Consider the following 70,617-nt stretch of genomic DNA (forward strand, 5'->3'; position numbering starts at 1 on the left):
GTCGTCGCCTAGGGCTGTACAAGGAGAGAGGTGGGCCGAATGAACAAGGGGTTTGGAATTGTCAAGTAATCAAATATTTTAGAGCCCATGATTCATATACAACTAGCCATGTAATCATAAAAAATGATTTAACGATTTTGATTAACTCATTATTTGCATTCACATATGAACCGTAATGTCAATAAATCGATATTACAAAATACTATAGTTTAAGTTGATTTTATTTAGATTCAAAACAAATTAACATCTACTCATCAATAATCAATAACTATATACTAAAAGACCCTGTCCAAAAAAAAAAAAAAAATCTCTATATACTAAAAGACACACCAGCCATGACACGTGTCATCTCCTGGTGTGTCTTTAGTATATTTTTGTTTTTTTTTTTTTAAAATATAAAAATTATTAAGGAAACAAATATTTTGCATATATATAAATAAATATTTCCTCAAAAAAAAAAATATAGATCTTATGGTATATTGAGAAATTATATCACAAAGATATGAATAAATATTCCCACAATCAATTATTCTATTAAGGAAACAATAATAATACCAAATAAAACATCTACTAAATAAACCATGATTATGGTAATATATAAGTATGCAATCTTCCGTAAAAAATAAATAAATAAATAAATAAACATTCTTTGACTTAACAAAAATAAGGAAAATTCAGTTTAAAGTTTGTCATCTTTTTTAACGAGAGTAACAATACAAGCAAATATTTGCACTATTAAACTTAACAAAGATACCCTTCAAAATTTTTTAAGATACTCTTCAAAAAAGACTTAACAAAGATTAAAAAAAAAAAAGGTCCATTATTATAAATTTTAATTATGCAATATCATACTTGACTTTTACTTTCGGTAATTAACAAACAATTAGTAGTTCATTTATATAATATATTATATCTGTATTTTATTTTAAAATACTCTCTGTGTCCCATAATATAGTTCATGTTTGTGTTTTTTTCATGGTTTAAGAAATAAGAATAAAGTACATTAATAAAAGTGAAAGTATGTACAATCATAGACAAAAGTTAAAAAGAGAGAGTGAAAAAAAGTATAAGGCATGTGCAAAATTCAAGAGTAAATGAGAAAGTACAATGAATAAAGATTAAAAGTGAGGGTTAAATGGTCTTTACATACAATCTAAAAATAGAAACAGAAATACATTTTGGTTCCCCAAAATAGGAAAACAGAAAACAGAAAACAGAGGGAATCATAAATGAAAGTTAGAGAGAGAAAATGCAAAAAAGTATAAAGCATGTGCAAAATTTAAGGGTAAATAAGGATGTACAATGAATAAAGCTAAAAAAGTGAGGGTAAAATGATCTTTACAAACTATCCAAAAATAAAAACATGAATAACGTTTTATTTCTCCAAAATAGGAAAAAAGGAAATGGAGGGAGTAGATGATGACCATATGATTGCCTTAGAGAAAGTGAAGTACTATTATAATATTACTACGTATATTGTTATTGATTGAATTGAAACATATAACATAATTCCCAAATCTTATTATACAATTTAATTACTTAATATAAAAAAGATTTGACTTATTTATAACATAAATGTTGTTATATATCTTTAAAAAAAAGCATTTTTAACATAATTTTGATAATTTTCTACATCATTTTATATCTAACATATACTAAATATATCTTTTGTAATCTTTTATTTTGATCAATATTACAACTACATTTTTAGAATTTTATTTATTTGAAAAAAAACTGATTATAATGGTAGTTTAATACTACTTAGCTCCATTTCATATTATTTGCGACGATTTGACATAAAATAGAGAGGAAAAATGTCTAATTATTGCAAATAATATGAAATAGAGGTAGTAGTGATTATTAAAAATTACCGTGCATGGCACGGGAGCTAACCTAGTAAGTATATTAAAACCCTCCCCCTAAAAGCCCCATGGCACATCCTTATTCACTCTTCCCACCTCAATACACCTCAACATCCTCCTCCAATTAATTTGCTCCTAATTTCCACAAAATCATTTGCATTATTTATTAAAACTTATATTTTACCATTCATCTTCTTCGTCATTTCACTACTCTTCATTATTGATTTTCTATCATCTTCCTTTAACCAATTGACTATTAATATCGACGACAACAACAATTATATCCCAAATTATGCAACACCATCAAATTCAACTCCCGAGCATCACCGGGTCAAAGGTATATCTGTCGTGTATGGAAATGAACCTATGTTATGTGACCTAAGAAAATGGTTTAACATGTCCTCTGTAATACCCCGTATTTTCATACGTATTTTCCTAATTAATTAATTAGGAATTATTTTCTAAAAAGGGTATTTTAGTAATCTATATTACTATTTGAAATATGGAGCCAAAATAATATTTGAATTTTGGCGCTAAAAGTATTTTGAAATCTAATTATTATTTTGGATAAAATTTATTATCCATTTATTTTATTTTAAAACCGAATTATTTATATATTTCGGATATTTTGATTAAAGCAAAAATTATATTTTATTAATTAATTATGATGGCCGAAAATTCCCATTAATTAGCTAGGAATTTTGGATTTTCTATGTATAGAAAATCTGATTTTCTTTATTATTTTATTGGTGAATAATTGGTATATAATTAATTAATTATTTAATTAATTATTGTTTATTATTTATACTATTATTTTAATTCCTTAAAATCTAGCAAAAATCTTCCTTAATTTCACTAATGAGGTCCGAAAATTTGAGCTATGGTAAGCTCAAGATTTTCGGCCTTCATGGTTAATTTTGGGGGAATTTATTTTGGTAAATTGTATTTTTATTTATCTCCCGAAAAAATATTTCACGAAAAATTGTTTTGCTATTTCCCAAAAAAAAAAAAAAAAAAAAAAAGAGTTCATTTTAAATAAATTAATAAAATGCCGAATTGACTGTGCACCGTCTTCTCATTAATGGCGAATTCTGATATCTTGGGCAATATAATTTCAGATGAATTTTCCATAAATGCAGTTTTAAGATTGTAGAGTTCATTTTTGAAAAGAAGAAGATGGATTGATATTTGATGAAGATAGATTGATAGCTTGCGTTATAAGGAGAACATATATACAAATTTGATATCTTCATATTTTTGTAACAGAATTCCCATATTAAGAATTGTGTTACTCAACAAAGTTTTTTTTTTTTTTTTAAAAAAAAAATAATAAATAAAATTTGGATGATTTTACAAAAATACTTCCCCTCAAAAATATGAAACTTTTTTTTTTGAAATACTTGGCACTAAACCAATGTGTGTCATCTCTATTATTTAAGCCAAAATGACTACAGGAGTGACAATATCATTTTTTGTTGGGGTGGGGGGTTATTAGTTAAATGTTGGGATATTCCCAACGGTAACCTCCAATTTATGCTACGCACCAATGGTGACCCCATTTTTTTTGGATTATACAAAATGACACTAATAATCTATTCTCTCCTAATCATGACATTAATGATGGTTTTTTAACAAAATTATTAACCATGGTTAAGGAAAATAAGGAAATGACATAATTGCCCCCTTTTTATTTCACCCAACCACCCGTTTTTAATTCCCTCCATTTATCTCTCTCTCCTGCATTCTCCCTCTTCATTACTCATCATCTTCCATCTTCGCATAGCAATCCCATCAAACTGTTCATCGAGACGCAAACCCAGGAGTGCATTCAATTCGACCCCATTAATTCCAAAAAATAGAGCGGTGATCGTCATTTTTCTTCTGGGTTGTAGTGAGGGGCGATTGAAAGCTTTGAAGTTCAAAACTTGCGATTAGGGTATTTACGTGCGGGGGTCAAAAATTGGGGGAAATTGGTGAAAGATCGAATCTTTGTGCTTCATCTTGATAAAAAGAAGTTCAGGTATGCACCAAACCCTACATTTTATCAAAATTTTAGATTTTGCATGTTATGCACTCTGTTTTCCATGTTCGTGTTTGTGGTTGTTTTTGGGTTGTTTCGTTGCTGTGATTATTGATTATGTGTTATGAACTTGTTGACTGTGTTTGTGCTTGGAATATGTTATGGTGGTAGAATGAGTGTTGCGTTGGTGTTGAAGTTTCAGTATAAGGGTGTAGATGTTGATGTTGTAGTTGATGATACTGACAAAGTCAATCTAGTTGACCTAGTGATAGAGTATTTGGATAAGGCTGTTGAGAGTAAGAAACCCATGCCAAAACATGCTAGTTTTTCTTATATTCACAAAATGAAACATGTGTACTTGAATAATGATAAAGACTTAATGCAAATGTTAACTAATTTAAGTGGAAAAGACCTTATATATATATGGGTGGGTGAGGCTAATTCACCTAGTGAACTACTGAAGGCTGCTAGGACTTTGAGGGCCAGTAGGGTAGCTGCTGAGTTGAAGAGTACTGTGGGGCAATTGGGTCAGACAGAGATATGGAGTTCAGATGGCTGCAAGTTCACTATACAGAATGAGGTCAAAGGCATTAAGGGAGATAAATGGGGGTCATGACATATCATATGCCCAACTACCTGATTATTGTGAAATGATCAGGTTTACTAACCCAGGTTCATCTGCCTTTTGTGCATGGACACCTCAAGACCACATTGATAGGCCTCTCCAGTTCCTTAATATATTCATATCATTCAAGGGCTGTGTTGATGGATTGTTAGGAGGATGTAGAAGCTTCATAGGGGTAGATGGGGCTCACTTAAAGGGGAATTATGGTGGGGTGTTGTTGTCTGCAGTTGCATTGGATGCAAACAATGAGCTATTTCCATTTGCTTGGGCAATAGTATCAGCTGAGGACACAGAAAATTGGAAGTTCTTTGTATGGCATTTGAAGAATTTGCTCAATGAGAGTGGGAGGGGAGATGAGTGGTGCATTATCTCTGACAGACAGAAGGTATGAATATATGCATTACATTTGTCTTTCTACATTTCACTGAGTTTTGAAATTTTTCTAACTACCACAAGGTAAATTTTGTATAGGGGATTGAAGCTGCATTGACTGAGTTGTGGCCAAAGGCTGGGAGAAGATATTGCTGTAAGCACCTTGTAAAGAATTGGAAGAAGCCATTCCCAGGTCCTTTGATGTTTAGTCTGTTCTGGTTGGCTGCTGGTGCATACTCTCCTTTCACTTTCAAGAAGGCCATGGACCAACTGCAAAAGGTGAATCCAGCAGCCCTAATATGGCTGTCTAAAATTGGAGACCAGTCAACATGGACCATTCACAAGTTCAATGAGGCTATCAAAATTGTATGACATTTTGTGTTAATCATCATAAATTACTCGTGTTAATCATCAATTACACTTGTTTTATGTATACATTGTGTCCTGCCATAACACATCACAGCTCAATGATAAAGTACAATAACATAGCAAAAACAGAGCACATTTTAGTAGTACAAAAGTTCTAATTTTTATTAAATAAGGATGATTAGTACATCATTTAACTACCTAGATTGTTCAGAAATAACTACAACCATATCAATTTCCTTAAACAAAAACCTAATTTCGACTAATTTCCCCCAAATAAACAATCTAGGGTTTACATTTTCAATCACTTAATTAAAGTACAGAAAACCCAAATTAAGATCATCCCAATTGCAATCTTCATCATCTTCTTGCCAAAGCCTTCACAGCGACCTTCATTACTGACCCCATCAACGACCCTCACAATATTTTCTCCAGGAACCCACGCAAAAAAATGACAACTGCTGCATTTGTAGTACGGCCTGTCAGGATTGGAGCGAGTGTCAGAAAAACGCACATCCAAATACCGCTTACGTGAACAGTCGCAATGGCGAAGTTTGATTGCTCGAGCTCTTCCCATGGTGGGTGCGTAAAATGAAGGAGGAAGAAGACGAGAATGGAGGAGATTGGTGAAATTAAGGAGGAGAGGATTTTTAAATCCTGTATTCTGACTTTTGGGGTGAAAACGTTAACCATGGTTAACTTAAATAATAAAATTTTTGTTAAAAAACCATCATTAATGTCATGATTAGGAGAGAATAGATTATTAGTGTCATTTTGTATAATCCAAAAAAAATGGGGTCACCATTGGTGCGTAGCATAAATTGGAGGTTACCGTTGGGAATATCCCTTAAATGTTTATTATTCTTTTTATTTTTAGTTATATCCTTCCTTTCCTCCAAGTCTACACGCACTGGCTGATAAGAGTAACAAGGTACCACAATATTTAGAAACATCAATTAGCAATGGTTATATAAGTATGTTGGAACTTGGAAGGCACCACTGATGAAGTTAGGGTTTGTTCTTTTTTTTTTCCCCTGAAATCGAACTTATTAGAATACAATACATCCAAGCACAAAATCTACTTGTATCATTGGCCAGGTTATCATATGAACTTATCTCTAAGTTTTCTTATTTTAGGGACAAATTGAATAAAGTCTAGAATCTAGATCACAAGTGTAATTAGACAAATTGCACCACTGTATAATACATTTGTGCCCTCAAGATCAAATCTTTGCCCTTTGTGTCTGTTTAAATGCAGTTAGCATTTACTCACATGTACTACTACTACAAAGAGTTGAAAACTAATAATGATACTATATGGACGGACTAGATTGGACTTTTGCACAACACTACCACAATGTGGCCAACTTTTCAAGCTAAAATAGTACGTTCTCATCACAGGTTTGAGCCTTGGCCTAAAATGCAATTTTAATTGCAGACTTGAACCTTTTCAATGCATTAGATCGGTTAGCAGGCAAAGTGAGTGATGATTACGTCGCTAATTCCCTAATACAAGCATTAATGGTTTAATTAACATATTAGCTACTTCATTTGTTTGTGCTCCATTGCTCAAGTGTCTAGGTTTTTTAAATGGAACTAGGAGACAATCTTCTTTACACTGTACAAAAAGATCTGCATTGACCCAAGAAGACTCACTGTCTTAAATGTTCATAATTCCGTACAATAATACTTTGGCAGACATTTCTAGCATCTCATTGACAACATGTGTTCAAACATGATGCTAAAATTATTGCTAAGACTAATTGTTGCGCAATTTGTATGAGAAACATTAGAATTACTTGCAGAATAATTGAGTTCCCAGACAACGACTCGAGACATTATTGAGTATACACCAACATCGGCTATCTGAAATTCCGTAAGATATGCTTATCAGAATTGAACAACATTGTCAAAATATTCTAATCACGGAACTCATCCATGAACTTCTTATGGAATGTTGTTAGACGGTCGACAATGGCCGGTATCTTATCCTCCTGAGGCAGAATTGTACACCTGATGTGCCAAGTGCCCGGAACCTTCAAAACGAAAACAATACAGTGTCAGCCATAAAAAAAAAAAAAAAAAAAAAAAAAAAAAAAAAAAAAACAAGAGAGGGGAGGGGGGTGGGGGGCGTGGTTGTAGGAACACATTTAGGGATGCTCAGATATGCATAGGCTAATGAAGTCATATACGACATAAATTAACCTGTTGAAAACCGGATCCTGGGACAACAACAATTCCAGTCTCCTCGAGCAGGCGGCAGGCATAAAAAGCATCAGCTTCAATGTACTCTGTTTCAGCTGCTGCTTTTATTGCCTTCTGGGGAAAATCAAGGCGGGGGAATAGGTACATGGCTCCTGTTGGTAAAATACCTGTTGATTCCAATGACAGAATAGAGAAGATGGAAGGGAAAAATACTTGATCGAAGATCTCAAACTCACAGTTGCGCCGTGGAACAAAATCCACTGCCTTAGAAGCGAAATACGCCACCACCGGTACAGGTTTCCTGATGACGCACGCCCCCCAAGTTTAACACAACTCTTCTTCATAATTCGTGTACCCGAACCCGAAGCGTGGAATCGCTCAAGAACTGTTCAGATCTCAAAGGGTAGGTTTGTGTTTTAGTGTTTAGGGTATTTCAATAATGAAATTAACGTATATATGAATAAGGAAAAGTAGTAGTAGTATATTTATAAGGTCTTCAAAAGAAACCTAATAAATATAAACTTCCTCTTTGATGCTGCCGTACACGGTCGTGTAGGTGAGGGTACACGACCGTGTGGCAAAATCTTTTCCGCAAAAGTACACGGTCGTGTAGGGAAGAACACACGGCCGTGTAGTTGGGTTTACATGTAAGAGCTATCACACGGTCGTGTAGGACAGAACACACGATCGTGTAGTCAGGTTCATATGCAAGAGCCATCACACGATCGTGTACTATTAGACACACAACCATGTATCAATTGTTGCGAAACGAGTCTACAACCAAATGAGAACAAATATCTCCGGTTGCATTACCAACTCCAACAGCTCCCTCTGCTTTGTTGCATGTCACTCCTTCTAAGCTGTTAAATGCATCTTCTAGCGTCTGTTGACACAAGAAATAATATATCTGTAACATCATCCTTGTTCATCAACTATGTTCTCAGACACATTAAGTGTCTACTCAAATACGAGTATCGTAGTGTTGGATTCGGCCATTTGTAGAAAAAAATAGAGTTTTAGTTAAAAGTACAGTATCCAAGTATCGTATTGTGTTCGCGACACGATATGACACTCGATTTTTGAGGTAGATTAGGATGCCGAAGCAAGCATAGTTCATGAAGCATTCAAGCATCAGATTTACCTTCGCTCGCCTAGCTAAGGATGAGAGAATTCCCTTTTTCTCAGCAGAATACCCTTCATATGATTCATCTCCATCCTAAATCACAAGAGAGCATATATCTTAGTTTTATATAAATTAAGAGTCAATCGACAACCATATACATACTGCTGTGATACGTATCTTCAATGAAGCATGCTTTGCAAGATATTAACTTCAGCACCCAAAAAATTAAAACATTATAAAAGGTCTATTACTATCAACGCAATGCAACTGTAAATAATGCCATGAAAAAAAACCATTTGGAATACCAAACCAAAGAACAATGCCATATATGCAGAAAGGAGAAAATACCTTCGGTGGGCTCATGACAAGGCTGGTGAGTATCTGACCAGTTATATTCGAGCACAGGTTGACGGAAACAACTTTGCAAATTTGTTCCCTTATCTCGGGACTAAAACCAGTAACTTCCATGAAACCTCCTCTTTTCCCACATTCTCCATAATACCCTAGATTCACAATAACAAATTAGAAAAAGAAAAGAATTGTTTGTTTCCAATCAATCAATGAACCTTCGCTTTCTATATTAACAAAACAGAACAGGCACTAGGGAGTATGACACCTTTTGAAACAGATTGATATGAAACCAACGGAATATCCTTCTCCGCATACCCCATTGAGCGTGCAATCTTCTTAAACAATTGAATTTTTTTGTCAGGGGCATAAACATTATCCTGGTAAACCTGTTTTGCACATCATAGCAGAAGCATGATTAGTGATCAAACCATTACGAGGTCCATGAATATCTAGTCTTTACCACAAAACAAAAAAATGTAGAACTTGAAGGCAAAAAAAACAAAAAAAAAAAAAAAGAACATGTTGATCTTCTTTTCATTCCAGATATCTTTTCTGAACCAGTATGAGTTTTTTAATCTACAGCTCTCTTTATATTCACCTCATCAGCGAAAAGCACAAGACCTTCTTTCTTGCAGAACTCAACAATTTGCTTCTGGTTTTCCTCAGCAAGAACCTGAAGGCAATTCCAACCAATATGTCACAGAACGCAAGTAGCTAAGTAGTCCTCCCAAGTCATACCACTCTGGAACGAGAAATGAAAGATATAACCAAATCAACTCACCTGCCCAGTCGGGTTGCCAGGGTTTATCACAACCAAGGCTTTAACGGTTACATCATTAGATCTCGCACTTTCTAACTGGCTCTCAACATTTGAAAGTTCCAAACCCCATCCAGTTGCTTCATCAAGATAGTAAGGAACCTGTTAATGCCATAGAAAACTTCCCTCCATCACAATTTATACATTTGGTGACGTCTTTAAAGTTAGAGATGTACATTACATTGCTTTCAGATTATTATCATATACAGACAAATAAAATGAGCTATTCAATAATGCTAATCCATAAAAATATTTTACTGAATATTTTCCATAAAAGCATACATACCAAAGTTCCACCATGAAGTGCAATTGAAGCAGAATACAAAGGACATTGTGGAATGGGGCAAAGAATTCCGTCTTGCTCTGACCTCAACAGTAATTGCATCATCATATGCACCTATAAGGAAAGGAAAAATTCAAGTCCACCATTCCCAATTGTTATAAAGAAGGTACAGATGTAAGCCTAGTTTATGACATAATATAAACACTTTACCCCAGGACTTGCTCCATCAGTCAAGAATATATCATTTGCATTGGCCGGGAAGCCATCACGTGCTTCAATTCCAGCAGCAATTGTTTCACGCAGTCCCTTAATACCCTATCATATGATCAAGCCAAATAAATTGCATTATGAAATCATACACATAAATAAGTAAATTTATGACATTATGAATCTTCAACTATCCCACATTTTGTTAAAAGACAATTAAGCAAAGGAGAGGCCGATTTAGTTACCCTTGTGACTTGTGAATATTGGATGACTGAAGAGAAAAATAAACTTGTAATTATAAGGGGGGAAGACAAAGGGAGCAAAACTTCCGAAAGAAAGCTAAAATAGAGCCAATAAATCAAACTCAAAACAATTAATACAAGGTAACAATTGCAACAGATGCACATTTCTCTCCATCCATTTATTACATCAAACAATGGAAATGACAACTATTTTTCCCTCTACTTAACGTAACATTTTTTTTTACCCTTTAACCCCAAGCTTCTAAACCAGATAGATTACAGCTCAAAACAGCCGCAGGAAGTACAGCAATAATCACCTGACTGTGACTGTATGCACCAGTTGCTCTTCCTGGTATTTGATCCAGAATCTGCCGAGCTCTCTTTATTGAATCAGCACTGCATTTAGTCAAAGTAACAAAGAAAAGTAGAAGAAATAAATACTAGTCTGTAATTGAATTGAAATACTCTTGTTTGATCATAAAAGTGAACTGATAGATGATTAAAGGAGAGGCATAAAAAGAGCTCCTTGTTTGTTAAAATAAGCAATTCAACATCATATAGTAGCGACATATGCCTAAATATAAACTCATGGACGAATATGAAACAATATGGATTACCATTATACCTATATAGTCCCTGTGTTTCACTTCTATCCAAAATGCTTGGATGATCACATAGATCAAGAACCTGATGCACATTAATTAAAAGAAACATTACATGTGATTTTTAGAGTAACTGCTCACGACACTCAAACACTATGGGCACTAACCTCACGGAAAAATGTGACTGGCTGCTGCGCAAAAGCCTGAGGATTCCCAATATTACAGAAAAGTATCTGCACAAATGACGAGAAGTTTAAGCTGTGAACTTCAAGATAAATGGCATTGCGAGCCTCTAACTGACAGAGGCAATGCACGATTCAAACTTTAAACACATAGCTTATGACTTTATGAGTCAGCGTAAAGACATTATACTTGTTCTTATAATGCACTATATGACCTTTAAAGGCTGACTGAGACCTAGAATGGTAAAACCTGGGTGGCAATGTAGCTATCAGAGATTAACATTGAAATGTCCTAAGCAAAATTAAACAACTTGATACCCCCAATTAAAAACAAAAGTAGGTCAATTGTTCAACGGTAGTAACTTCTGTAAAGTTTTTTCACATCTTCCTTAAGTTTAGCAAAGGAGGAAAGCAGATTAGCAAATAGCAATTATACCTCATCGAAAGGAAAAGAATCAGGCTGTTGACTCAATTGCTCTCTCAACCTCTGCGAGAAGAATATGATAGCACCATTAGATAAGCAATAAATTGCAACGAGCACATCAACCAGAAAAAGCAATACTCTTATTCAAATCGAGTCTTAATCCATTTCAGAATACACGGTGTTTTATGATAGCGAGCACGGAGCCACGGACTAAGGAAGAGAACCAAATTCACTTCCTGTGCTGACATGCTGTCATGTCTTTCAGTTAAATCAGAAGATCATACAGAGTAGTATGAATTAAAGTAATTTTTAACGCAAAGATATCGAAAGAACTTAACGCTTTTCAGATTGAAACCTTTTTCCTTGATATATATTCATTTTACTCCATAGCTTATTGTATAGTAGTAGTTTTGAGATAACCCAATATCAAGTCATTAGAGTAACTAGGTACATAGTAATCAACAAAATTAGCAAATGGCAAGACAAATACAGTAATAATTAATGCATTTCGTGTCATACCTCGGCCTGGGTAACAATCGCTCCACAAACCGCATATTCACATTTCAAGACCTAAGGATTAAAATCATCAATACTAGTTAGAAGCCTATCATTTATACAAGTATAATTTTAAGCTTCAACAAGGGTACAATAGTAGTATAAAACTATAAACTATAGAGCAACAAACTTAAGCAATTAAACAAGGTACTACTGATTGTCCTATTTACTGTACATATTAAGCTTAGTTGTCCTAATCATCCAAACAGAAACAAGGCAAAGCTATTTATAGTAGATTTAGTGGTGTTTTACAAAAGCACAAGCTCTCAACACTTTTTCTCCTTCTTTTCTTTTCGTTTATTCCATGTACTTTATTGTATCAAGTATCAACTTAAATCAGTTCATCTGTTCATATATGACGAATATTTCAACAACAAATGAAGGTACCAACTAGAAAAACTGTGAAAAGGAAAGTAGAAGACATGCATAAACAGAATACCGTAAAAAACAAGAAACAACCATAATTCTGCATCTTATCAACAAAAGACATGCATAACCTTTTGATTGAGAATTTGAAGAGAAAGTTGATGAGATGAATGAGAAGAAAAGTCCAATCTCTGTCTCTTTTTCTGCTGCTGTTGAGCATTACTCTCTGTGAGAGGCTGCATGGTATCTCCAAGAGTAGGATTTACCACATGAACAAAAGAGCTAACAGGAACAGAAGTAGCTGGAACGGAAGAGCTGTCCCGAACGGAAGAGCTGACCCGAACGGTAGAGGTGAATGGAACGGAAAAGGTGACCGGAACGGAAGAGGTGACCGGAATGGGAGAGGTGACCGGAACGAGAGAGGTGACCGGAACAAATAGGCTGTTTGAAACAGAACTGCTGACCGGAACAGAAGTCATAATAGAAGAGCTACAACCGGTGGTCATGAATTCAAAAAACCAGTGTCGTCATTATCCATGAATTCAAACAAATTAGTGTCGTCATTATCATCGTCGCTGTCATCATCATTGTGCTCGTGCCCCTGAGCCCTTGCATCACCATTGTCATCATTGTTAATTGGAGACTAGATTGCCATGCTCGCCAAGGTTTTGAGCTTTATCGTGTACGTAGGATAAAAACTTCCGAATCTGGTGAAGCAAGTGTTCATCAGAGTTCTAGTGAAAGTTCTGCCGATGAAAGGCGAATCATTGACTTTGTTTCCGATGAGAGGATGAGAGCACCGCTTACTCGGGCTCGGGCTCGGGCTCGGGCTCGGGCTCGGGCTCAAAAATACATATATTTTACTTCACTTTTGATTTAACAAAATAGGGTAATATATGTATTTAACAAAATACATATATTTTACTTCACTTTTGATTTAACAAAATAGGGTAATATATGTATTTAACAAAATACATATATTTTACTTCACTTTTGATTTAACAAAATAGGTGAATCATCGTCAATCTTCACTTTTGAAGTAAAATATATGTATTTTTTTTTTAATCATTAAAGCGGTATTATATATATATATATATATATATATATATATATATATATATATATATATATATATATATATATATATATATATATGTCATGAGGCTAGGTGAAAAGCTTTTAAAAAGATAGTGTTGGAGTTTATATGCACTGTAGTGTGCATTTGCAATCTTCAATTTTTGTAAAATTATTACCGGATTACTTAAGCGTGATTAAGTCTCGTAATGACAATATGTAATACCAAACTTAACATTTAATTGAAGTAGAGGGAAGTTATTAGAAAGATTATTTTTTGTTTCAAAAGAAGAATGTGTGATTAATTTTTATTTTAGTAAAAAGGATTGTTCAAAAATTACGTCAATTAATTTGATGTATAAAATGAGCAATCATTGTTCGGTAAAACATGAACTAATGTAAAAGATATTAGGAATAAGGCTAAGTGGCAAATCGAAAAAAATGATTGACGATTTAAAAAAAAAAAAAATCTATCTTGGTTTCTAAAATTAGTAAAATTTATATTAGTAAATGAATGAAAGATGTTGATCAATAGGCCAATTTAAAATTTGAATCATCATGTCGAATTACACAATACATTACATATTACATAATTAGTCGAAGAAATAATGGTTTTTTTTTTATCTTAACATATGTTCATTTAGATCATGAAAGTTGAAGTGGTTAATTAGTAACGAATTGCTTTTAATAAAATTTTGAATTTTTGCTTTAAAAAAATGTGGTCTATGTTTTGTCTATGTCTTGTACAAGGTAATTTGATGTTGATTATGTATGCCTTGTGTTTATTCAATGGTAAGTTTGCTTCAGATTGCTGGTTGAGGCTTATATGTTTTCTATTGTTAAATTAAGATTGCGTCAGATTGTTGTAACAGTAGTAGCAGATTTATTTGTAATCATATCAATCAAAATGCTTAATGCATGGAAGATTGAGTAATTAGAAGGCCATAAACTAATTAAACAAATGTTATTTGCAATGTTATATGTAATGCTAAAATGAATGTATATTCTTTGACTGAATTTACTTGTAATATACTCCGTACGTATCTAATTTAGGGAGTGCTCTTTTTTTTATAACTTGTAGGTGTAGGATATGTAGTTAGTATTACATATCTATGCAAACTGAATTGCTTATATACATTCCTAATAAAGAATGCTAATTACTAAATACGCTAACGAATTCCCCATTTCATTATAGAAGGGAAAAAAGGGAAAAATTTCACATTTGCAATCGAAGGTAATCGCATTATATAATTAGTTTAGTAATAAATTACAAAATTCAACACAAAGCATTAATTATTGTAATATCCCTAATATTTTATTTACTCTAACTATATATTTTATGGAAAATGTTATACATAGCCCTACGGGCTACATATAAGCATTAAATTTACACTTGAAAATCGTAAAAAGTTAAGAAACCGTCAAAATATAAACACTAATAACACTGATTTATGCGTGTTTTTGTCATAAATTCCTAATTTTATACAATTTCCAAGAGTATATTTAATGCTTATATATAGCCCTAAGGGCTACATATAACATTACCCATATTTTATTAAGATTGTTTTGGTTCTTTTAAATCTACAAGTAAGTTATTTATCTACTTATGTTTCGAGGACAAAACTTATTTTAAGGAGGGTAGATTGTAATACCCTAAACTTTTCTGTTTTAAGTTTCGAGAACGAAACTTGTTTTAAGGAGGGTAGATGGTAATACCCGAATATTTTATGATTTTATATATAGTTTATATTTATTTATTAAATAACTTTCCTATTCTCATATTTTTATTTTAGAGTCCGGAAGGTTTTAAAACCCTATTTTAATTTATATAGGATACTATATTTTTAATCGTATATGAACTACTTTTAACCCTATAAATTTTCTTAACCTCAAAAGATATTTTATTTTTTTAATGCATCCAAGGAGTATATACTGCTCGTATTTTCCCTATTCTATATTTCTATGCATGCCGTTGCGATCATTGATGATGATAATGCATTTTCTCCGATTCTTTTATTTGTCCCAAAGTCCAAGGAAGTGAATGCCATTGATTGTTTATATAGTTTGGTACCGTGGTCAATTTTACCTTTAAACTGTGGTCAATGTTTGATTAAAACTAATCAGAGCAATCTTTAAAATTTTCAACATGGGCTACTTTTTTTTAATTTAATAGTGAATTTTGACGTTTTGCATTATTCATAAGTTTGTTATAACAAAAAGTGTTTTTTATTTGCCCAAAGTTGAGTGCATAAGACTCAAGAATATATTCTTTTACCCACAAAATTTAAACGATTGGATAGAATTTTAAAAATTAATTGACGTTTCATAAGCTTAATTATGATTTATATTGAATAATATATAAGTTATTGACTAAAGTTAGGCTCAACTATGATACCCTTATGGGACAAATTGTATTAGAAAGTAGGACTCGAGAGTTTTCCAACGATATATTATAAGCCTAATTCCGGCTTCGCAATCAAAAGTTATGGGTTTCGAAAAACTAGACTTTTTGCGGGAGTAAAATCGTTAGAATCAGCGTAGAAGACCGATTCCACCGATTCTATGAACGATTCTACCGACGATTTAAAATGTTTGGGTGGATTGGGATCGTAGAATCGTACATCGTAAAATCGTACACAATTCTACGATCCGAATCGCGATTTTAATAACATTGTTGTGACCTCAAAGTCACAAGGTGAGTTTCCCACCAACCCCACCAAGCTTTGCTACGTATATGTAAGTAAAATGCAAGCGTACGAATATGATTTTAAGTGTTTGTTTGATTGACATAAAATTTACACCTTTTGCTATTTACTCTGTAGTCCTACTTATAATGGAAGGTGTCTATACTATCCAATTTTCGAAATACATAGCACTTATAATGGAAGGTGTCTATACTATCCAATTTTCGAAAAACATTGTACTTATAATGAAAGGTGTTTTGCGATGGAATATGAGATCATGTGACATTTGAGTGTTTCAAATCATGTTCAATATGGGTCCAAACAATTTAGGTTAGGTTAGGTAAATTAAGTCTTTAAATAATACGAGTACTCTCTAATTTTCAAATTGATTACCAATTACTCATAACTTCTTATTGAAAATTAATACTCCATAAATCTCAACCTTATTTTAACATCTTATGACTCATATCAACATTGCGAAATTCCAGTATGAAAAAACTTGAAGAAATAATGTCTTCGAAGTTCGAGCCAATTAGTTTTACCATGTCTTAGCTACACAAATTATATAAGGTCACTTGTGACAAAATTTAATCTCAAGTACTAAAAAGTCTTCATTAACGGTCAAAAGAATAGACTAATGGACTACTAGTCAATTCTTATCAATATCTTAATTAATTTTTGCATAAAAAACAATTTTGCATTCAACTTCAAATAAGTTCAATTGTTAATCTTATTTATCCTCATTTAACTCAAAAATGAATTATGATAATATCGAATAAGTTTTGGTAATATAAATTCAAGAAAAATAAGTTTTGATAAAAACCGATAATGGTTCATTCAACTCCAAATTACAACTACTAATATATACACAGATAAGATTAATAAATTTCACCAAAAAAAAGATAAGTTTAATAAATTCAGATAAATCATTGAGTATCGTAATTTAGATAAGATAAATAAGTCTTTAAATACTTGGCAGTAAAACAGTAATTCTCTCCAACTCCCCTCTTTCAGTAAAACAGTAATTCTCTCGCCATGAATCACCAACTCCATCTCCTCCTCCTCTTCACCACCGCAACCCTCTTTCTCTCCGCCGCAACAAACTCCGCATACCCTTCTTCATACGGCGAAGAATCATGCGCATTCTCCGGCGCCGCCGTAACCCCGGAAAGAAGGGAAACTTACGGTAACGGCCGAATTATTGACATTACTCACCGTATAAACCCCAATATGCCGGAGTTTGGCTCTTCCGATGGTATTGGTCAGTTCATTTGGCTTGTTAAGAGCATGAAAAATGGTTCCATTGCTAATAATTCCGAGATGAAAATTGCCACTCATACTGGGACCCATGTTGATGCTCCTAGTCATTTCTATGATGATTATCTGGTTGCTGGATTTAATATTGATTCCCTTGATCTTGATGTTCTTAATGGTATAATTTTTAGCTTTTCGGGTTGGATTGTTGGTTTGATTTTTATATTATTATCGTTATGGATGTCGTACGGCTTTTTATTAATCACAAACTTTAAAAAAAATCGGGTGTACAATTATTGTACATCAATTATAAAGATAGGGTAAAGTGATCAAAAGTTACCCCTGAATTGAATAAAAATTACCCCAATAAGCATAATAGTAACTCAATACAAATAAAAATTATACGCTTTATTAGTAAAAATTCACATTTTAAACGACAAAAAATCAATTATTAGTGATTGAATGAAATTAAATTACCATTATAAAACTTTTTTTTGTTGTCATGTACAGTAATTTTATTGTAAATCGTGTGTATACAAAAGTTTTCCTTTATTAATATATTTATTGTGTTTTCCCGAAATATTAGATGTTAGGTTGAAATAAAGTTCATTTTTGGTTGCTTATGATTATCTGCTATTTTGGGTAATTATGATGATTAGTTGTTGATTTACTTATATAGTTATATGTATTGTGGCATGTTGTTGATTACAGGTCCTGCACTATTGGTTGATGTACCAAGAGATAGCAACATAACTGGTAAAAGTTCAACTTCTCTTGTGAAACTGAGGCTAAATATGATTTTTTTTTTTTTAATTTTTTTTTTTTTAGGCTGTAAGCTTGAATTCACTTGGACTAATGATTATTGTAACTTCTGCTTATTAGTCTTTTAAAGAGTCATTTGCTAAATATTGCTCAATTCAATTTCTAGGAAGTAGTGGGTATCTATGTTGTTGAAAGTAAAGTTACATAGCTTTTGATCACTAACAACTACTACATACTCCACATAGTTTTACAGTGTCTAAAAATTGTATCATGTTTGTTTCTTTTGTGAATATTGGTAAGGCAGCAAAAGAATTGTTTTTGGGGAGGCCGGGAGGGGGGGTTGGTATCCATGTATTTCGTCCCTGAAATGGATAATAGACTGATGGCATTGTAAACATTATGCTTTTTACAGCAAGTGTGATGAAATCTCTACACATTCCTAAAGGAGTTCGTCGCGTTCTTTTCAGAACTTTAAACACAGACAGGTAAAATTGATACCTGCTGTTTCTTTCTGCTGGCATATTTGATCATCTATTATTTTTTTTTAACTTATTTGATTATTACTGTACTTATTAGCTATTCCTTTTCATAGCCATTTCCTATAGTAAAAGGAACATGCACACAAGAATGAAATATTGGGTTCCTATTGTCTTGTGGATGTCATTCTAATGGAGATATCAACTTTGGCATCCAACTAACCTCCCAAATCTATCATCAATTTTCATTGCAATCACTTCACACATTATTTCTTCACAATTAATGACCTTTCCCTAAGTAGTTACATCGCGATTACAAGCATCATAACTCGCCTGGCCAGGCTGTTGGCCTGTTGCCTTTTGGCATGTGATGTGGGATCTTAGTTGCTTCTCTGTGTAAGTTTGTTTAGGGCAGTTCATGTAGTAGGCTATTACAGCTGAAATGAGTTGACATATTCATTGCCCTTGGCAAAATACCAATGCCTAGTATGGACTGATCTTGATTTATTGCTTTGTATCAGCCACTTCACGCATCTTATAAGGGGTAATATACTGTATTTTTTCTAACTTAAATTCTATAACTTATGTTGAAGTCATGTCAAAATGGTCCTATTGTGGCGTATCTTCTTGCTTGATGCCACCCAATTGAGATGGGTAAGGGATTTTGGGTTGGTGGTGCTCCAGAGTTTTTATTAGGATTCCGAATAGATGAAAAATATTGTCACCTAATATGCTTAATTGATCGTTAGTCTTGTAGAAATTGTGAATAACAGAATTTAATCTCAGTCAAATGATAGTTCCTGGGTGAAAATTTCTCCTATTTATTCAGTGTTATAAAATGCTTCTATTTTCTCTGTCTCTCTAAAAGTTAAAGCTACTGAAGCTTCTAGTGATGTCCTGGACACTTTCTTCATTTTGTGTCTTCTGCTGATGCTATGTCCCAAGGTTACTATAAATTATACTTCGTAAAATTTATAATTCTTCTCATTCTAGGCGCCTTATGTTTCAAAAAGAGTTTGATTCTAGCTACGTGGGCTTCATGGAGGATGGTGCTCAATGGTTGAAAGATAATACAGACATCAAGCTTGTTGGTCAGTTTTCCTTATACTAATTCCTAATCACTTCATTAGTCAAAGACTCAAAGTATCATCTCTGTTAAAATAACATGTCAAGTCATGGCTTATAATAATTTTTCTGACATAGCTATTTGATTATATAGTTTTGGCAAGCAGAATCAAACATATAAAGCCGAATCATCTAAGTTTGCGATAATTTGTTCTAGTTGGCTAGTTGCTTATAATATTGGCTTTTGAGACCTCAGCAATGGCTGGATATATATTAGATGGTGATAATTGTTGTTTTTTGACCTTTTGAAGTTTGGTGCATTGAAATGCTAATAAAAGAACATTGCTGAAAATCAAATTGTGTAGGAAAGTTGTATTCTCTACTTCAGATGGAACTAATAACAATGCTGACATTGTAGGTATCGACTATCTATCTGCTGCTGCGTTTGATGACTTGGCTCCTTCCCATCTTGTTTTCCTTAAAAGCAGGGTAAAGGCCTACTTCAAATATTCTTAGCTGGTTACACATACTTTAATACTTACATTCATTAGAACTTCTTATTATAACTTTGAGGCTGCAACATTTTAATATTGACTAGGATTTAAGGATGAAAGCAGTGTATGGTGCCTTCACTTCATGCCTTATAAAACATTCGAAAGGAAAGGCAAGATGAGACAATGCCAAAGGAATTTGTTATTTTGGATCAACAAAGGAAGTATGAAGATGTAAATACCCAAAAGCGTTGCCACATTCTCTTCAAAACAACCATTGCCTTACAGATAATTCAACTAAATAATCATCTTCTCAACTGTAGCATTCTATCTACTGCAACATGCCCTTAAGCTCTCATCTATTGATTCCAAACAAAAAATTTGTATTGTTAACGCGTTACTTGTCTCTGTGCTGTTTACTTTTGAGTACACTTGCCTTCTCTTTTCAAGTCAATTGTGAGTAGGAATGACACTGATCATAGTCATCTTGTCATGATGCAGGAAATTATTCTAGTCGAAGCTCTAAAGCTGGACAATGTGCCTGCAGGAATGTATAATGTACATTGCTTGCCTCCACGGCTGTCTGTTGCTGAGGGGGCACCTATAAGATGCATTCTAATCAAGTGATTCTTCCACTGTAAGTGGATTCTACTGCATTGGTTCTGCTAGAGCTCCTACTATTGTTTTACTGCCCCCTTCACCTTGTTTATATGCACATGATTTTGTTCAGGTGAATCTCAAACTTGACAGATTATTTCCAGTGTGTGGAGCTGTGGACTATGGATTAGGGATGGGTTTCTGGAAGTGGAATGTGTGGAGCATTTCCAAGTTGTGCCACGTTACGTTGCAGTAGACTTGCTATGATGAACAGTCAAGATTAGTATTGTTTATACATAAAGCCATATACTGGCTAACTTCATGTGGATGCAGATTGGATTAGATTGATCTAGTTTTTAATAGTGGATGTTTGATTTGAAGTAATAAATAACATTTTAAATTGATCAGAACAGAACAATCTCTAATAGAGATCTGAATTCTACCATTCATTATTCCATTGTATTCTTTTATTTTGCATGTACAGTGATCAGGGTGATGGAGCCTTGAGAATTGGAGCAAAGCGAATGTGAAATTAATAAAATATGATTTATGTTTGGTCCACTAATTGAGAGTAAGGTCATTCATATTACTAGTACTTTTGGGAGTAAAACATTTGCTTAGTTGTGGACTGGCTGCGTAGCAATTCAATTTAAGTGAGACTCAAACTTGTGACTTTGAGATCACAAGATGAGTTTCCCACCAACTCTACCAAGCTTTGCTACTATGTACGAGTAAGTAAAATGGAAGGATATGAATACGATTCTAAGTGTTTGTTTGATTGACATAACGGGAAAAGAAAATTAACATCTTTTTTACATCGTGATTTACTCTATAGTCCATACTATCCAGTTTTTGAAATACATAGTACTTCTAATGGAAGGTGTTTTGCGATAAAGTATGAGATCATGTGACATTTGAGTGTGTCAAATCATGTTCAATATGAGTCCAAACGATTTAGGTTAGGTTAGGTAAATTAATTCTTTAAATAATACTCTATATTTGATTATCAATTAGGCCCTGTTCACTTTAAAAAAAAAATTTCCTGTTCAATCAAACATAATTTTAGTTCAATACGGTAAAAAAAATTTAAGTTCAGCAAAAATAAGGTGAAGTGACTGGGACTTTACTCGTAGCTTCTTATTGAAAATTAATACTCCATAGATCTCAACCTTTTGTTTCCCTTTTTTTTTAAAAAAAAGAAATTACTCATAAGGAGTAAATATTAATAATTCTTATGCCTCAAATCAACATTAGTTTTACTACTCCTACGTCTTAGCCATACAAACTTGTGACAAAATTCAATCTCAAATACTAAGAAGTCTTCATCAACGGTCAAAAGAAAAGACTAATGAACTACTAGTCAATTCTTTTTTACGGATATCTTAATTAATTTTCGCATGAAAAACAATTCTACATTCAACCTGGAATAAGTTCAATTGTTCACCTTATTTTTTTTTTTTTTTTACGGGCATCTTATTTTATCCTCATTTAACTAAAATAATTTTTCTTTTTTTTTTTAACAATAAGGTCAAATAAGTATTGATAAGATCCTTTCAAAAAAAAAAAAAAAAAAGTATTGATAAGATAAATTCAAAAAAAATTTTAAAAAAGAAAAAATTAGTAATTCTCTGATTCTCTCCAACTCCAAACAACTTCAACTCCCCTCTTTCAGTGTTTCCCACCAACTCTCTCGCCATGAATCACCAACTCCATCTCCTGCTCCTCTTCACCACCGCAACCCTCCTTCTCTCCGCCACCATCTCCACCGCAACAACCTCCGCATATCCTTCTTCATACGGCGAAGAATCATGCGGATTCTCCGGCGCCGCCGTAACCCCGGAAAGAAGGGAAACTTACGGTGACGGACGAATCATCGACATCACCCACCTTATTCACCCAGATATGCCGGCCTTTGAATCTTCCGATGGTGTTGGTCAGTTCATTTGGCTTCTTAAGAGTATGAAAAATGGGTCCATTGCTAATAATTCCGAGATGAAAATCGCTTCTCATACTGGGACCCACGTTGATGCTCCTAGTCATTTCTATGATGATTATTTGGATGCTGGGTTTAATATTGATTCCCTTGACCTTGATGTTCTTAATGGTATACTTTTGATTTTTAAATTTCCTTGGTGGGTTTTTTATTTTTATCCAGATGTCGTATGACTATTTATTAATGATGCTTTTTGTAAATTCGATGATGGTTTTGTTTAGTTGATTTTTGGGTAGTGTTTTGGTTATTGATTATGATGGTGATTAATTGGTGGTTGATTTTCGTTTTTGTACTGTGTACTGTGTTTTGTTGTTATTACAGGTCCTGCACTACTGGTTGATGTACCAAGAGATAGCAACATAACTGGTACTTTTCTTAGTTCAGAGTTGTTTTTTGTTTGCTATTTACTTCAGTACTTTTTGGAGTGTTTGTTATCTTCATTTAAAAATGATAAATTTGTTTAAAAGGGTGTTAATTGCTACTTTGTTAGGCTGTAAGTTGCATTTTCTGGGATAATTATTGTTAAAGATCCATTAATTTATAATGGAAAATCGGATTGTCGAAAGTAAAGTCACTAGGATGAGTGTTCCTGCACCCTTGGTTGATTATACCAAGGGTTAGCGATAAGGCATACGCAGGTTTTGAGATTGAACTTTGATGTTAGTTGCTCTTTATACTTGCAACGAAAAAAATCAAAACATTATATCAATTTTTTAAAAGAGAGATTAGCTGATAAAGTTATATCCTAATGGATGTGCGTGCATTATATGCAAGTATTATGAAATAGAGGGGTTAAGTAATGATTCTTGTAAATTCTGTTTGTAAGCTGTTTACTGCAGTACCTGTAGAGATGTCAGTCTTTAAAATCTTAAATCATTTTCTGAAAATAATTTCTGTTATTCTTTTATTCGAAAAATGTGTAATCATAATCTCAGTCTGGGAACTGAAGAGGATGATGTCAAAAATAGTTTAGGCAGGAAATTATTTCATTAGAAGTTGACATGTTACCCTTTGATGTCACATTGCTTAGTCTTACATCGCTTTTGATCAGTGCTTATTGACTAGAACAACTACTACATACTCTGCATATTTTTACAGCGTCCTGTATCATGTATGTTTCCTTTGAGAATTCCTGAATACACGGACTTGCTGTAGCATTTGAAATGATGTATTGCATATTCTATTACTAGGAAGCTAATCAAGCTAGGGCTTCCTTTACAATTGCTGAAATGGATTAATAGACTGATGAGATTGTGAACATTATTTGTTACAGCAAGTGTGATGAAATCTCTACACATCCCTAAAGGAGTACGTCGGGTTCTTTTCAGAACTTTAAACACAGACAGGTAAAGTTGATACCTGCTGCTTCTTTCTGCTGGCATATGTGATCATCTATTAGCCTTTTTCTTTTCTTTTGAACTTATTAAGTTATAAGGCATTCTTTTCATAGCCATTTCTCATAGATATAGGAACATGTACACAAGAATGGAATATTGGGTGTTTATTATAGGGGTAGCTGACTTTTCATTGCCTTTTGGTGTGCGCAATAAAGAATTGCCAGAGATAACTTTATGATCAAATTGCATCCTACATTTTGCTTGTAAACTGTATTGCTGTGGGCTGCATAACTGCGTAGGATTTTCCTGGCATTTTGTCATGTGGAGGTCTTTCTATTGGAGATGTCACTATGGCATCTTAGTATCTAACTAACCTCCCAAATTTTATCAATTTTCATTGCAATCACTTCGCACATTATTTCTTCAGAAGGCCATTTCCTTGAGTAATTATATTGCAATTATGAAGCATCACTTGCCGGGTTGTTTTTTTGGCATGTGATGTGGAGTCTTGGTGCTTCCGTGCATAAGTTTGTTATAAGGACTGTATTATAAGCTATCACAGCTGAAATGGGTTAGTATATTTATTGCCCTTGGTGAAGCCTAAGGACTGATGGAAACCTAGGTGGGAGCCACTTCATTAAGTTTTATGAGCTGGTTATTGGTGCATGTTGTTGCTTTGTATCAGCCAGTTCACACACCTCATAAAGGGTAATATACTGTGTGTTTGCTAACTTTTAGTTCATAAGTTTTGCCAGAGTCATGTCAAAAGCATTGGCTCTATTGTGGCCTATCTTCTTGCTTGATAGGTGAGGGGTTTTGTTTGGTGGTGATCCAGAGATTTTATTAGGATTCTGAGTTGATGAAAAATATTGTCACTTAACTGGTTATGTAATCCACCCTCCCCTCTGCAAAGAAAAAAAAAAATCTTGGGGGAAAGAAGCTCTGAAATCATTGCATGTGTTTGGGTTTGTCTTAGTCAAGCTTGTAGTGCCTGGCTCGAGTGTTATCAGGCTGCTTCATTTCTTTCTGCTTTAAGCATAGTGCGTTAGCAGCTAGACAGGCAAGTAGGTGGGCTAACTGTCCAACTGGGTTTTGGGTTTACACTTTTATTAGTCTAGCAGACTTATAACTTGGTACCTAATAAGCTTCATAGAAAATATGAGTGGTAGCATAGATTATTGTACTCTGAATAAAAAGGAAAGCTATAAAACTTGTTGAAAACTGTTAGTCTTGTTAAATTTAACTGATCGTGAATCCTGTAGAAATTGTGAATCAAAGATTGCATTCCCGGTCAAGTGATAGTTATCTGGGTGAAAATTTCTCATGTATTCACAATGTTATTGAATGCTCTCTCTCTCTCTCTCCAAGTTACTGAAGCTAGGATCTAATGATATCCGTGACAATTTTAGCTGGAAATTTCCTCTTTTTTGTCTTCTGTTGATGCTTTGTCCCAAGGACCCAAGGTTACTTTTTATAATAAAATTTATAATTCTTCTCATTCCAGGCGCCTTATGTTCAAAAAGGAGTTTGATTCTAGCTATGTGGGTTTCATGGAGGATGGTGCTCAATGGTTGAAAGATAATACAGACATCAAACTTGTTGGTAAGTTTTTACTGTATGATTTTACCACCCCTTCAGTCCTTATACTTACTCCTAATCACTTATCAGTCAAAGTATTACCGCTGTTAAAATATTATGTCAAGTCATGTCTTGTTTTCTTTACAAAGCTATTTGATTATGTAGTATTATAGTTTATTGCAATGGACTCAGACCACTACTCAACTAACAACAAGGCAAACAGTAATAAACAGAACAATTGAAGGAGAAAGCTTCAAGCTTGATTATATTTAACAATAGCAGCAACCAAGAAACACAAAACTAGTATGTTTAGCCTACAACTCTCAATCAGTGGGTTTAGCCCACAACACTCAGAGAATACTCTACTACAAACTGCCTGCCCTAAGCTTCCCCCCTTTTTCATTTATATACACAAGTCCCCAAACTGATCTGGTGGCTGGTTTTTTCTTCACTTGCTGCACAGCTCATCAATTGTTGTTGTCCTGTTCTGTACCCCTGACCAGCTGCTGTAGTGGTGCCATGGTGCTACACTTTCTCCTTCTCCTGACATATGTGAGAGTCACATGTTGTTTGGACTGATTAGCTGGGTCCGGATCCATTACATTTATCTTGCGCTTGAGGAAAGCTGAATCAACAAATTAGGCCATATGGCCCATATCATTTAAAATCGTGATAATTAGTTCTAGTTGCATACTCATACTGTATAATTTTGGCTTTTAAGACCTCAGCAATGGCTTGATAGATATTAGGTGGTGATGGTAATTTGAGATGCTTATAAAAGAACATTACTGAAAATTTAACTGTGTAGGAAAGTTAAAATTCTTTTCTTAAGATGGAACTAATAATCCTGTTGGCGTTGTAGGTATTGACTATCTATCTGCTGCTGCGTATGATGACTTGGCTCCTTCTCATCTTGTTTTCCTTGAAAGCAGGGTAAGAGCCTACTTCAAATTTTTTTTTTTTAGTTGGTTACATACTTGCATTAAGTTAAACTTCTTATTATAGCTTTGACGGTGGAACATTGTAATATTTATGATGAGGACTTAAGGAGGAAAACAGTGTATGGGGTCTTCATGTTATTCCTTTTAAGACTCTGGAGAGGAAAGGCAAGATCTAGTGAGGTGTCACACAAGGGAATTGTTATTTTGGATGAACAAAGGAAGTATAAAATTGTAAATTTCCAAGCTCCTCAAAATAATTGCTACTTTATACTGATAATTCAACTAAACTTGTGACTGGATTTAATATAGAAATCAGTCAAGCTGGCATGAACTCGTGTCTAATTGGGAAATAAATTTTCAGCCTATATTTTTATAGAAGGATAAATTCTTGCTACTAATATAGCTTGGTATTAACAGATGTTCAATCATCTTCCCAAATTCCAGCTATAGCATTCTCATATGCTGCAACATGCAATTAAATTCTCTTCTATTGATCCAAAACAAGAAAATTTGTATTGTTTATGAGTTCCTTGTCTCTGGGCTTTTTACCTTTAAGTACATATGCATTCTCTTTTTTAACTCAATAGTTAGTAGGAATAACACTGATCATCTTGTGCTGCAGGAAATTATTCTAGTCGAAGCTCTAAAGCTGGATAATGTCCCTGCAGGAATGTATAATGTGCATTGCTTGCCTCCACGGCTGTCTGTTGCTGAGGGGGCACCTATAAGATGCATTCTAATCAAGTGATGCTTCCACTGTAAGTGGATTCCGGTGCATTGGTTTTGCTGGAGCTCCTATTATTGTTTTTAATGTCCCCTTCACCTTATAACATGCACATGATTTTGTTCAGGTGAATCTCAAAATTGACAGAGCATTTTTAATGTGTGGAGCTGTGCACTATGGCTTTAGGGATGGGTTCCTGGAAGTGGAATGTGGTAAGGCTGGTAACCGATGGTTGTAAGAGATAAAGAGATTATATACGTCGTGCTACGTTACGTTGCAGTAGATATTGTGTCATGACATTTTATTGTAAATTCTTGCTATGATGAACACAGTCAAGCTCTAGTATTATTTCTACATAAAGCCATCTGCTGGCTAACTTTTGTGGATGCAGATTGGATTAAGTGGATCATGTTTTTAATTTATTCCAAAATAGTGGATTTTACATTTGGAGTAATCAATTACATTTTAAATTGATCACTATTAGACACCCTAAATTCTACCATTCTTTTTATTTCATTGTATTCCTATGTTTTGCATGCACAGTAACAAGCCCGCAGCTTTTTGTTTTATTTTTTTATAAAGATGCGGGCCCCACAAAAGGAGTGCTGAAGGTGCTCCCCTTATAAGCCGGCGATGGCAATGTGGAAACTCTGTTTTCTTAGTCCATAACAACCAACTTGGCACTAAAGTAACATACATATGTTTGAATATGGCCATGTTATGAGTATGAAGTCTTTAAATATATTTCTACGTACTTCAATAAACAACTTCAACTTCCTCTCTTTCTGATCCACTTACTCTCTCGCCATGAATCCCCAACTCTATCTCCTCCTCCTCTTCTCTGCCGCAGCAACCTCCGCATATCCCTCCATTTACGGGGAAGAATCATGCGGATTCGCCATAACCCCGGAAAGAAGGGAAACTTATGGTAATGGACGTATCATCGACATTACCCACCGTATACACCCCAATATGCCCACGTTTGGCTCTTCCGATGGTGTTGGTCAGTTCATTTGGCTTCTCATGACCATGAAAAATGGCTCCATTGCTAATAGCTCCCAGTTGAAAATCGCCTCTCATACTGGAACACATGTTGATGCTCCTAGCCACTTTTATGATGATTACTTGGATGCTGGATTTGATATTGATGCTCTTGATCTTGATGTTCTCAATGGTATTGCCTATTTGCTCTATTTTACATTGTAATCGTGGTAGATGTCATATTACTTTTTATAACTGATATATTTGATATGGTGGGGATATTGGATGTTAGGTTGAAACTTGATTTTTAGTTAGTTTTGTTAGTTGCTTTTTTGGGTAATTATGATAATTGGTTGTTGATTTACCTTTATTTATTTATTTATTTATTTTTATACTGTGGTATGTTGTTGATTACAGGACCTGCCCTATTGGTTGATGTACCTAGAGATAGCAACATAACTGGTAAAAGACGTTCTGCTTATCTCTGCCCGCTGTTTACTTTAGTATTTGTATGAGTGTTTGTTAATTGTTTATTACATTTGTTGTGAATTTGAGGTTAAGAAATTGTAGTTTTAAGGGGTTATTAGGCTGTAAGCTTGCTTTCACTTTGACTAATGCTTCTTGTAACTTCTGCTTGTAAGCTGTTTTCTGCAGTACTTGCAGAGATGTCAGTCTTTAGATCATAATCATTTTTCTGAAAATTAAGATTAAGGGATTAGTCTTTCAAATTCATTTGTTGAAATCAGTTGCTATAGAGTAGAGGATATCTCTGTTGTTTAAAGTAAAGTTATAGTATCTTATATCAGTTTTCGTTGCTGAACTGGATTGATGGACTGATAAACATTATACTTTTTACAGCAAGTGTGATGCAATCTCTACACATTCCTAAAGAAGTTCGCCGTGTTCTTTTCAGAACTTTAAATACAGACAGGTAAAATTGATACCTGCTGTCTCTTTCTGCTGGCATATTTGATCATCTATTTGCTAAGTTCCTTTGAAATTAATAGCTTAATTAGGCATTGTTGTAGAAAGTGTGAGTCACAGATTTTATTCTCAGTCAAATGATAGTTTAATTTCTAGGTGAAAATTTCTCCTCATTTATTCACAGTGTTATTGAATGCTTTAGTCGTCTCTCTCTCTCTATAAGTCTAAGCTACTGAAGCTTCTTGTGATGTATTTGACAATATCCTCTTTTTTGTGTCTTCTGCTGATTCTTTGTGCCAAGGTTACTATAAATTATAAAATTTATAATATTATTTCTCATTATAGGCGCCTTATGTTTCAAAAGGAGTTTGATTCTAGCTTTGTCGGCTTCATGGAGGATGGTGCTCAATGGTTGAAAGATAATACAAACATCAAGCTTGTCGGTAAGATTTCCTGATACTAACTCCTAATCACATCATCAGTCCAAGTATCACCTCTGTTAAAATAATATTGTCATGTCACTGCTTATAGTTGGAAAATAATTTTCCTAACATAGTTATTTGATTATATAGATTTGGCAAGCAGAATCTTACATATATAGCCGAATCATCTTTGTGATAATTTGTTCTAGTTGCTTATAATATTGGCTTTTGAGACTTGAGCAATTGCTGGATAGATATTAAGATGGTGATTATTGTTGGGTTTTTTTTTTTTTTTTGAATTTTGGTGTATGGATTGAGATTGTAATAAAAGAACATTGCTGAAAATTAAACTGTGTAGGAAGTTGACTTGTCTACTTCAGATGGAACTAATAACCATGTTGGCATTGTAGGTATCGACTATTTATCTGCTGCTGCATTTGATGACTTGACTCCTGCCCATCTTGTTTTCCTTGAAAGCAGCGTAAGAACTTCAATTATTCTTAGCTGGTTACATACTTACAATCATTAGTACTTCTTATTATAACTTTGAGGCATCAACATGTAATATTATTGACAAGGATTTAAGGAGGAAAAACGTGTATGGCGCCTTCACTTCATGCCTTTTAAAACATTGGAAAGGAAAGGCAAGATGAGACAATATAAAATGTAAATACCCAAGAGCTTTGACATGCTCTTCAAAACAACCATTGCCTTACTGATTTTTATTTTTACGAGTTGCTTGTCCTGTGCTGTTTACTTTTGAGTACACTTGCCTTCTCTTTTTAAGTCAGTAGTCAGTAGGATTAACACTGATAACGATCATCTTGTCATGCTGCAGGAAATAATTTTAGTCGAAGCTCTAAAGCTGGATAATGTCCCTGCAGGAATGTATAATGTGCATTGCTTGCCTCCACGGCTGTCTGTTGCTGAGGGGGCACCTATTAGATGCATTCTAATCAAGTGATGCTACCACTGTAAGTGGATTTCGCTGCATTTTTTTTGCTGGAGCTCATATTATTGTTTTGATGCTCCCTTCACCTTGTTTATATGCACATGATTTTGTTCAGGTGAATCTCAAACTTGACAGAGCATTTCCGATGTGTTGAGTTGTGGACTATGGATTCAGGGATGGGTTTCTGGAAGTGAAATGTGGTAAGGCTGGTAACTGATGGTTGCAAGAGATAGAAGAGATTATATATGTTGTGCGGTTGTGCCACGTTATGTTGCAGTAGATACTGTGTCATAACATATTATTGTAAATTGGTTATGTATTTAGCCAGGTTTTGAACACCACCCAAAATGGCAGACTTGCTGTGATGAACCCAAAACAGGGTCTTGTATTGTTTCTACATAAAGCCAGGTTAAATTGGTTATGTATTTAGCCAGATTATGTATTTTATTGTTCTTTTTATTTTCAGTTTATCCTTGTGGTTTGCATGTACAATAATCAGCAGTGGCGGTTCCAGAAAAAATATTTAACGGGGTCAAAATACATTTGATAAATTTTAATGGGGTCATTTAATGAAAAATACTACCTCCGTTTCTTATTTCTTGCAACAAATGAATATTTTATATCTCACAAATAATACCCCTTTGTTGCAAGAAATAAGAAACGGAGGTAGTATAAGCAATCTTTATAGAAAGAAAAAAATTAATTTGGTAAGAATTTTTTTTTTCAAGTGGGGTCAATGGACCCCACAAAAATCCTTGCATCCACCACTGGTAATCAGGATTGTGAACCTTGTTTCCAACTATACCCTCTCCGTACCTAAATAACCACCTCATTTTACAATTTTACATGTAACTACGGTCAAAGTTTAATTACAACAAATCTGATCAAAATTTGAAAATTCAACATGGCTTACCTTTTTTTTCAAGTGTATATTGAATTTTTGACGTCTTGATCCTTTTAATGCTAATTTTTTACTTTAATGTTAAATTTCCAAACTAAAACAGTACTAAAATGCTAATTTGTTTGGACTTTGGAGTATATTCAGTATAAAACGGAGAAATTATTGTGAATGAGGTAGAAAAAAGAGCGGGACATTTTTATATGAAACAGACAAACAGTGAATTATTAACTCTTGGTATATTTTATTCCACTAGTACAATCATATGGATTTTAGCACATCCTTATCAATGGTATTGTATTTCTGTGTCAAACTCTTACTCACCAACTTCACTAAACTCCAACATGAATTTCAACCACCACCTTCTCTTCCTCCTCATCATCATCATCCTTTCCACCACCGCACACGGTGGAGAATCATGCAACCTTATCCACCAGAGTGTAGAGACTTATGGGGAAGCCGGCCGGATCATCGACATCACCCACCGCATCACCCCTAACATGCCGGACTTTATCCGTATGCCTGATAGTCTGGGGCAGTTTGTATGGCTGGTTAAAACCATGAGAAATGGTTCCATAGCCAACTTCTCTAGGATGAAATTTCACACTCATACTGGTACTCATGTTGATGCTCCTGGCCACTTCTTTGATCACTATTTCGAGGCTGGTTTCGATGTTGATACTCTTGATCTTGATGTCCTTAATGGTAATACAAATAAATTATGTTTTATTCTTTTTTTGGGTTTTAATTGGAAATTAATTATTTGTTGGATCAATGATTTAGTTCTTTGCTATATTATGGATATTTGTGATTGACTTCTAGTGGTTTATTTGGTATAGTCGTAGACTCGTAGTGGTTGTACTCAAGACCTGAGATTCAGTCGGGCTACATCATTGTCTTTTATGGCTCTAATACACGAAATAGAGTTAGTGGGTCTTGCTGTTATGTTTAGCTAGGTGATGGTGATGCTTGTTATTCTACTATTTGGTGAAATTTAGTTTTATTGAACTGATAGTACTTGGCTTTTGTTTGATTTTTCGATATTTGGCTAATGATTATATATTGTTGATCATTTAATTGCTTATTTCTGTTTGTTTTTTTTATTACAGGTCCTGCCCTGTTGGTTGATGTACCAAGGGATAGCAACATAACTGGTACCCCTCCTAAAATTCTGTTTGTTCACCTTCTCGTTTTGAGCCTTTAAAAGTGTGTGCATACAGTTTAATTGAAAAGGTCAACTGAAGAGTTTTTATTTCTCTGATGAGCTAGTTACTTAGCTTTAGAAAAATTTAGGGGAAAAAAGGCTATTAGAATAATGGTTTCACTTGTATTCCTAAAAATGCTGTCACTGAATAATAGACTGACAACACCATATATAACTATATTTTCACAGCGGATGTAATGAAGTCACTACACATTCCAAAAGGAGTACGCCGCGTACTTTTCAGAACTCTAAACACTGACAGGTAAATTTAAAATCTGGTGCTGTTCTTGAACATACTTGATCATCCATTGGCCTATTAGCAAGGACCAAGGTACAACTAGCCAGGTCTGGCATGTGGTATCATATTTGCTTCCCTGCACAAGATTGCTAGAAGAGTGTGCCGTAGCTTAAACCTATCACAATTGAACTTCATTGACATATTCTGCATCTTTTTCTTCCATCATTTTGTCCAAATGTGCAACAATTCTAAAAATGGAATTTTGTCATGCTAGGGGCCTCATGTTCAATAAGGAGTTTGATACTAGCTATGTGGGTTTCATGAAAGATGGGGCAAAATGGTTGGTGGATAACACAGACATCAAGCTTGTTGGTAAGTTTTTTCACAAGGATTTCACATCCCTTCAGTCAGCAGATCATTTGCTTCACCTGTCAGTCATATAATGTCATAGACTCGTAGTGGGAAATATATGCCTTGAAATCAGAAATGTAATTATTTAGCTGCTTTTTTTCCACAAAGTTGATCATCAATCAATTTTCACAAACTATTGAGATGGAGGCAGCTTTTGACTTGTTTGGCATTTTCTTCGCTGTTATAAAATTTTATATGTAATTTAAGTCTTCGTTGTTCTGTTTTGAACGAATAAGAAACAGTGTTTGTGATGGTCCTGATGTATATTAGGTTGTTTGTTGCTGTCATCCTTTGAAGAGGTTTATAAATGAACAATGCTGAAATCTGTGATATTATAAGACAGTTTACTAATATCACATCAATGTTGTAGGTGTTGATTACTTATCTGCTGCTGCATACGATCACCTGGCTTCTTCTCATCTTGTTTTCCTCGCAAGCAGGGTAAGAACTTTGCTCAAATTGATCCTCATTGGTTATATCAGCTAACATTGATTAGAAGTTTCGAGTGCAACAGTCTAACTTTGTGAACTGGAAGTTATCCTTGGGGGCAAGACGGAGCTTCTAAAAATACAACATACAGAACAATTGGTACTTGTGCAGATGAAAAGCCTTGGGGGCTTTGCAGAGCTTCTGAAAACACAACTTTTTATTCAAATGACTCGGTCTGACTTTTTATTGGGTTTATTTGGTTCCATACTAGGTTCAGTAAAACAATACATGGCCTGACCTTCGTTAGGGGAGGCAATCACCTTGAGTTTGATTTCGTGTATGTAACCAATGGCCATTATCTAGCCATAGAAGTTGATTTTTTTTCCACTGTGATTGAAAGGGTATTATAGGTGTGAAACTGTGAAATTGTGAATGTAACTTCTGAAATCTGGGTCTGGCATTATAGGGTTTCATGTCATCTGCAATTCTATTCTTTTCCTTTATAAGTGTTGCATTCTTTTACTGTGTTAAGGTTGAATCACATGCTGCAGGAAATTATACTCGTAGAAGCTCTAAAACTGGACGGCGTCCCTGCAGGAACATACAATGTTCATTGCTTGCCCCTTAGGATGCTTGGTGCTGAGGGATCACCTATAAGATGCATTCTCATAAAATGAAACTCTGAATGTAAGTCGATTTTGTTCCAATAAGATCAAAGGATAAATGGAATGCACTTTGTTTTTAGCAAATTAGCATGACCAAAATAAAACTTCAATAGTTGGTTGATCTTATTCCAATTTGTTCTTAGCACAGCTGAAAAACCTTGATTCGGAGAATAGTTGTAAACTTTCACATGTTTGTACTATGTGTACTCTGTTACCTCGAATTGTTAAGCCTCATTCATTGGCCTGCTCCTAGGTTGAAAATTGCATTCCTGTGGTTATACATCAGTCCCAGTAATGGTTTAACCTTCTGAATCTTCTGTCAGTTTATTAAACTATGAAATATAATGCCGGTATTTAACTTATCCCTCCATTGTTGCTGTAGCATTTTGAATGTTTACTAATTCCGAATTGCCGAATTGTTTCTTGTTTTAAAGTACCATCCTGGTAGGAAGGTAGTCTTTGGTGCAATTTACGGTTGAATTGCAACCAAATAAGAAGCATAATGTCTGAGAAATGAACTGTGGTTTCAGGTTCTTTGCAGGAATTATGAGTTTCTGGCTGTGGACTGTAAATACCAATTGACTTCGAGCGATCATACTACGTTGAATACTGATTACTGGAACGCTTGAAGTCCATACCAGTTGTGCTGTGGGCATGTGGTTGCATGATGCTGCTTATTGTAAATATGTAATCTTGATTCTAGAATGCTCAAACAGCTCATACAACTAGCAACTAGAATAAATTTCTCCAAGTCCTGTTTGTTGTACCTTTAACTTTAAGCAGTACTACTATGCTCTTAAAAACCTACAATTCCAATGAGTTACCCAACAATTCATCTAGTAAGAAACAACACTAATATGATCTCTACAACTGAATCATAGCTCGAGTATGACTTAAACCGAACTTGAACAGAATCGACTTGTTCTAAACTTCGATTTACTAACATAGTGTTGTGAGCATGTGATGCAATGTGGAAACTCTGTTTTCTTGTAGTCCATATCAACCAACTTAGCACTGAAGTAACATATGTTCTTTGAATCTGGCCATGTTCATATAGAGGCAATTCCAATATAATTTCTGAATTTCATCCTAAGGTTAATAATCCAAATATTCCCAGAACTAAGTGTTTCAAGTGACAATTAATTATCTTGGGTCATACTATGCAACATATTTAATTTGTAAGACAATTATTAATAAATCCCTTTCTAAATTTAGCTTCAATTAAACTCCACCTTACCTCAAAAGGCAAAAACCCAATTGACTAAAAATAAAGTATTTGATTTCTTATTTGATAATTAATCTCTCCAATATGTTTTGAACCCTTACTTATTTGATATCCATCTTCAATTATAAGCATCATAAGATAAGCTAGCTCTCACTTAATCAAATTGTGCCCATTAATCTAGTTGTTGCAGTGTTGCTACATGTGCAAAATAATTAAAATGCCCCTCTTTTCTTTGGATTAAAGTGAAATCAATTTATAAAGTGGAAAAAATTAAGGTTAGCATAATTAGCAATCAAAGGTCCTTTTTAGTTTTGTCTCCCTAATTAACAAAGATAACACCATTAATTAGCAAGAGATAAATTAGCTCCTACCTCCATATTATTATTATACAACTCAAATTACTCATACACTAACATAATTTAATTTATGATAACAGATACTCTGTATTATGTAGTACAGGTTAAAACTCACGGGACTTTTTCCTACATTATAATCTATCGACACATCCTGTCTTTATACTGAATTAGAAATTATATATTTTCTCCACTAATATGCATAATTGATGAGAACCTTAACCATATCATTTGTGTGATGTAACATAGAAAATTCCAAATAATTTACAAGTTAGTTTTAAGAGCTCACGGAATCAAACCCATGGAGTCTAATATTACTTCTTTTTTTTTTTCATTTCCCCTTTAGCTTATTCAGGGTGTAAATTAAGTGCATGAAGCATCAAAAACTTAATGACAAGATTGACAACCAATGTTAATTAACCTTCTTAGGCTCTTAGCTAGCTAGTCTGATCTAGCATAATCAATTAGGCCCTTAATATCTACACAAGCATAATATGAATTATAATATCTTGGACCGCCATGCATGCATGTGGAAGATAACTTAATAAAGGTACACTCGTATTCATTTTGTTAATTTGTGCTCAACGCATTGACCCGTAATCTAAGGGACTACTAATAAATCCTAAACATGCAAGGACTAGCTACGTACCAAAACATCTATATAAAGGGTTGGTTTCCTTTGGTACTAGATATCAGTCCTCAGCTCAAAACTTGTATACACATAAATAATACATACAAGTTTATCCCTTAGTTCTAAAGTTGAGGAAAAAAAAAAAAAAAAAAACTAGTTTTTGCTTGAATTGTTTTTAAAAATGGCTTTGCCCAAGGTAGTTTATCTTGGGTGTTTTCTTTTGTTGTTGGTTGTTGTGATAGAGGCCGCGACTCCTCCAGGGATTGCCAAAAATCCTTCAAGAGCGTCATGTAAGATCAAAAAGTACAAAATGTGCTATAACTTAGAACATGTTTGCCCTAAGTTTTGTCCTGATAGTTGCACAGTTGAATGTGCTTCTTGCAAGCCCATTTGTGGTCCAGGATCGCCTCCTGAGGATGAGTATGTCTCTCCTCCGTCTGATTCAGATGATAAAGGTGGTAAGAAAGACGATGGTGATGATGATAAAGAAGGAGGTGATGATAAAGGTGGTAAGAAAGATGGTGATGATGATGATAAGAAAGGAGGTGATGATGATAAAGGTGGTAAGAAAGATGATGATAAAGGCGGTAAGAAAGATGATGGAGAAGATGATAAAGGTGGTAAGAAAGATGATGATAAAGGTGGTAAGAAAGATGATGGAGAAGATGATAAAGGTGGCAAGAAAGATGGAGATGACAAAGATGATAAAGGTGGTAAGAATGATGATGGTGATAAAGGATCACCATCCCCTTCAACTCCAACTCCACCAACCTACAATCCTCCTACGCCAACAACAACACCCTCTCCATCTACTCCAACCCCACCATCTTCACCATCCCCATCACCACCTTCACAAACGCCTTCAAGCCCTACACCATCATCTCCATCACCACCCTCTACGCCAACACCTTCACCAAAACCTCCCACACCATCACCAACTCCTTCTACCCCTTCAACGCCTTCTTCTCCTCCTAACTCTTCTGGTGCTGCCTCTAGAAAGAAAGTTCGATGTAGGAATAGTTACTATGGACAATGTTATAATCAAGAGCATGTATGCCCTGCCAATTGCCCTACTTCTTGTCAAGTTGATTGTGCCAGTTGCAAACCAGTTTGCAGTAAGACTCTATTATCTTTATCTGTATCTGATCTATATATATATAGTATTTTCAACTTAATTAATCATTTTTTTTCTTTCATTCATTTAAATTAATTTCCTAGTCGTAAATATATCTTAACACATGAGTTACCTTAAAAAGTCAAATTTTACTACAAAATGATTCATTTTTATAGCAAGTAATATTGCAATTTACAACATATATATACATACACCTAGATAAAATAAATATCATGCTACATGCTCATTTATTATGCTAATTCTAATTTGAGGAGCTTTAATGCAATCATATTACTCCATATCATTTATAGTATGCTTTTCTAATTCTTGTTTGATTGGTTATATATAGGTTGTGACTATCCGGGAGCAGTATGTCAAGACCCTCGATTCATAGGAGGAGACGGAATTACCTTCTACTTCCATGGTAAAAAAGAACAAGACTTTTGCCTTGTAACAGATCCCAACCTCCACATCAACGCACACTTCATAGGAAAACGAAACGAAAACATGGGCCGTGACTTCACTTGGGTTCAATCCACTGGAATCCTCTTTGACAACCACCGTCTCTTCTTAGGAGCCAAGAAGACCTCTACATGGGATGATGCCAATGACCGCCTTTCATTAACTTTCGATGGAGAGCCTATTTTCCTAGAGGAAACCCTAGGGTACAAATGGCAATCCACATCTACACCACAAGTAACCATTACAAGGGTTGATAGTGTAACCAACAATGTTGTTATTGAAGTTGAAAGAAAATTCAAGATCACAGCTAAGGTTGTACCTATTACCGAGCATGAGTCTAGGGTGCACAACTATGGGATAACCAATGAGGATTGCTTCGCGCATCTTGACCTAGGATTTAAGTTCTACTCATTAACGGGCAAAGTTGATGGTGTGCTAGGAAAAACTTATAGGAATGACTATGTTAGTAAGGTGAATGTAGGAGCAGCCATGGCAGTCGTGGGAGGCGAGAGGGAGTATGCAACTAGTAGCATTTTCGCTACTGATTGTTTGGCTTCGCGGTTTAATGGTGGCCAAGATGAGGCTTCATTTGAGGCCTTGGAAGTTGCTAGCATGAACTGTGCTAGTGGCACAGGAGCTGGGGTAGTTTGCAAAAGATAATTACTTCGTATAAGTTAATATTATATATATTCCCATGCTATATGCAAGAATCTTTGTACTAAAAAAGATTTATAATTGGATACCAAGGATGTTTGTAATAAAAATTGTATGAAGTTGTAAGATGATGAATTACACACATGATTTGTTCAGATTTGTTCAATATGTTTGTTTGTTTAAAGATGTTTTTTAGCATCAATTGTTAGTTTGTAACGCATGAAATGCAACCATTAAATTAACATCAGTATGTACCACGAATTTTCCCAAAATTATACATGTTAGGTTGAGGTATGTATAGTTCAATTTAGTCGACTATTCAATCTGGTGATAATTGATTTGATCTCTTCAATTCTAAACGTATAATATAATAGCTCTAAAGTTGCTTAAAATGCTTGAAATTTCGAATGACTAGGGACTAGGCATTTCTTTCTGCTAGACAAAGTATCATTTTCTTAATCCTACTATTACTATTCACTCAATACATACATTTTACATTTTGCTTCATTTTTAAGTGATTCCAATTTCTAAAATCAAATTAAACAATGTGGCAGGATTAACAATCAAAGGTCCTTTTTTTGTCCTTTCTTCCACTATTGTAGCTCCCTTTTTTGGGGGTAAGGTCAATAAATTTAAATATTTAATTACTAATCTATGTAGTAATCTAGCAAAATGTTAAAATTAATGTAGACCAATCAAATACATGATCCAAAGTACTTAGTATTATAGTTTTATGTTTAGCTTATCCCTTCGATTTATCGACAATAATGGAGCTCATATCAAAATAAATCAACATAATACATGGTTCTATATATCATCAAAAATTTTGAATGTCATCTATAAAATTGAAAGATAACAACTGTATCATGAAAATTCAATTTATCATTACGATGATAAACAAGACATCACATGAAATACTTGGCAATCCTCCTATTGTCATATTGCACAATACCATATTTTAGGAAGACAAAATATACTTTTAAAGATTTAATTTTAGGAAGACAAAATCACACAAGCACTTCAAGGCCTTTAGTTTTGTTTAGATGGCTATGCACGTTAGGTCTAACGGAGTAGATGCATGTTGATGGAAAATATTTCTAACCAATTATTTGAGTTTACTCAACTCTTTCACCCTACTTTAACAAAAGATACCGATATTAAGATGCATGCAAATTGGACTGCCTACACTTCTATATAAATAGCTTGTGTAACAAAATTATCGTTATTTATAATTACAATGGTGTCCATGATGCTCAATGCACATACTTGGATGTCATTTCTTTTTTTTTTTGCAATAATTTCCACATATCCTCGAATTAAGGCTCATTAAAAAATGACATTTATCAAACATAAAATTTTAGTTGATTTCTTTTCAATTTATTTAAAAAGCACTAAAACGCGAGTAAAATGTTTGTATTAATTATCAAGCAAGGCCAACAAATAAAGTTAAATATGTTACACAATAAACGTATTATGGCCTCATAGGTATAAAGAAAATGATTTGTATGTTCAATACTCTTTCCTTCTCAAATTTGAAATAGAACATTCATACGACTTCTTAGTAATCTTGTTCTATTTACTTATTTCTTAGTGAAGTCAACTCCCTCAAGGCATCAACTCATGTTTTTTTATGCCTATGACAAAAAAAGCTAATGGCTACTAAAATGAGCACAAATCTAGTCTCAACATAGTATGTAACCAGGTATTGTTATGTACAGGGGCACACATAACAATTTTTTGTGTTCATTTACAAAAATCCCTGCATCGAGCGTACATACTCCATAATAATTTTCCTTTAGATTTAGGATTAATTCTCGTAATAAAGATTTTTAATCACTCTTTTTAGGGTTTGTTCTGATTTACTGAATTGAGTTGAACTGAACTAAATATTTTATGAGAGAAGGAAATTAAAAACGAAAGTGAACAGAAAATAATCTGTAGAGAACGGGCCGTTAATCTATTTTCCAAATAAATTTCCTCTTTTTACCAGCCCAAACAAAAATTACTCTTCCACACTCCCAAACCCCGAACACTCTCCAGGCAAAGGGTTTAATTCTCTCCCTCGCAAAACCCTGCAATCGAAAACCTCAGAAACCCTAACAATGGAGGGCATCTCCTACCAACGCTTCCCCCAAATCAAAATCCGAGAAATGCGAGACGATTTCATGAAATTCGAGCTCAAGAAAACCGATTCCAGCGTCGCCAACGCTCTTCGCCGCGTTATGATCGCCGAAGTTCCGACCGTCGCCGTCGATCTCGTCGAAATAGAAGTGAACTCCTCCGTTCTCAACGACGAGTTCATTGCTCACCGACTCGGCCTCATCCCTCTCGTCAGCGAGCGTGCGATGGCCATGCGCTTCTCCCGCGACTGCGACGCTTGCGACGGTGATGGCCAGTGCGAGTACTGCTCGGTGGAGTTCCATCTTCGGGCTAAGTGTATTGGCGATCAGACTCTAGATGTTACTAGTAAGGATTTGCTGAGTTCTGATCATACGGTTACTCCTGTTGATTTCTCTGAGGCTCCTGCTTCTGATGATGCTACTGATAATCGGTATAATTTCGTCAATTTTCATCACATTTTCTTTGTTTTGTTGTTTATTAATGTTTGATTACTCGTATTTGGGTGAAAGAAACGATTTTTCCATTTTTTTGGGGGGTAGTACATTTTAGAATTGTTAGGGTTTTGGGTTTTCTGTGGTTGCATTTTTAGATTCTTCGTTATTCTGGATTTTGAATTACTAGGGTTTGAATTTTCGCAGAATTTATGTTTAATGCGAATGCTTGTAATTTGGGACTAGTGAGTATACTTTTAGAGTTGGAAAGTAGTTTGTTTATATTAAAACTAGGTTTTGGTGATTAAAATGAAATTCTTTGGCTTATTATTAGGGGTTCTAGCATAGTGAGGTATATTTGACTGGATTAGAGAAGGATAATATGAGTAAAAAGAGAAAAAAGTGGGATTTGGATTGCTAGTGGCGTTTCCAGTGATTAGATTAGGAACGTGTTTCGTGATGCATTTGACCTATGGGATAAGTCACAATTGGCGATAATAGGCGGGATGTTTGTTCTTTTGAGCTAAATTTTGAATAATAAATGCGGGTTAGAATCTTAGAAGATGTTCAGAAGTTCAGAGGAGTTTATGATAACTTTGTTCTAGTTTACTTGGAAATTATATATGGATGTTGATGACTAAGGAAGCTTCGAATGGAACAAATACTTTGATGTAAGAGAAGGAAAGAGAGAAAGAGAACTGGTTAGGGCCAGATATAAAAGCTTTAAATGGAACAACCTAATGCACTCATGCAACATGCAATGCTGTAATGTAATTGCAAAAAGTCATCTAGAATTAGTTAGTTGTGACTTTTGATTTGGATGCAAATCTAAGATGTTTGCAGCCCTTACTATTTTACGATTAAATGGTTGACTGGTCGTGAAAACTAGAGATGTTGTGGATCATACTCAAAGAGAAATTTTGAAGAAAGTATTTGGATCCATTGTAGAGAACAATATTGGGAGAGTAAAAAAAAACAACAAATCAACAATAGTATTATAGTTAAATCACAAATCATGTTTTCAATGGTAGTTCCATATGTGGAAAAAAAAATTGCGGATTATAAGTTGGAATGGTTGGATTTTCTTTTGAATAGATCTACAGCAACTTTAGATCCCATTATTTACATGGGAAATTTTAATATGAATGAGAGATATTTTATGTAAATAGGTGCTTAACAATGGGTGTGCTAGATGTTAATTTTTGAGGTGGGTTTGGAGATAATACGGGCAGGGGATAGTTTATCAATTATGTGTTGAATGTGCAAGTCTGTTGGTAGATAAATCATGCTTAAGTTGGATCTCATGAGTGGTAAGTCAATTAGGCAATTACAAGTGCAAGAAGTGTACACTGAGGACTATTTTGAATCCTGGTTTAAGATTTATGGAACCTAGCTCAACTTTCCACTAAAGAGAGTTGATGAAGATAGAGAAAATATTTTGGACTGCTAGGTACCCTAAGAAACATTTTTTGTACAAAGTGTAAAATATGAATGGACAAGGGCATGTAAATGACAACACTGTCCTATGTTGCTGTGTTTGTATGTATGATGTTTCATAAATCTTTGTGTTAGAAAAATTGTGGATTATAAGGAATTTGGAACAGCAGGATTTACTTTTTTTTTTAATTATAAAAAACTAGATCAGGCTTAAATCATGCCATTGATAGGGGTTGGCCGGTTGGGGGTTATTTCATTCTCAGCCACCCTTTACCAGACTCAAGACCACTCAAGAAGGGAATTTTCTATTTGGAATTAGGTTGTATTCAAGCTCAAATTTTGGCCTTGTATAGTTGTATTTTAATGATTAGCAGATTATTCAGTATTTATGACTAGCAGATAGCAAATTACGTAAAGACTGATGAGTTTGGTAAATCATATGTCATGATCTCATGAATCAACCAACTAAGTATTTACATACCTGTCAACATTTAAGCTTATGGATATATGCTATGTCACGCAAGGACATGAATACGTCTTGCTTTGAATAGTTGTGAAGGTAGATATAACTGATTTTCAAGGGTAAATGTATTTCCTCTGTTCTTTTTTAATCGTAACATATTCCTTTTAGGGAAGTTGCAATTAATTGTATCAACACTTTGTTTAGACAATGATTCTCCTTCTTCATCACATGGTTTCCCTTTTATCTCCCTCTATCTCTCTAATCTCTTGAAATACTGTACATCCCCTTCACATTGCAACTAAAAGGATTAGCAATCTGTAGCATGTTGTAAAAGAGTAGATTGATTTTGTTCTATTCTCACGGATGCTGCCTTCTCTGATTGCTGTTTTGGTATCTTTGATAAGAGGTTTTCTATATTCAGATTTGTAAAGGCCCTTCCAAAATATAAATTATTTGGCACGACTGAACAATACCTTTGCATGGTGTGTATATTTAATCTTGTTACTGAGGTTCTTTTTGGCTTTGGTGTTATGCAGAGGAATCATTATTGTGAAGTTACGTAAAGGTCAAGAGTTGAAGCTCAGAGCAATAGCTAGAAAAGGCATTGGAAAAGATCATGCCAAATGGTCGCCTGCTGCTACAGTAACCTTTATGTATGAGCCAGAGATTCTGATCAATGAGGATATGATGGAATCCTTGTCACTTGAGCAAAAGAAAGAGTGGGTTGAAAGTAGTCCTACCAAAGTCTTTGACATTGATCCTAATACTCAACAGGTTGGTATCTCAATAAATTTACTGGTTTGATTGTATCATTTTGCTTGTGTTGAGATTATGTGATAAGTTGTGTCTTACTTATAAGGCAGATTTTGCTGATAAGTATTTTTTTCAGATCATAAATAGATTTTTTACTGTAGGGAAAATTATGATTTAAGGATCTATTGGGATTGGATTGGGTTGTTTCTGAGAGCCCAACTTTGTCAATTGTTGATGAGAATGAAATATCCTCTGGAGCCCCTTGTGCAATGGAGCATATTAGATGGAAATAATTCCAATTTGTTGATGTTTTACGACATGTTTATTACTAGGCCTCTTGTGCAAAGCATGGTTAGTGATCGAATTAATTTAGTTTGAATTTCGTTCGTTTGCTTGTTTTTCAGCCACATAATTATATATATTGAGATTGTTATGGAGATGTTTTCATTCCCTGTCTTGGTTTTGCTAGCTTTTCCTATGCCCTCTTAATTTGCCATTTGTATTTGAAGAATTTCATGAGCATAGCTGTGTCCTTCTCCACCTGTTCTCTGTTTTATGGAGCCTTTTTATACAGGGCTTACTTGTATCATATACTACAATATTATCTTAGTGAATTACTTTGAAACCCCTTTTTATCTGTTAATGTAAGATCCCACATCTCAGCCATGTAAGATACATGGCATGACAAGCTAATTAAGTATTCCTAGGTCAACAGTGTAAAAGCCTTTTGAATCACATAATATATTCTTGCAGAGTATTTGTACACTTATAACCCACACCCCGCAAAAAAAAAAAAAAAAAAAAAAAAAAAAAAACATACTACCATGTCACTTCCCAAAGATCCTGGGTGGGGAGCTTAATTCAGATATATAAGTTCATTGGATTGAGATATGTGCACAGATTGAGTTAGCCAGGAGAGGAAATTACGAGAAGAATTGAGACGGTCTATTACTAGTCAATTTCTTATGGGCTTAATGTGATTGGTCAGTAAAGATTGATGGTGATCAAGCTTTTGATCTGTGAATCGTTATAAGCTAACCTGTCTAAGTCTATGCTGTTAGTAGAAGTGTAATGTTTTGATCAAGTGGCCCAGTTGGAACAGCATATTTTTAGAGGTGTAATCCGACTTTGTTTGTTATGATCTTAATAGGCCGACAGGTTTATCTTGTTAGCATTGTGGTTGTGTCTATTTTCATACCTAATAGAATCCACGCATGCATTTCATATATCAAGATATTAACAATAATGTGGTGCCTAGACTGAACATTGTTTTGCCCATCTTACAGGTAGTTGTAGTTGATCCTGAGGCCTATACCTATGATGATGAGGTGATTAAGAAAGCCGAAGCTATGGGAAAGTCTGGGCTTGTAGAGATTTACCCGAAAGAGGACAGTTTTATATTCACAGTTGAGTCTACTGGTGCAGTTAAGGCTCCTCAACTATTACTCAATGCAATTGAAGTCCTAAAACAGAAGCTTGATGCAGTTCGGCTGCCTGAAGACACTGTGGATGCAGATGATTTTGGTGAATTAGGTGCCCACATGCGAGGCGGTTGATTAGCTTGGTACAGTTTGTCTGATTTAATATCCTCGTGTATGATTGAGACAATCCTCAACTTGTTCATTACCTACTGGATATTAAACTCTTGTGTAATGTAATCCTGATCTCAATCCCTAACTCCCAAGAAGTGGCCTGCTATTTTGTTCAAAACTAACAATCACTGGCATAGACCACTGCTGTATAGACTCCTTCGTAATGCATCATCTAGTTGACCTGTTATTCTTTGTGCACACGTCTGTTACCAAATTCTTAGCTGATGCAGTTTTATTTGTGCAATTCACAGTGAAAAGCAGAGTCTAAAGCTTTTGTCAAAATGTAAAATGCCGCATCATCCTGTTATAGCAACCATATGACAAGGTATCAAGGTTACTTCTTAGTCCCTACTGCACATTCAGTGCCAGTTGTTTAATCATGCTCCTAACTACCTTACATTTTTGTTTGTTAATTGTACCTTAATTCAGTATAGTTTGGAATGTCTAGTTTTTGTTTGTGTTAAGAATTTGAAATTAAATCTTTGTGACAGCTACTCTAATTGACTCTTCAACATCGTCAATTATACTGCCTGATTTGAGACAAATTACAGTACCGATTTGTCAAGTAATGTAATCAGCTAACTCTTGATTTCCTCCATGCTTTTGATGATAAAATTTGGTTTTGTAGGACACCCCAAACCCAACTGTTAGTTGTTGAAGCAGTCACGAGATTACTACTATGTTTAAAAAAAGTTAATACTATCTGTTATATTTGTGGTCCTTTTAATTCCCAGTTTTAGGTGCTATGTTATGTCCTTGTATTTGACTATGACATCTTATTTTTGGGATATCTCATTTACCTTAGCTGTTGTTTGTTTTCCATAGTTGAGCGTCTTGTTAATTTATACTTATCATTGGTACCGCCGCCTTGTGGTGGTTCTACCCCTTCTAGGCCTGATATGTTTGTGGCATCGGCGACATGCTGATGATTGAATCGCAACTAATGTTGTTTAACTTAGAATGGCCAAACAAATTTTTAGATATGAAAGTCTTGTTTGTGTTAGCCCTCCTACGAAATGTAGTACTAATGCTACATTTGGTAATGTATTGCATGAAAGATTGTAATACAGTCCTGCTATTAATACTTTAATAGTAATGCTCCTATGATACAACATTGATCAAGAACATTAAAACATGTACAATGTAGAGACTATTTTGGCTTGGATAAGTTTAGGCGTTTAGCGACTCTGTCAAGAAGAAGAATGTGCAATGAAGCAATTGAATAAATCCAGCTTTACATTTGTAGAAAACCACTCATTAATGCGTCTAGTCTAACTATACCCAATGAACATACACCCGAATGTATCATAGGAATTACTAAACAAGTCAATTGACTTAACTTTTCCTTTCTGGAAGTAATGTCTTTGATTTGTGATCATAATTCCTGTAATACACCTGCCTCCATAATAAAATCTTACAAATTAGTAAATCAATAATAAGTTAATTACTCCAGTAAAGAAAAACAAATTCTCATGATTATTTACGATCGATCATCAGTCAAAACCCTTGTTTTTATCGCTTCTTATATAATTCTGTCATGATTTTCCAATCAACATCTATTATATTAATTCAATTATGAGTAATTTTTTATTTTTATAATTAATGAAAAGAAAAATGATAAAAATGGTCCTTTCTGCAATATATATGTAAAATTCAGGATAAAATCTGAGAAAAAGGGCTGTTATTTTCTTGGTAAACCCACATCCAAGTGGGAGGTCAGACATTGTTAGATTGTGCATTCATTTCTTAGCCAGTCTTTTTTAATTTTTCAGGGTGAGGTGGTTGTAGTTGTGTCCCAAAATATTTATAATTAAAATTAAATAAAATTTAATAAATAGTACTGTAGTATCATTGTCTGAAAAACAAACATGCTTACAAAATTGCAGCTTAGTATCACAGATTCGAGACATACTTGTATATAAATGGTGTCCAACTATTTTTCATAGAATTACAAATATTCAATTTCAGCACTTGTCCTTTTCTTTGGCCCTTATAATAGGGACCTTTTTAGGCTCCAACAGGGGTAAAATAGTAATTAACTTTAACATTATGATAAAATTCCTGAAATTTTGATTTTTGAGTAGTTAAGAAGTTCATGTCTTCCTTCAATGCCCCTTATTAATTTGGACCTCCTTAACTATTTCACTATTTTATTTTATTTTTATTTACTTCCTCTCAGCAAGATTTTTTTTTGGTGAAATATACATAGTATACATTTAATACATGATAGTTTTTATTACTCTTGATAGTTTTTATTACTCTTACCATGTGATATATCATATAGGAGATGTTTTTTCTTGACCATAGAATAACATATAATCCGTACTATAAATGTTATTTGGAGATCTTCTATGAAAGGTTTCAATCTTGATTGTACAACATGTTTTTTTCTGGTTGGAAGTTTACTCGAACTTTGACGGTTATATTCTTTCAATATACTCGTATCGCATTGACAATAATGAAGTAAAACTGTATGAAATTAATAGTACAAGTAAATGATTAAGTTATGTAACAAATTATCCCCTCAAAAAAAAAAAAAAAAACAGTTATGTAACAAATTAGATGAAAATAATTCACAACACAAATCATATACGGGTTCATAAAAAATATTCATGTAAAATGTTACGAGTAGCTTCAGTTTTTGGATTTCATCCTATTGAGCATTCTTTACATATTACTTGTGTAGTTGTGTTTAGTGACTTACATTGTCTCCTATTTGAGTTACTTGTGATTAATGACTTACATCGGTCTCCAACCAAGTCCTGATGATCAACAACTCTAGAGTAAAGCTGACTTAGGGTCTGTTCTCTTACGTTGAAATTCAGTTCAGTTCAGTTCAGCTGAGTTCAGTTCAGCTCAACTCAGCTCAATTCAGTTCAGTTCAGCTCAGCTCCTAATTTCCTTCTCTTATAAAATATTCATTTCAGTTCAGTTCAGCTAAGTTCAGTTCAGCTCAGTTCAGTCAATGAGAACAAGCCCTTAAAGTCCTTATTACGGAGTATGAGACGTTAAAAATGATTTTTTATGAACTGAAGTACATACTATATGTAAGAAAATATGACTTTATTATTAAAGTTGTAGTAAAACCGTCTCATACAATATACAAAAAATTACCCTTGCGTACCTATAGTATGGTTACTTGACTTGATTAGTATCCCTAGATTTTCAACAATAATTCACAAGAACAAAATTGCTAAAGCATAGAGTACTCCTAGTATGATTAAATGCTAGGACCATCATGCTTCCCTTCTGTAGACGTCCCTTTGAAGTGTGCAATACAGAATTGGTTCATTAAAGGACATCAGAAAAAAGATAATTAGCTTGTTTATATCCAAAAATACCAAGATCTTCTTGTTTAATTTGTTTTTGAATATCACATCGTATTCAAATTCAATCTTCATTGATAATTACAAATTCTAAAAGTAAGATTGCAGAAGCGCTCCTATAAATGGTTACATGTTTTTTGGCATTACATTAATTTTTTTTTTCCATTCCCTTGATAATTACCTTTTTTTAAGACCTTGATGATTGATATTTTAACATTACATTAGATGTTGACACCTTAGAATTATACTATGGACTATGGAGTAATATAGTTGCATTTGGTCTACTACCTCCGTTTCATACTATTTGCAACGACTTGACATATATGAAACGGAGATAATAATAGAACGTACCTATGGATAAACTTTTTTTATTCACTAGTGAAATCTATGTATATTGTGTACTTCGCGTTGGCTAATTTTTTTTTTTTTTTTTTTTTTTTTTGACAAATTATTAAGTCAATGAATAATTATGAGTTCACATACTCTTTCAAATGATCAAATTTAAGTAAGAGTATATTGGTAAAATCGATCACAAATCATTACATGTCCAACAACTTCTTCAAATTAAACATATTTGAATAGGACATATGTAACTATTGTTTTCAACATGTGTATCTCCAACAATTTTTTATATGACATCATAGAATGTATGCTATTAGTATCATATTCAAACCAAATGAATAATGTGAGAACTATTCATTAGCCACTAATAAGACTTTTTATTCTTAGCTTATTTTGTCGTAATGCTTAACTTCACTCTTATTTTGGCTAAACTGAACTCTCTCTAATTTTATGAAACGTACCTTTACTCGATACAATAAATCAAATCATTTAGACAAGGAGAACAAAACCTAATATCAAGAAACATTGTAAAATTGATTGATTCATTCAAAGGCTAATGAGAACATTGCTAACAGATTCATTTAAAGACTAAAGAGTAGCTCTGATTTCAAGCAGATTGACTTGATGGTTGTTAGTTGTTACACCATGTAACATAAAATGTGTAAAAAGTAGAGTATTTATATATAAATAGTGACAACATATATATATAAATAAGAATGTAAGTTTTAGTGTGGTTTTGAGTCAAAAGGATGAGAGTGTGTTGCACAAAGTTGGTAAAGAAATGTCAGAAAGCTTTATTAAAACCAAATGTATAGAAACTGTAAAAACTACTCACTCTCACTATAAATGTGTTTAGTTCAGATCAATTCAGAATGTTATTGTAATGTTTATGCTGTTGTTGCTTTATTTCTTCCATATATTATAGGCTCTCTTTGTTGCTGTTACTTATCAGACCACTAGATCAGCTGGTCCATTTTTCTCTTCTTTTTTTATTTTAATTTTGTCATTTTTTAGCTTTACAGCTGTTATCATGAAAAATAGTGATTTCTCTGAAATGTTTTTCATGCAATGCAACTCTTTATACTATACTACTAGTCCATATGGAATTGACAAGTTAATTTGTTCTTTTAGATTTTGTAAAGGTAATGTAGTAAGCTAATCTATCTTGATGTTATGTTGATAGATTGATCATTATAGGATAATGATTTATATAGTACTCCGTAGTGAGTATAAAAAGGTATTTAAACTTTGTAGATAAAGACATATAAGTCAAGTCTATTATTCATCGTAACATCCTTGATCTGAACATCCTATTAAGCTAATGTGTTACAGATTTATATAACGTGTGCAGCATCTATCATTCAACGGTCCAACAAGGGCGTTGCTCAAGTCTAAGGAAAACGATCCAATTAGAAATCTATTAATTGTGACTTTTGAAACATTATTAGGTGTCTTATTTTTCAAATTAACTCTAATTATTTATTAAGTCAAGAAAATAACTTTCTAGACTTTACCTCCAAGAGTCAATCACTTGTTTGTTCTTTTGGCCATTAAAACTAATATACATATATATGCTTTGTATAATTTAAGTTATTAACTTATCTTCAACTACTTACTTTATTAACCGGTACACATTTCTATACCAAATCACATGTAGTTTTTATTACATTATCTCTTATAAGCTCAAAAATTGTATACCACATACATATATATGACTGACCATTGTATACCTTATTGACAAAAACAACACATTCAAGCTCTAATAAAATACCAGAAGAGACCAATTCAAAGCACTAATTATAAACAAAGAGACATAAAACCATCTATTATTAGAAAGGGTTAAAAAGGGGTTAGCCATCATATATTATTCTACAATAATAGAAGTGGGGACTAGCTGGCTTGACCTCAATTTTGTTGGTCTTAGTTTATTTATTTTTTTGGGGAAGAATTGAAAAAACACATAACCAAAATAATAAAAATTGTCCTATAAATCATAATCTCCAGCATGCACCTATTTCTCTTACCCAACCTTAAAAGTAGGGAACAAAGTAGTAGGAATACACTCTCTCTCCTCCACAATCAAAGATTTTGTCCCCTAAATAATTCAATTTTTACCCCCCAACACTATTGATCTTTTTGCTTTTTCATGGATTGGTGACTCCTCCATCTATGGACTCCAATACTCCATCTCATATGATCACCTATTCACCTCATAGTATAACACTAACTATCTCCCTCTATTTCAAAATAAATGATACGGAATACAACTTGATTACTTGAGTGATAATTACTTTAATCAATAATATCTTTAATTATTAATAAGTATAAATGATAAAAACTTAATATTTCAAAACAAGAAATTGAAACAATTCTAACAAGTTACTTATTATCGAGACTTTATAAACTCATTGATCGGCCATCTATGGCTTCAAACCAACTTATTTGACTTCAAGGATACCCCACGTATCACTTAAATTTTGAAAAAATACATTGATATTGGACCGAAAGCATAGATTATTATAGCCTTCATTTTGGAACAAATTTTTACTTATTTAGGTTCGAAAACGAAAAGTATCAGGGAGCTTTCCATAGACTCTGTGGCACCTTGAGAAATTATTAGGGTGGTTGGAATAATTCACTTTGCTTTTAAACTGCTAATTTAGCCATTTACATACACACCTTACTTAATAAATTCAATGCCAACACAGGCCTTTATGTGATCAACTAGTGGTCGAATATGGATTCAAACAACATTTTACGACATTGTGATGTATCCCCTACCAACTTGAAAGATTTCCACACCACGTCTCAAACCTTCGAAATTGATGATCTAAAAGCGTGGATTATAATCTTCACTTTTCAAACAATTTTCGACTTTTCGGGGCCCGTAAAGAAAATAGTGTGGGGCGCTTTTCATGGGCCCCATGACACCTTTGGAGACCTTCTGGGTGATTGGAACAATCTAGTTTGCTTTTAAATAATCAGTTTAGTCTTTTATGTATACTTATCCCTTAATTATAATAAGACCACCACGGACCTTTATATGACTGAGTAGGTCATATATGGTTCCAATCAATATTTTAGACCATGAGATGCATCCCCTAACATCTCGAAAAGCTTTTAGAACAAGGACTTGGAATCACCGCAATTGACCTAAAAGCTTAGATTATAGCCTTCGGTTTTTGCACAATCTTTTACTATTCTTGGCCTGAAAAGGAAAAAGAAATGGGTGCTTCCCATTGATTTTATGGCACCTTGAGAGATCGTTTGGGTGGTTAGAACCATCTTCATTACTTATAAACTATTGATTTAACCATTTACGTACACACATCACTCAAAATCATCACAATTAAGTTGATTGACTAAATGACTAGTGGTTGCACTCATAAGGTGCAAACAACGTTACTCCCTCCTTATTTTCTAACTTCTTCCATTATCAAAAGTAAAGCCATGTAACCATGTAGGTAATAGCTCGGATTGACATGTCAACCGGCAAATGGGGCCCTCCATATTATCGTGGATTTATGCACAAATTTAATGGCTCGCATGCACTGCTTAGATTCATTTTTGTGGTTCCAAAAGTGGAAAATATAGTGAATAAAGCCAAAGCAAAATCTAAACCCCATTAGAAAAGAAGACTGTACTCTTCCCATGATATGATCATCCACTAATATGCACATTTTAGCTTAAAGATGTTTTATTTGTGGCCCAATATATTGTTTAGTGCTCCTTTTTTCTTAATATACTTTGTTTTGTACAAGTTTTCTTTTTAGAAGAATGTAAACTTTTACATGTAGTTTTCTTTTATAGAAGAATGTAAACTTTACATGCTTAAATGTAAGTTACCGACTATAGTATATTGAAATGACTTTATTGCACTTCAATCATTGATTTATATTGTGAATGTATCATGCATGTTACTTACTACCTCCGTTACAGGTTATGTGCAACGATTTGACATAAAGTAGAGAGGAAAAATGTCTAATCGTTGCACATAACCTGTAACGGAGGTAGTATGTTGGTTTGTTTTAGTTGGTGAAGAATTAGTCAGGGTTTAATTTTATACTTGTAAAACTTAAAAAATGGATTAATCTATTGACTTACTATGTTGTAATTACCATAAGGTTGTCGCGAGCCTACCCTAATGGATTATACTTTGTACATCGTACGGTTAGTCTGACCAAGTAAAAAAGATCTCAATATGTATGATTATCATAGTACCTATAAAGTGATTTCAATCAACCCCAATTGACAATTATTCACAAAACTGTACTTAATACTATTGTTTATTAATTAAACATGATTGTTGGAGTAGGTTAAAATGAAAGGTGTACAGTCAATTCATTCCCCTACTCCCTCTAATAAAACCAAAGAAAAATTAGAAAATAGATACAAAAATAGTACTTCCTCTTTAGTCCTTTTTTTTTAGTGGTGGCCCACTTCTTCTAGGTCAAACCCCCCAATATAAGGTCCAAAGTCTTGCTCCCCAAAAATCCTCTTTTGGGCCCCCACTCCATATTTTTCTTCTTCACATGCATTCATGCATGCATGCAAAGTTTCTTCTCCCATTCTCATATTCTCCGTATTATATAGTTCATGAATGCATGCATACATGCATCAATGCATGCACATACATGGAACATAATTGCATAGAAACATACATGAAATTTAAAATGGTAGGGCGGGAATGAATTTATAACCATATAATATATAAGTGATTACTATTATATGATATAAATATGTCCCCATTTTTTTTTTTGCAAGTATATAGACTTCAAGAGAAGTAGAAGAAAGGCTCTAGTTCGAAAATAGACCGCCAAAAGGAGAGAGTTGGACCGGAATAAGCTTAACGAGGACTACCAACGACGTCGACAAAGACTCTAGAGAGGGAAGGCAGCTGCAATGGCATGAGCTGTTCATGCACTCTATTCTTCTTCCTGCTCATCACTGGTGAGGAGGATACTGAAGAAGACGATGACAATGACAACGATGATGATGATGATGATGATGATCCCATCATGTGAGTAGTCGTGGCAGCCCACGAATCATTGGAGCTGTCACAGCTAAGATAGTATGCTTCCATTACTCCACTCGGGCTACTTGGAATAACATCACTGCTTGAAGTTGCTTGTTGAGGTCCAGGAGGAGGGGGAGGAGGATAATTGTTTTTCGCCGTCATCATTTCGTCGAACGTTCTCTTTGCTTTACGATTGTCTTCGGTTTTGCTTCCGCACAATGATTTCTCCACGATCAGTTGATAACAATCATTCACCTTGTCCTGTAATAGTACGTCGAATATGAGATGATGCGAAGGTAATGATAATCATACGGATTAATTATGGTACGTAGGCCAGACTCTAAAGATCAGTTAACTTTCAAAGAACCCCGTTATTATAATGGAGATAACATCTTCTATCCGACCTTTTGTGTATCACGTACGTCAATTTATTAATGGGAAAAGTATTGTGTAGAACGGACTCACGTGAGTCCAATAATACAAAAAAAAAATTTAATCACTAAAGTGGCAAATTTAGCATAAGGAAAATAGAGTTGGTGTGTTTGAAGGTTATAAACTAGACTCACATGAGTTCGTTCTACGCAAAAATCTTCTCATACAAGTGTATAACTTCACAAAATATAATTCCAAGGAAAATGTAGCATTGTTAGCACTATATTGAAAGTATGATTCTATTTTTTATTAGACCATATTTAATAATAAAAAAAAAATTACTCCACTTTAGTTTGATCATAATTTTGAATGTGAAAGTACCTCGAGAAATGATGAAATCACACTGTTTTAACTTGATTTATACACAAATACTCGACCACTAGGAATAAACAATAATCTTAAACCAATAATTTTCAAGCTTGAAAAAATCAAGAGTTTCAAGGGAAGACTGGATCGCACTTAGCTCAAACAAATTATTATTCACGTTTATCGAAGAGACTTTAGTGATTAAAGTTTAATTAACATATGAAAGTTTTGTGTACAAGCAATGTAAAGATTTTAAGTCAAGAAAACAAAGGAGTTTCCCAATGTGATGGAACAAACAATTAACAACATGGAAAGAAACACGATGCGCCTAGCTTCATAGAGCTTTGTCTTGTCATTTCTATGCATCTAATGAAGGTACTTTTCGAAATAGTTTCCCTATTTACACCGTAGTTTGAACCTTTATTTTACGGGATGTAACAATAATAAAATTATATACATACTTCCTCCGTTCTAAATTCGTACAGTTTTTAACATAATCATTGTTTATGGAAAATGTACTATTAATAGGTTCAAGATCGGAGTACAAATAAATTTATCTATTACATGCATTTTTGAATGAGCATTTTTACGGTATTATACGTGTATTATTAGTATTAGCCTCTATATATTTATGTTAGCCCTCGAGAGGTGGACATCCTTGTTCTTTTATTCATCTTCTATATACGAGTATGCATTTTATCTTAAATAAAAGAGGCGGACTAAAATTTAAAGATAGAGACAAAGGTAGAGAGCGTTATTGACCAAGTGTACCAAAACATGTGATACATATAGCACATTGAATACCTAAAGATTTTCGTGAGACAATATATCATTATTGTTTTTTTAAATATAAAATGTACTACGCTTGAGGAATGAAGTACAGTACATTACTTAAAGAATTGCATTGACCAAACTACCCTTCCTTACAAAAACCAAAACTGCCCTAAATATATTGGGACAATGACACCTCATCCATATATCTTAGGACAAAAGGTTACCATTTTCAAGTGTGAATCAAAATTAATTCATAGACCTCTAAGGGATTAATTATGACCTACCCACAATATATAAAATGTGATCCCATTGACCTCTAATAAATTGAAATTAGCATTCTTAATTAGATTAGATCTGATGATAATTTCAATTAATGATAATTAGAGGAAATAATTTAAAATTAGGGACTAACCTTGCTGATATTAAGCACACCCAAAAGCTGATTTTGGTAATCAAGAGGGTTACATGGCTCAATCTGGTCAATGACATGCATCATTGTGGCAGTTGCCAATACTGATGGTAGATAACTCACAAATCTCCAATCTACATTTCATCATTAACCAACCAATCATCATTACCAAATTTCCAACCAAAAATTTGAAACATTGAAAAATACATGTATATATTAAATGCTCCTAGTCCCTACATCTTAGATTAGTCATCATAGTGATACTTCAATGTTAACTATTAACGTGACAACTAATACGGAGTATTGGATAGTGAGCAATACGACCAGTCAATGTACATGTAGCATACAATGACATAGATCGGTTGTCTTGTTTGATATGTAATTTAAACGAATAGTGTGACAATTGACTAACTAGATAACGTACAAGTCTCCAAATTAGTCATCATCAAAATGATATAATTAGAACTAATAACGTGACAACACTGTGACCAGAGTAAACACATTCTTAAGTAGGAGAGCATACTCCACATGATCTTAGTTGGTGTGGACATCTATGCTATTAGAATTGAGAATGTATGTAAATTTACAGTTGTATTCATAAACAGAGCAAATAATAAAAATAAAGTCAAGATTTACACATGTAGAAAGTCATAGTATAATTAAATACAATAGAATAAAAACAAAATAAGTCTGAACTTTTTTACTCAAAAAACTAAACAAATTCTAGAATAGGCACACATTATGGTTGTACACTACAAGTAGAAACTCAGAATAATAAATTACAAGAAACAAATCAAATACTTATTACAAATATTTATTTTTTTAATTTATAAATAATCATTTTTTTTTTTATTTAACTTACCAGAGAGAAGAGAGAGCAAGAGTCCTTGACATCTCCTGAGAAACTCCCAATGAAGATGATTCTTCAATCCTAGCCGTCTGATTATATGATCAAGAAACGAAAGTGGGGTAACTGGATTCATCTTCCAATCCAATGTTGACAACACTAACAACTCCATCTTCTGTATTGTTTTTGCATCAAACACATAGTTTCCTCCTTCCACCTTTAAACAAAATAAAACAAGTCCCAATTTAGTCGTCACATTTTAGTTTAGTTACACTATCAACGTGACTATTAAAAAAACCCCGAACACGGGTCATAAACAAGAAAAGAAAAGAGGACATACGAGAACTTGAAGATCAAGAAGAAGAGGAACATGGGTTTCTTCAACTTTAGCAGCAAGCGAAAGACAAGTAACAGCAGTAAGCTGAAACATCCAAGGTTTATCCTTTTGAAAACAGAAACTTGATAAAAATCTATCAAGATAATTTACAGCAAGAACAGAGGTTAAGGTACAAAACCCATAATAGGAATTGACCTTTAAAATCCATTCAACAACTTCATTTCTCGAAGAAGAAAGAGTTTTAACATCAAATCCACCATTTTCGGACAAAAAAATATTCCCCTGTTTTTTTTCTTCCTCTTCCTTAGAAAACAGAGACCGAATTTCTTCATCTTCCCAGAACAAATCTTGTTCTAGTAAAAGAAGTGGCAGTAAACATCCGCCATTGTTGTAATTGTTTGGTTTATCCCATTCTTCCCCATCATCGTTCTTCGCTTCATCGTCTTCGAATTTCTCTTCCTCGCAATACAGAGCGTCTAACAGAGAGAATGGGTTTTGTTGGAATTCATCCGAAGATGCCATTTTTTTTGTGAAAGTTTTCAACTTTAGATGAAAAAAATGGTTTTTTTTTTTTTTTTTTTTTTTTGGGTGGTTTACATAGTAGTTTTCATAATGTGAGAGATTCAACAAATGATAAAGATAATCGTCATTGATAATAGCCTCTCTTGCTACTCTGAGAGTAGAGTAGAGAGGAGAGAGAAAATGATGTGAAAATTTTGATGGAAGAAGTGAAGTGAAAAGGGAAGAGGGGGGAGAAGAAGGGGAGAGAGATGAGATTTATAATCTCAGAGAAGTAAGGAGATATCACGCTTGTCCTTTTTTATATAAAGATGGGATTTTGAGGCAGATTTTTTTTTTATTTTTTTTTTTATTTTTATTTTTTTTTTTTTTTTTTTTTTGGGAATTTGGGGTTTAGTAAAAACAAAAGCTCTTGCTTTCGGTGGTAAGTATACCGTATACCGTATACAGAGCACTCACTTAGCGAGTTAGCGCATGTTCTCATACGTTGACATTCAGTTCAGTTCAGCTCCTAATTTCCTTCTCTTATAAAATATTCAGTTCAGTTCAGCTGAATTCAGTCAATGAAAACAGGTCCTTACTCCGTAACGTAGTATTATATGTAGTGGAAGATTGGGAGTCCTCAAAAGGTCTGTTCTCATACGATTATTTTCAGTTCATTTCAATTAATGAGAACATGCTATTACTTGACATTCAATTCACTCGTTTTTCGAGTTTTTATTCAATTTACTTAATCCATAACCATTTACGAGTAAATAGATGTCCATGGCAATTTAAACAATATTTTGTGAAAGTAGAGAGCAAAAAAAAAATTGACAATGTTAAAAAAAAATTTAAAAAAAAAAAAAAAAAAAACACCTCCTCATGATAGAAATTTCTAATGCATTAGAAAAAAGGATGAGAAATACCGAATAATTATTACAAGGAACAATATGCATATTATCAGTAACCAAATGACCAACATTTGTTATCCAATCCGCTGTTTGATTTGCCTCTCACAATATATGACTAATGCTCCAATTAATAAATTAGCCAAGACTATTAGAATCTAAAAGCCTCCCGATCTCAGGGAAAGACTAATATCACGAGTATGATATGGGTATCAGGCTATAGCAGGTCAAATACTCAAATGTAGCAAAAAATTTAGGGTAGGATGAGTACTATAACGGGTGTTTAAAACGAATAACGTGAACAAATTTTTTATTTTTTTTTACAGTATAATGAAGGACCCTACAACAGCACCTCTCACATGTTAAGCCAGCCTGCTCAACCATTTGACAATAAAGAGGGAAGTTAAGGGAATCCCCCAACTCAGCTACTCCCCCATACAATTCACTCCCCCCCCCCCCCCCCCTCTTGTAGTGTTCATCTCAACTAACAATTGGTATCAGACCCCAAAACCTCAAAATTTCCTTAAAGAGCGTGGATTATAGCATTTAATTTTGTAATTTTTTGACCTTTTTCGCTCGGAAATAAAAATTGTCGAGATATTTACTATGGTCCCTAATACTGTCCAATAGTCCAACTGGGTAGGTTGAACCAACCAATATACCTTTAAACAATCATTTTATCCGTTCACAACTTGAAGCGACTTCGTAAACACAAACTTACCACGGAAGTTTATGACAATATATAATGATCATATGTGATTTCAAACAGAATTATATGACCCTGAGATGTATCCTTTAGGGTCTCATGGTTTTTCGCCACCGAGCCCGAAACCTCAAAATTCCTCAAAAAGCATGGATTATAGCCTTAAATTTTGCAATTTTTTGACTTTTTTCGCCCGAAAATAAAAATTGCCGAGATGTTTATCATGGTCCCTAATATCTTCCGGGAGTCAAATTTGGTCGGTGGAACAGTCCAATATGCCCTTAGACGGTCATTTCACCCGTTCACAATTTGTAATGATTTTGTAACTCAAGACTACCACGGACGTTTATGACAACATATAATGATCATATATGGTTTCAAACGGCATTATATAACCCCGATATGTATCCCTTAGGGTATCAAGGATTTTCGTCACTAGGCCCCGAAACCTCAAATTTTCCTCAAAAAGCGTGGATTATAGCCTTCAATTTTGTAATTTTTTGACCTTTTTTCGACCGGAAATAAAAATTGCCGAGATATTTACCATGGTCCTTAATATCCTCCTGGAGTTAGATTGGGTCGGTGTAACCATCCAATATGCCCTTAAACGGTCATTATACCCGTTCACAACTTGTAGTGATTTCGTAAACTCAAGCCTACCACAGACGTTTATGACAACATATAATGATCTTATATGGTTTCGAACGGCATTATATGACCCTGAAATGTATCCCTTAGGATCTCAAGGCTTTTCACCACAGACCCTTAAACCTTAATATTTCCTAAAAAAGCGTGGATTATAGTCTTCAATTTTGTAATTTTTTAACTTTTTTTCGACCATAAATGAAAACTTACTAAGATGTTTACTACTGTCTCTAAACCTCTAATACCTTTCGAGAGTCTAATTAGGTCGGTGAAACCATACAATATGCCCGTAAACGCTCATTTTACCCGTTCACAACTTGCAAAGATTTCGTAAACTCAAGCCTACCACGGACGTTTATGACAACATATAATGATCATATGTGGTTTCAAATATCATTATATGACCCCGAGATGTATTCCTTAATATGGTTTCAAGGCTTTTCGCCACCAGGCCCCGATACCTCAAAATTCTTCAAAAAGCGTGGATGTATTTTTTGACCTCTTTTAGCCCGGAAATAAATATTGCCGAGATGTTTACCATAGTCCCTAATATCCTTCGGAGTCAAAGTGGGTCGGTGGCACCGTCCAATATGTCCTTAAATGGTCATTTCACCCGTTCAAAATTTGTACTGATTTCGTAAACTCAAGCCTACCACGGACGTTTATAACAACATATAATGATCATATGTGGTTTCAAACGGAATTATATGACCCTGAGATGTGTCCTTTAGGGTATCATGACTTTTCGCCACCGAGCCCCAAAACCTCAAAATTCATCAAAGAGCGTGGATTATAGCCTTCAATTTTGTAATTTTTTGACTTTTTTTGCCCGAAAATAAAAATTGCCGAGATGTTTATCATGGTCCTAATATTCTCCGGGAGTCAAATTTGATCGGTGGAACCATCCAATATGCCCTTCAACGGTCATTTTACCCGTTCATAACTTGTAGTGTTTTCGCAAACTCAAACCTACCACGTACGTTTATGACAACATATAATGATCATATATGGTTTCAAACGACATTATATGATCCTGAGATGTATCCCTTAGAGTTTCAAGGCATTTCGCCACCGTGTCCCAAAACCTCTAAATTTCTCAAAAAAAACGTGGATTATAGCCTTCAATTTTGTAATTTTTTGACCTTTTTTCGCCCGAAAATAAAAATTGACGAGATGTGGACCCTTAAATCCTCCGGGAGTCAAATTGGGTCGGTGGAACCTCCCTTAAACGGCCATTTTACCCATTCACAACTTATAGTGATTTCGTAAACTCACGCCTACCATGGACATTTATGACAGCATATTATGATCATTTTTGACACACGCATATATGACCCCGAGATGTATCCGTTTGGGTTTCAAGGCTTTTTTGCACTGAGCTCCGAAACATCAAAATTCTTTAAATAGCGTGGATTATAGCCTTTACTTTTGTAGTTTTTTTATCTTTTTCGCCGGGAAATAAAATTGTCGAGATGTTTGCCATGCTCCCCTATATTCTCTGGGAGTCAAATTGAGTCGATGGAACCGTCTAATATGCCCTTAAAAATTCATTTTACCAGTTCACAACTTGATGTGATTTCGTAAACTCAAGTCTATCATGTACGTTTATGACAACACGTAATGATCATATATAGTTTTCAAACGCATTATATGACACTGACATATATTCCCTAGAGTCTCAACACTTTTCGCTATCGGACCCCAAAACCTAAAAAAAACGTGGATTATAGCCTTCAATATTGTTAATTTTTTTTACCTTTTTTTCGCTCGGAAATAAAAATTGTAGAGAAGTTTATCATGGTCCCTAATACCCTTCTAAAGTCCAATTGGGCTAGTGAAACCATCCAATATGCCCTTAAACATTTATTTTATCCGTTCGCAACTTGCACTGATTTTGTAAACTTAAGCGTATCACGGACATTTATGACAACATATAATGATCATATATGGTTTCAAACGGCATTATGTAACCCCGAGATGTATCCTTTAATCTCTCAATGTTTTTCGCCACAGTCCCCTAAACCTCAAAATTTCCAAAAAAAAAGTGTGGATTATCGCCTTTAATATTGTAATTTTTTTTACCTTTTTTCGCCCGGTAATAAAAATTACCAAGATGTTTACCATGGTCCCTAATAACCTTTGGGAGTCCAATTGGGTCGGTGGAAATGTCCAAATTGCCCTTAAATGACCATTTTACCCGTTCACAACTTGTAGTGATTTCTTAAACACAAGCCTACCATGGACATTTATGACAATATATGATGATTATATATGGGTTCAAACGACATTATGTGACCCCGAGATGTACCCTTAGAGGTCTCAAGGATTTTCGCCACCGGGCCCCAAAACCTCAAAATTTCATCTAAAAACGTGGATTATAGCCTTCAATTTGTAATTTTTTTGACTTTTTTCGCCCGGAAACAAAAATTGTCGAGATGTTTACCATGGTCTCTAATACCCTTCGAAATCCTGTTGGGTCGGTGGAACCATCCAATATTCCCGTAAACAGTAGTTAAACGGTCATTTTACTCGTTCACAACTTGTAGTGATTTTGTAAACTCAGTCCTACCACAGACGTTTATGACAACATATAACGATCATATATAGTTTCAAACGTCATTATATGACACCGAGATATATCACCCTAAGGTCTCAACACTTTTCGCTATCGGGTCCTAAAACCTCAAAATTTCTTCAAAAAGTGTGGACTATAGCCTTCGATTTTCTAATTATTTGACCTTTTTTCGCCCGGTAATAAAAATTACCGAGATGTTTACCATGGTTCCTAATACCCTCCGGGAGTCCAATTGGGTCGGTGGAACCATCCAATATGCTCTTAAATGGACATTTTACCTATGCACAACTTGCATTGATTTCGTAAACTCAAGCGTACCAAGTAAGTTTATGACAACATATAATGATCATATATGGTTTCAAACGGCATTATATGACCCCGAGATATATCCCCTAGGGTCTCAACACTTTTTGCCACCGGGCCTCGAAACCTCAAAGTTTCTTCAAAAAGTGTGGATTATAGCTAGAGCTGTCAAAAACTGACCCGGCCCGAGAACCTGACTTTAACAGACAAAGATCTGAACCCAACTTGTACTCGAACAATGGGGTGAAACTAGCGACTTGTAACATGACTTGAACCTGAACTAATCTTAACCGAAAACCCATTTGATCCAATACTTTATGCCATGAACCCGAACCTACCCCAACCTCATAGTAACCGTCAACCGATTTAATTCGACGCAAAAACAATCCAAAGCTGAACTAGCACCCGACCCAATTAAAACATGAACCCCAGTCATGGAAGGTTTAATAAAATTTCTTTAACTTTTATTCAGCTTATATACTGGTATAATTCTGTAAACCCTCAATCCGATTTAATAAAATCTTTTGTTCAGCTTATGTAACTTTTGTTCTCTATTACTCGTATATAGGTTTAATAAAATCTTGATGATACTTGATCAAATTATGGAAGGCGTAATTATATAGTTCAACTTGGCCACATCGATATTTATTAGAATTGAACTTGAACTAGAATCCGACTCAACACTAGCCCGAACCCGAATGTGCCACCTTTTTAACCCATCCAAACCCGACTCGACACAAGCCGAACCTGAAATTGAACCCGAGCTGATTTTAACTCGAATTGAACCCGACCTATATCCGAAAAGGTGAACGACCTGTTATAACTTGAACTGAAATTGACCCAACCTGAACCTGATCTGAAGCTAGATTGACCCGACATAACCTGATCCTGATCTAACCCGAGACCTAATTCGACCTGATCAAACCCGACTTGAATACCCGAATTGACAGCTTTAATTTTATGTGGGAAGAAAAAAAAAAAGGCACGCTAAACGAAATGGACCCCCAATGAAAAGAACATGTAAGAGAAGAGGAAGACGAAAAAGAGAAGGCAACACTGCTCGAGAGATCAAACAAAGAGAACCCTTTGTTTGGTTCAATAGTATGTACAAATTAAACCACTTTTTCTTTATTCAGACTAATACGAGTAACGTAAAAGATAATTGGACTATTATTAGGATTCAAATACTCGTGAGAGACAAGAGTATAGTAGTGGAACTTCCTTTTGTTGTTTTTGTGCTTCTGGAAATTTCAAGGAGCTCTTCGTTTGTCAAATCCTGTATACTTGAATTCTTATTTTATATGTAAATGTGTTACGCGTTTTGTCATTAAACATTACACACAAATACACAAATCACAATTATTAAAACTAACTATTCACAACATTAGATAACTCCGTTAAATTTCAATACTACGACAAATCCTGCTTGAACAATGACATATATGATAAAGTAGATACGTAGGGTCTGTTCTTTTCAACTTAATTCAATTCAGTTTAGTTCAACTTCAATCAGTCTAGTTTAGTTCAATTTAGTTACTAATTTCCTTCTCTCACAAAAAATTCATTTCAGCTTTATTCAATTCAGTTCATTTCATCAAAACAGACTCGTAGTATTTAGATTTGACTTATACAAATTATAAAATTTCCCAATTACTATGCCTCATGCCATTGTTTATCATATGATGATGGAAACATCATTGCATTCTTATATTAATACTTTGTACGGAGTAATCATTAGTTTGATTTATAATTCAATTTTAAACAATATAATTACATATCAAAATACATTCTTGATTAGCAAAATTCAATATTGATAGTAAAATTTCAATCAATAAAAAGGAATTCACCTAAGCAAAAATCAAGCTTCACTGGTAAAAAGTACTCGTAGCATTAACCTTGTTTAGTTTAGTTTGTAAAATTCAACACTTACTTTTGTGACTAAACCCAAAAAACTCAACTTCTCACGTACCTTAATGATCTAGCAATAGATGTATTCTTTCCACAAAAAATTACGTAAAATACACTAAAATTTCTTCATTGAACCCATTTTTACTAAATTCTCAAGATTTGAAATTGAAAACCGCTGTAAATAAGAGGTCGAATCTCATAACTACCGGCAACTAAAATCATCATTATACATCCTTTCCTCATCAATACATCCTAAGAATAGTTCTCTCTTTCTTTGGTAATCAAGAATAGGTTACTATCACCAATTCACACCCTGTCAATTCCCTTCTAGCGTGGGAACTCCATCATTACTTGCATTCCAAAACATAAACACAATGTACATTTTATATTATCAATCATTAAATATTAACTAAAGGGTAATTCCTAATTTATTAAAAGTACAAACACACGAAAATTGTTCATTGTTTTTGCAGCACTTCCTTCTGACAGACAAACTAAAAAGCAACTCAAACCTAAAGGACTCGATCATCAATAAAAATTACTATTCCAAGGTCAATCTATAGTTGACTGATATAATATTAATTTTAATTATACCAATTTTTGTCCTCATTTATATTGAATAATCATCATGTTACATTTTCCAAAAGCACTCCCTAAAAATATTATTATTCTTAAAGTAAAAATTAAAATTATAAAAACTTTAAATAAAGAGACACCGTGATACTATGGGACTACGTATTTCAATGCATTTTTTTGCTCTTTTTACTTTGGTCCTCTCTTGGTAAATTAAAAATATTCAGTTAATTAGTTTAAAGGAGGTCTAAAAAATTATACTCCTAAATAGAGATAAGGTATTAAAAAGCATATAAAAGATAAATAAAGGGAATTAAATAAAGAAAAAAAGTGAGTAAATAAAAAATAAAAAATCACGAGAGAATTATGAAGTACAGTTTAGGATGACAGTTGTAATCCTCAAAAATAATATTAATACGATTGTTATATAAATGAGGAAATAATATAAGGAAGGGATAAAATAATTTATTTTTGAAAAATAAAAAAAATGAAGCGAAAATTGACGAATGAGAAGCCATACCCTGGCAAAAGAGCACGCTCTTGTAAATGCTATAGGGGAAAATAGGCATGTCAATTGGGAAGGAGCAATATAGCTATAGACGTAAGGCGTTGCCTTTAATTCTAGCTTTATGGGTTTTGCTATGTGTTTCAAGTACCACGTACTTTTTTTCCCACAATGTTATCATGGTACATTTGGTACCTTCATTTCGTAAAATTTGCAACGCTAGGTTGTTTGGACGTTTGCATTATTCGTATGCTATTTATAATCCAAAGTACTTGTAATGTAAGTATGTAACTATTATTAAGTTTTGATCAAGAATGCTAGCTTGTCACAATGGTAATTAGGTTGATATTGTTACTTTGATTTAGAAACTACTCCTTTAACCATTAAAATTAAACCCCCATGAAATGTTAGGTTATTTAAATATTTTATTTTACTTGATTTACATGTACCAATATTTTCAAAGCTTGTAGTACGAGTTTTTATTTAAGACCAAAAACAAAACGAGACAACAGAAGTACTTCTCCGCAACACATATTAAATAACCGAGTGTTACAGTTGAGCACACTACACGCCCCATGCCTAACACGACTACCCGAGTCCAAGCAACGGTACAAGGTGATGCAACGCAATGTAGGTGCGTTATAGCACAATCCATAGAAGCAAGTGAATTCCTTGAAGCAGAGCAGTAGAAAGTGATAATTAATGGTGTCTTGTAATAACAGAAGAGAGAGGAAAGAGAAGATTGCAGAAAAACAGCTAGCCAAAGAGAAGGTACGCTACTATTGACGTGCACCAAAGTTATGATAAAACAAACCAATGACACTTCAATTTTTACCCCTTTGCTCTGTCACTAGTGTAACAATATTATTTTGGAATTTTTTTACAATTCTATCTTAATTTAATTTTGTCCTCAAATTTTTAACCCTATTCAAAAATTGCATGGACCTACATGCAAATTTTATTTGGTACGTCATAAATGTCATGCAACTGTATTACGGGGTTATATATATTCCTAAAGTATATATGAATATGACAAATATAGTATTTGGTATAAATGTGTAGGCAATTCGAAGAGTATATACTAGTATCAATATTTTATGTGTGTTTGGAATTATGTGTTTATTTTTATTAGGAAAATTAATTAAATAGAAAACGTACGTCTAGTTTGTTGGTGTTTTACGCTTATAGCATGCATTAATCAAACATATTTGTCCCTCTTGCACTGACAACTGACTCACTGACAAGTAAAAGAGTATGTATGCATGTTGGAGTATGTATACATACTTCACTACTAATTCAGTATTGGCGTAAATCTTAATCTGACCAAATCAATATTTAATTTAACTTTTTTATGAATTGTGTATTTAAAAATTACAAAGTATCAGATTAGATTAGATAGAAAAAATTACTCTTGTTTGCGGGACTCTATACGAACTCTTTGGATGAAAGCTATTAAGTGGTCGTGATCAATTTTTTTTTTGAAAAAGGTTATTAAGTTGATTAACTTGCCAGTTGTCATGGTAGTTTTTATGACATTTTATTTATTTATTTATTTATACGGTAATAAATTAAGTTATGCTTAAACGATCTCTTTTTTGGTTTATAAATAGAGGTATAAAACAAAATTCAAGTCAAGACATAGGCTATATTATTCAACTCATATGAGTTGATTTAATTTAATTTGGCTTTTAACACCGACTAACCTTTTTTTGATCATTTTTTAAATATGTAAATATTTTGCTTAAATAGACTAACTTGTAGTCTCTTTGATTTCAATCAATCTTTCCAAATTATGACATTTATCATGTGAGAATGAAAATCATACGGAGTAGGATTTATCTATGAGTTGCACGCATCCTTTCTTTTCTCTAATGGCATTTTTGTCATTTTACACTCGCAAGTCGCAACTCCTATTTCTAATTTCTATCCCTTAGAAGATTGTTTGATGATCAGAGTGAAATTGGCCAATAAAAACAAACAAATGAGTCGAATAGAACACACATTCTTGAATCAATCTCCAATGTTAGGATATAAGTACTATTACAAGAATTTATTTCTTTCTAAAAGTAAATGAAAGATCTCACCCAAAAAAAAAAAAAGTAAATGAAAGAAAAGTTACTTAAGTGACCTCCATGTTCTATATCCCCCAGCTAACAATTCAATTTTAAATTTGTAACATGCTTTTTTTTTTTTTTCACAATAGTATCATCTTTTAATCTTTCAATTTGATATTAAAAGATTATTGAGGATTTAAAGCAAAACCTTTTTATTTATTAAATATATTCTTTTTGATTTGTTTTGAAATAATATCCAACTTTTGATAAAGGATCGAATCATTGTCCAAAATGAAGGGATCATTGTTTTCATTTTTTTTTATAATTTATATGATAAACACAAAATAGGACAACATTGTACACTTAGTAATAACAAATCACAATAAGAATAAAAAGTACGGATTATAGGTTTATTAAATTCAAACAACTTGTAATTGATAAATCCATATCAAATTATGCATACATGTGTATGATGATTCGTTAATCATTGCATATCACATACGAATTACATACGTCAATGTGTATAATCAGCGTAAATAATCACAGTACTCCATAACATACAAGTACAAGAATTGAGAAGTGGTAATCTTTTATCTGATCACAAATATTCCAATGTATTTTATAGTTGGCATCTACTCTAATGAGTAATGACAAGCTCCTTATTGGCTAGAATTCTACTTTGATCATCAAATCCGGTTTATGATACGGAGTACCATATAAGACCCTTTGAGAGTGGAAGGCATGGGTAAGGAAATCTCTATTCCAAATTTCCTTTATTGAAGTTAATAAAACTCGAGGTTATGTGATACTTCGTAATTGTACTAAAGACTTTACTAAGTACGTAGTAGTATAGGTGCTTCATATATTTTAAATGGGTAAGGAGGAGTGGAGGACCCTGACCAGACTTCAATTCTCACGATTTTTTTAATCTAGTCGTTCAGTATTTACGGGGTAGACACTTGGGGTAGGAGGGATATAAGGTGCTTCATACTACGTACGTATTACGTAGTGTATGCTACATATGAACGTACGGAGTAGTATGTATGGTACTATGGTCGGCACATACCTGAAAAGAGTGATAATTGAAACCTACTTGCATAGTAGTGTACATGTCAGTCACAATCACCTGAAGCAAAACCATTTCTATGAAAATTAAAGACTTGTTAATTAATGATGTTCAGACCAAAACTACTGTAAAATACAGGAAATAAAAGGTAAAAAAACAAAGTTTGCAAAACAGTTAAAAAGAATCATCTCCTTATGATGAAGCCCTAACCACAAACAATACATAAAACAATTGCCCTTCCCAGCTGGTTTGCATAAAGATTCAATATTTCATTCCTTTTTTTTTTTTTTTTTTTTTTGAGAAATTCAAAGTCAAAACTCAGAAGTACCCCACCAAATGCACAAACATATTTTTTTCAAAAAGATTTGAATGTACTACACCAGAACTGCACAATCAGTAAGTAGTAAATTTCCTTTAAAAAAAAAAACACACTCTTAACACCATTCGGAGTGAAATAATCATTCATTTCCCTAATATTGTAATATATTGATTTTACTCGTTCAGTATATTTTTTCTAACATTACACAGAGTAAATCACTACAAAGGGAGCGCCAATAAATAAGGTAAAAATCCAATTATTGCAAATATTAAGGAAACGGAGGAAGTAATAGACAAATCAAATTACTTTTTAAACTTTAATTATTTTACAAAAAATGAAGTTAATCATCTTCCTTCCCACTAAGTCACTAAAAACTGCCTCTTGGATCTGTATAATATGGGACCCAATATCCCTTTGGCCCTGGATCTTTGTCCTTGAGAGGGAATTTGTAACACAAAAAGGCAAAATTTGGGATAATTGTTTATTTATTTAAAATAAAAAGGATTAAGAAAGATCCAGTGTTATGGGTCAGATATGATTTGGTAATAATCATTGAATCAATTAAAAGTTTAGAGAATGTTGTTGGGTCATTGATCACATTCTAATTATGTGCTAATTTTTCATTAATATTGCAATTTTACAGCTTTGACTCACTCATTACTAATTAGTTAGAATGTTACCCTGGATTAACTTTTTTGCCTAAAAAAGTTTAAAAGTTTAAAGTTTCAAAACAAATGTAAATATAAATATCAGACTTAACATGATTTTCTGTAATGCAATATCAGAAGAGAGTAATCATAAAATTATGTGGTGGGATGTTTTAAGTTTC

General features: G+C 33.8%; 6 protein-coding genes and 2 pseudogenes across 11 annotated transcripts; 6 read left to right on the forward strand and 2 right to left on the reverse strand.

Moving 5' to 3' along the window:
• Positions 1-6,841: 6,841 nt before the first annotated feature.
• On the reverse strand, positions 6,842-13,081 carry LOC145620080 (alanine aminotransferase 2-like). Its single transcript, XM_081674729.1, has 16 exons — positions 12,734-13,081; positions 12,201-12,251; positions 11,694-11,744; positions 11,243-11,308; positions 11,099-11,160; positions 10,791-10,869; positions 10,235-10,339; positions 10,028-10,138; positions 9,706-9,843; positions 9,523-9,597; positions 9,190-9,310; positions 8,922-9,076; positions 8,592-8,666; positions 8,275-8,333; positions 7,451-7,598; positions 6,842-7,281 (listed from the first exon to the last, which is right to left on the reverse strand). The coding sequence occupies exons 1-16, from the start codon at positions 13,079-13,081 to the stop codon at positions 7,165-7,167; spliced, it is 1,761 nt and encodes a 586-aa protein (XP_081530855.1). The 3' UTR covers positions 6,842-7,164.
• Positions 13,082-17,389: 4,308 nt separating this feature from the next.
• On the forward strand, positions 17,390-21,247 carry LOC145621077 (cyclase-like protein 2). The gene is made up of 7 exons (XM_081675813.1): positions 17,390-17,792; positions 18,326-18,370; positions 18,789-18,861; positions 19,846-19,943; positions 20,336-20,406; positions 20,910-21,045; positions 21,139-21,247. Exons 1-6 carry the CDS (start codon positions 17,396-17,398, stop codon positions 21,033-21,035), a joined length of 810 nt encoding a protein of 269 aa, XP_081531939.1. The 5' UTR covers positions 17,390-17,395; the 3' UTR covers positions 21,036-21,045; positions 21,139-21,247.
• A 1,322-nt stretch (positions 21,248-22,569) lies between these two features.
• On the forward strand, positions 22,570-31,258 carry LOC145621076 (cyclase-like protein 2). 2 transcript variants are annotated; one of them, XM_081675812.1, is made up of 7 exons: positions 22,570-23,109; positions 23,320-23,364; positions 24,272-24,344; positions 25,840-25,937; positions 26,776-26,846; positions 27,477-27,612; positions 30,973-31,258. In XM_081675812.1, the coding sequence occupies exons 1-6, from the start codon at positions 22,701-22,703 to the stop codon at positions 27,600-27,602; spliced, it is 822 nt and encodes a 273-aa protein (XP_081531938.1). In that variant the 5' UTR covers positions 22,570-22,700; the 3' UTR covers positions 27,603-27,612; positions 30,973-31,258. The 2 variants fall into 2 exon arrangements, with proteins under 2 accessions (XP_081531938.1, XP_081531937.1); XM_081675811.1 differs by lacking the exon at positions 30,973-31,258 and adding an exon at positions 27,706-28,065 and having other exon boundaries at positions 22,571-23,109.
• On the forward strand, positions 28,191-31,074 carry LOC145620081 (cyclase-like protein 2; annotated as a pseudogene). Its single transcript, XR_014108181.1, has 7 exons — positions 28,191-28,752; positions 28,977-29,021; positions 29,418-29,490; positions 29,829-29,926; positions 30,316-30,386; positions 30,744-30,879; positions 31,032-31,074. The product of XR_014108181.1 is annotated as a cyclase-like protein 2 (transcript).
• Positions 31,259-32,045: 787 nt separating the features above from the next.
• Positions 32,046-34,722, forward strand: LOC145620082 (cyclase-like protein 2; annotated as a pseudogene). The gene is made up of 6 exons (XR_014108182.1): positions 32,046-32,460; positions 32,865-32,909; positions 33,149-33,221; positions 33,472-33,569; positions 33,979-34,049; positions 34,589-34,722. The product of XR_014108182.1 is annotated as a cyclase-like protein 2 (transcript).
• Positions 34,723-36,985: 2,263 nt separating this feature from the next.
• On the forward strand, positions 36,986-39,296 carry LOC145621074 (uncharacterized). The gene is made up of 2 exons (XM_081675809.1): positions 36,986-38,026; positions 38,375-39,296. Exons 1-2 carry the CDS (start codon positions 37,093-37,095, stop codon positions 39,145-39,147), a joined length of 1,707 nt encoding a protein of 568 aa, XP_081531935.1. The 5' UTR covers positions 36,986-37,092; the 3' UTR covers positions 39,148-39,296.
• Positions 39,297-41,166: 1,870 nt separating this feature from the next.
• LOC145620616 (DNA-directed RNA polymerases II, IV and V subunit 3-like) lies at positions 41,167-46,705 on the forward strand. Of its 3 annotated transcripts, XR_014108264.1 has the most exons (5): positions 41,167-41,692; positions 44,130-44,367; positions 45,633-45,910; positions 46,190-46,263; positions 46,567-46,705. XR_014108264.1 is itself a non-coding variant. In XM_081675316.1 (4 exons), exons 1-3 carry the CDS (start codon positions 41,244-41,246, stop codon positions 45,900-45,902), a joined length of 957 nt encoding a protein of 318 aa, XP_081531442.1. In that variant the 5' UTR covers positions 41,167-41,243; the 3' UTR covers positions 45,903-45,910; positions 46,190-46,502. The 3 variants fall into 3 exon arrangements, 2 of the variants coding, with proteins under 2 accessions (XP_081531442.1, XP_081531441.1); XM_081675316.1 differs by lacking the exon at positions 46,567-46,705 and having other exon boundaries at positions 46,190-46,502; XM_081675315.1 differs by lacking the exons at positions 46,190-46,263; positions 46,567-46,705 and having other exon boundaries at positions 45,633-46,125.
• Positions 46,706-53,864: 7,159 nt separating this feature from the next.
• LOC145619389 (cyclin-D3-3-like) lies at positions 53,865-58,526 on the reverse strand. Its single transcript, XM_081674072.1, has 4 exons — positions 57,732-58,526; positions 57,407-57,608; positions 56,548-56,678; positions 53,865-54,884 (listed from the first exon to the last, which is right to left on the reverse strand). The coding sequence occupies exons 1-4, from the start codon at positions 58,248-58,250 to the stop codon at positions 54,453-54,455; spliced, it is 1,284 nt and encodes a 427-aa protein (XP_081530198.1). The 5' UTR covers positions 58,251-58,526; the 3' UTR covers positions 53,865-54,452.
• Between the last annotated feature and the right edge of the window lie 12,091 nt (positions 58,527-70,617).

The sequence above is a fragment of the Chenopodium album genome, chromosome 27 (genome assembly GCF_948465745.1).
Source record: "Chenopodium album chromosome 27, dcCheAlbu1.1, whole genome shotgun sequence".
NCBI classification, from domain to species: Eukaryota; Viridiplantae; Streptophyta; class Magnoliopsida; order Caryophyllales; family Amaranthaceae; genus Chenopodium; species Chenopodium album.

Coding starts and splice junctions, on each gene's coding strand:
- LOC145620080 (XM_081674729.1), bottom strand. CDS start 13,081: ATGACTTCTGTTCCGGTCAGCAGTTCTGTTTCAAACAGCCTATTTGTT. Junction 12,252..12,733: donor TTCAAATTCTCAATCAAAAG/GTTATGCATGTC, acceptor TTTAATCCTTAG/GTCTTGAAATGTGAATATGC. Junction 10,870..11,098: donor GAAACACAGGGACTATATAG/GTATAATGGTAA, acceptor GACTAAATGCAG/TGCTGATTCAATAAAGAGAG.
- LOC145621077 (XM_081675813.1), top strand. CDS start 17,396: ATGAATCACCAACTCCATCTCCTCCTCCTCTTCACCACCGCAACCCTC. Junction 17,793..18,325: donor TGATCTTGATGTTCTTAATG/GTATAATTTTTA, acceptor TGTTGATTACAG/GTCCTGCACTATTGGTTGAT. Junction 19,944..20,335: donor TACAGACATCAAGCTTGTTG/GTCAGTTTTCCT, acceptor CTGACATTGTAG/GTATCGACTATCTATCTGCT.
- LOC145621076 (XM_081675812.1), top strand. CDS start 22,701: ATGAATCACCAACTCCATCTCCTGCTCCTCTTCACCACCGCAACCCTC. Junction 23,110..23,319: donor TGACCTTGATGTTCTTAATG/GTATACTTTTGA, acceptor TTGTTATTACAG/GTCCTGCACTACTGGTTGAT. Junction 23,365..24,271: donor AAGAGATAGCAACATAACTG/GTACTTTTCTTA, acceptor TATTTGTTACAG/CAAGTGTGATGAAATCTCTA.
- LOC145621074 (XM_081675809.1), top strand. CDS start 37,093: ATGGCTTTGCCCAAGGTAGTTTATCTTGGGTGTTTTCTTTTGTTGTTG. Junction 38,027..38,374: donor CAGTTGCAAACCAGTTTGCA/GTAAGACTCTAT, acceptor GGTTATATATAG/GTTGTGACTATCCGGGAGCA.
- LOC145620616 (XM_081675316.1), top strand. CDS start 41,244: ATGGAGGGCATCTCCTACCAACGCTTCCCCCAAATCAAAATCCGAGAA. Junction 41,693..44,129: donor GATGATGCTACTGATAATCG/GTATAATTTCGT, acceptor GGTGTTATGCAG/AGGAATCATTATTGTGAAGT. Junction 44,368..45,632: donor TTGATCCTAATACTCAACAG/GTTGGTATCTCA, acceptor CCCATCTTACAG/GTAGTTGTAGTTGATCCTGA.
- LOC145619389 (XM_081674072.1), bottom strand. CDS start 58,250: ATGGCATCTTCGGATGAATTCCAACAAAACCCATTCTCTCTGTTAGAC. Junction 56,679..57,406: donor CTTGCTCTCTCTTCTCTCTG/GTAAGTTAAATA, acceptor GATGAAATGTAG/ATTGGAGATTTGTGAGTTAT. Junction 54,885..56,547: donor GTGTGCTTAATATCAGCAAG/GTTAGTCCCTAA, acceptor GTACTATTACAG/GACAAGGTGAATGATTGTTA.